The sequence below is a fragment of the Mastigoproctus giganteus genome, chromosome 9, assembly GCF_048544385.1.
Source record: "Mastigoproctus giganteus isolate SK-2022 chromosome 9, ASM4854438v1, whole genome shotgun sequence".
NCBI classification, from domain to species: Eukaryota; Metazoa; Arthropoda; class Arachnida; order Uropygi; family Thelyphonidae; genus Mastigoproctus; species Mastigoproctus giganteus.
In genome coordinates this window covers 74,943,190-75,015,278 of record NC_143583.1, presented here as the reverse complement: position 1 = coordinate 75,015,278, position 72,089 = coordinate 74,943,190, and the positions used below count along the sequence as shown (strand labels likewise).

The 72,089-nt window shown below is 38.5% G+C and overlaps 1 protein-coding gene across 1 annotated transcript; it reads left to right on the top strand.

The window, feature by feature from the left end:
* Positions 1-24,713: 24,713 nt before the first annotated feature.
* Positions 24,714-71,690, top strand: LOC150080458 (beta-1,3-galactosyltransferase 1-like). Its single transcript, XM_090380973.1, has 2 exons — positions 24,714-24,773; positions 70,460-71,690. The coding sequence occupies exon 2, from the start codon at positions 70,479-70,481 to the stop codon at positions 71,556-71,558; it is 1,080 nt and encodes a 359-aa protein (XP_090237099.1). The 5' UTR covers positions 24,714-24,773; positions 70,460-70,478; the 3' UTR covers positions 71,559-71,690.
* The last annotated feature ends 399 nt before the right edge of the window (positions 71,691-72,089 follow it).

Genomic DNA, 72,089 nt, shown 5'->3' with positions numbered 1-72,089 from the left:
CCAATAGTAAGCATTGTTTGCAATATTTCAGAACTCCAAGAAAGATTGTGTGTGTGTGTGTGTGTGTGTGTGTGTGTGTGTGTGTGTGTGTGTGTGTGTGTGTGTGTGTGTGTGTGTGTGTGTGTGTGCGGTAGATTTTGTGCTTGCCCATCCACAACACAATCCCGACCTTGCCCCTTATGACTTTCATCTGTTCCGGACATTGGCAGGTGACAAAAATGAAGTTTAACAGTACATTGAAGTGAATCGATGGATGTCAACTAATTGCTTGACCACCAAGTTCATTGACCTCCATAATTGATCTTTTTTATGGGATCATAATAGTGAGCACTCAAACCAACACGTTCTTTGGGATAATGAAGGACTAGACCAAAAGATACAATTTGTGAGATCACCCAGTAACTGAAACAGCAAGGAAAAGCGGATTGAATAATCGCACTGAAATTTCGAAGTATGTACTTTAATGCAATTGTATTAGAACTTTAAACTGGTTCTCTCTTATGAATATAAAAAAGTATTAAGTTTCTAGAGAACATAAAGACCTTGTATAAAAACTTCTCAAATTCAGAAAGATATATTGAAATACTGCTATTAAGCGAGAATATCCCAAACCTTGATTTCCTCGCTCATGCACATATCCGTTTAATATGATATTTACTCATCATCCTTTGATTGTTTCCATTCCTCTGGCTGTTGAGATACTCTTTATCAAGTGTGACAAACGATTTGTATCTTTTGTCTAACGCCCTCTGAAAACCTTTGGAGATCATTGGATGAATATACGTCGAAGGTCAACTTCTATCACATATACCCAACTTCTACTTCTATCGATTTACAAAACTTCATCTCATTTAATACTATTACCGGGATGGTCCTTATTACAGAAATGAACGAAATACTTCAATAGGTTTACGACTCCATCTATTCTAGTTTTCCACCTAATGATCTCCGAGGTAGGCTTACCCTCGATGCAGCCAATAGTTCGTTATCCTACGTTGCTTCCTTTTATTGAGGCTGTAATCCCAAAGGTAATATAACATCGATGTTCCTCTCTCAGGTAAGCTGTTCATAGAACATGTGGTCATACTTCATAGTCGCTACCTAGCAGTTGCTCGAAGTTGGTAGCCTGCGAGCGCGTGTCTCTTCGTTGTTTGTGAGCACACCGGTATCTTCCTACTATCATAAAAGTTGGACCATTGGAAGCACTTTAGTTAACTAGTTTTCACTTCGAATTCTCCTTTATACAGGTTTATAGCACATAGAACAAGTTAACAGAATTCCAGTTCAGTAATGCTATTACATCACATCCGGTTATCCTTGTTGTCGAGGAACTTTTTGCGAATTTCTGTAGTCAAATAAATTTTCAATAGCTGTGATTACAAGAAACACAGAAGATGGCAACCCATTGGAATCCATTAACTAACCAGTGGTGCCATCTTGTGAAAGAAAAGATTCCCTTATTTTTTCACTCTACTTTTCATACATGGTTCAATGCGTCAAAGACGAGAGAATCTATGCAGTAGATGGAGGCTATTCCTAACGTCTAACAGTCTGGCTTAAGTGTGTATCTCTAAGTACCACTTAAGGTTCTAGAGGGTCATCATTCAGGTGAGATAAGGTAAGGCACGGCCATCATGCTCAGCTAGCTTTGTCCGGTGATTTCCTCCGAAGCAAAAAGGTCATTACTCACACAAGATGTGACATCGCAGATCTGATAAATATTTTACTCGAAGTTCCACAACTTTTGGCCAGTCCAGTATAACGTGATGGTTGGTCATTTGATCTTTAAAGAGTGGCGCTACAATTACGAGAACGGTTCCCTAAAACCACAGGTGTATATGATTGTCATAAATTTGCCAACTCCCCGCACAGTTGTTCCAACAGGTCGTTGATTTCTTAATCAGAATAACGGATCACGGCTTACCAACCAACCCTATAATTATCTCATAGCAATAAGGCAAATTGCAGTGTAAAGGTTTGAAATGACTTCCTCTTTACGTGAGATGCGAGCTGCGTACGCTTATTTTAGGAACAGCACGTTTACTGCCAGTTCGATGGGTATCGATCCACAGTCGTAGTCTCGTTCACCCATCCCTTTCGCTGCTAGCAGTGCTGTTTCTTAGAGCAACAACTGCTCTAAGAAACAGTACACCTTTCGTCATAACGGGGGGGTGATAATGTTGGTTTTTCATCCCCCGTGTGCGCATCACTGAAAAGAAAAGTTCTGCGTGACTTTATTAGAGTCTAAAGCATTAATAACCACTTGAATGGATGGAGAGCGTGAGTGTCTAAAGCCTTCTTGAACTACTTAATATTAACCGCGTCTCTGTCTGTCTTTCTCTCTCTCTGACTTCTCCTTTTGTGACTGTTCCCAATAGATCTCCATACTTGAATCGAAGATCACATAAAAGATTCTTGAGGCTCTATTGCTTATTCGGAGGTGAATTAAAGTTGAATATTAATACTTTCCTTGCATCCTTTTACTCCTGCTAATGCCCGTTACCAGTTCATGAGATTAACAACATGATATAATTGGACGGCTTCGGTGGTTATTGGTTTACTGTAGGAGGCAGCGTGGAGAAGCTGGAGAAAAAAGTGAAACTACCTGTAATACAGCAAATTTATGGAACTAGAAAGGGAGGCTCGCAAAAGTCAATGAAATCAGACGCAAATTTGGTGATGAAACCGTGCATGTAAGGTGTTGCCGCCCCTGCAAATGCCAATTTATATTGTATATAATTTATTACACGTATTTCACTTTTCTATTTACATTTAATTGTCATGTTATTTCTTTCTTTAGCTGCCCCACTAGCATATATACTGCCCCACCGGGGGAAGTCGTGCACTTCAAATTGAGTAAATATATGTGAAAGCTTTGAATATATTAATTCTCCTTGTGGTAGGTATAGGATAACGGATTACAATAATGTCTTCTACCTGTCGTAAAGGGCTAATCGCCTGAGACCGAGTTAGTTGGTCTCAGGCCCTCGATCTCAAACTTACAGTTGCAATTTACAGAGAGTACATACGGAAAAAAGTGGCTGATGCTCCTAAAACCCCACTACAACAAAAAAAAACACCAACGATCAGACCCTTTTAAAAGTCTAATAGTTCTAATGGGGAAAACAGTGGTCCCATACAGAGGTCACCTAAGCAGCGAGGTCCTAATTTTCACTCCCAAGTGCAATGAACATTTGTTACACGTGCCCAAGCTAACGTTTCTTGTCAGATGAACTTGGGTTTCTTGTGAACTTGGTCGATAAGGTAGAAATTCTGTCGCTAAAGGGCCTTCTTTGCTACAGAGGTGCAATATCTTAGTAGTATAGTCATGTGGTGTATTCGGAAAGAGCTAGTCGTATATCGCGACGGGTGTCCCCTAGGCATGCTCCCATTTTTGTTTGTACTTGTATAGGACAAACTTGGAGGTGATGTCACTTTGACGAATGTTCACATTGATTTTCAAGATTTCACCCAGCGATTGGCGGTTTCCTTGGAGACTGCTGCACGGTCATTTGTATCACTTCTCGTATTATCTGCTGTTTGTTACTTGATTCACTCGTGCAAGAGGACCAGCGATATTCGATTGGTTCCATAGGCTTCTCTAAGATGCCGGATGTCTTTCTCGGGTGTAAATCACTAACCTTATGCATTTTACTTTCGTGTGGTTACTTGGTATGCATGACAATCTCGAGGTTAGTGAAGATAAAATCCTCTCTTCACTCGCTCCCTGAGATTTAAATTCCTCCATTCAACTCCGAAATAGAGAATTTTACAGCTTAAAGCAGCTTCTACCGCTTTTGAGAAATGGCCGAATTGTACAATAATGAAAGGGAATGCCGAAGTCATTTGAGATTTCTGGTGAAAATGTGCTGAATTATAAATTGCAGCATTACAAGAAATTGTCTTCACGTGACAAATCCATTTAGGTGTGGATAAAATTGCTTTCGTTTCTCATTTTAAGAAGACAAAAAAAAAAAAAAAGAAAAAAGAAAATAAAAAAATAAAAAGCCAGTTGTACTTCTCTCTCTCTTTTTCTCTCATGTATTTTATTCATTCTTTCCAACTTTTCCTTTGAACACATCTAACTTCTTTGCTTGGAACAGCAGTATTTATATATATGGGAAGATTACCAAACATGGTATGATTTAGTAATGTAGATGACCTGTTTCAGACTACCTAAGATATGTGCCCGAAAAGCAGATTCTGATTCTTCTAGAGGAGAGTCGGAAATCAGAATAATGGGGGACGGAACTATAGATGTCCCAAGAAGGTCTCTGTTTTATGAAGTTTTTAGACTGAAAGCTGTTTTCTTCAGTTTACTGAAGTGGAATTATTCATTAAAGGTACATTCTTCAATTAATTCATTACGGTAGTTACATTAACTTCCTTTCATTGATTTAGTTATGTTCCTGCATTTTCCTTGCCTATATGATATTCGTTAAATTCATTTGCTTTCGGTATGCAAATATGAAACATCAGTCCTTTAAAGAAATAATCCTTACTGAAAAAGCCCCCTGAAAAGCCTTCAGTTAAACAAACAATATCCCTGAAGATACTGTTCACAATAAAACATGAGTCTCCTTTTAGCCTAGAAACAAATTCTAGACGTTATTTCATCTGTAGACAACGAGGAATGCGGTACCATTCCTCCAATATCATAGAAAGGGATACTTACGGTGGGGGTGGTGTTCTCGTGTGGGACAGAATAATGATCAACGGCTGCACCCCTCTTCATGTTTTTGATTGGGGTACCGTAACTGCGCAGAAGTACCGAGAACAGATCCTCGAACCCTATGTGCTACCTTTTTAGGGGTGCGATTGACCCAGATTTTCTTTTTCATGCACGATAATGCCACTGAACATAGAGCTCAAGTTGTTGAGGAATATCTTGAAACTAAAGATTCCCAACGACTGCTGTGGCCAGCACGATCAGCAGACTTTAATCCGATCGAACATGCTTGCATTGCACGACGACAGCCACCTCCTCGGTCACTTGATGAGCTAAGGACTGCGCTGGTGGAAGAATGGGATTTTTTGGCACAGAATTTAACAGACACCCTTATATCGAACATGGTTCGCTGCTGTCAGGCCTGTTTAGCCGTTGGAGGAGACCATGCGTCATATTGATGTAATGTGGCCATATTTTCGAGCATCTTCTATCGACTTCTGTAATGTGACCTTTTCGGTAATTTTAAACAACCCGTATAAATGTCCCTTATACCTGTCCGAAGTTGCTCGCTGTATCCTAATTTCACCGTTATTCTATGATACACCACCATGCCAAATTTTGTCTCGTTTCATTGCAAGCTGCATGAGTTATACCACTTTTTCTATGTGTTCTGTTAATTTTGTACCGTCTCCAAACTGCTACAGTTATCTGAAATAGAGCAACACCCTCATCACTAAGATCCCTTACATGGACAGCACAAATATTGGTCTGGATGGGAACAAGAATAAGTTGCTCGCTGCTCTCTTACAAAGTGCTTAAATGGCTTGGGTTCAATTCACATTGTTGGTAGTTGACGTTCCTCCCACTGTAAGCTGACGTATACTTCCAGTTCCCGGAACATTTATAAGTCGTTTTCATTCCATCACCAGTAAGTTGGTCTCGGAAGGAGAATTAGATGGTTTGGCTTATAAATATAAAATACAACTTACAAACATAAATTGCAAAACGAGAGAGAAGATCCAAATTGTAAGGGTGTGGGAGTTCCTTGCATTGCTCCCTCCACCATCGATCCTATCTCAGGCCTTTTCAATAGATGGCTCTCGCGACTAGCCCAGTGATTATATTATTTCGTATGGAAATAGCTGGAATTCGATTTCCATCGAGACGGGAGGAACGAGCATATTGCGGATTTTATGTCAAAAAGGAAGCAAAAAGATACAGTACAATAATATAGATACAATACTTGAACCCCTTACGGTCTCAGCTGTTTTAGCACTTGAATTTTAAGTATATACATATACACTGAAAGGACAGAATTCATCGGATACCTGGTTCCTGGAAAACGCGACGCTGTCGCCCCTCTTACTAGTTGACGAACCCACCGCTTGGCAGGTACACTGCATCACTGCATTCACGTAGACGGTAATTCGATGTCCGTATGGATAAACGTTGTGATTTAACCGACTTTGAAAGAGGGGTGATAGTAGGTGCCCGACGCATGAGTCACTCTATAGCTGGTACAGAAATTGCACTATCCCCGTTCGACAGCATCAAGACAATATCGAGAATACACCATTTCCGGAATAAAATCTTATCGTGGACAGCGCTGTAGGTCCGAGAAAAGTGGGGGATGAACGTGGCCGCCGACTTGTGTCTTTCATTGTTTCAGCCAACCGGAGAGCGACAGTGGTGCAAGTCACCGTCGACTTCAACGAGGGAGGTGCCAGAAACGTCTCCACCAAGACAACCAGGAAATCATTAGCCGCAATAGGTTATGGGAGCCGTCGACCCACCAGAGTCCCACTGCTAACACCACGACACAGAACTCTACGACTCAACTGGGCGAAAGAACATCGGCACTAGACCTTGGATGATTGGAGACGGGTCTCCTGCTCCGATGAGATTCGTTTCCAGTTATTTCGAGGGGACGGGAGGGTGCGTATCTGGCGGAAACCGCACGAACGAAGCTATGTACCCATCATGTCAACGAGGAACTGTTCAGACAGGTGGACGGTCGGTAATGGTCTGGGGCATGTTCAACTGGCATACGTTGGGACCTCTGGTACGTCTAAAAGCGTCTCTGAACGGTTCAGGTTACGTGTCTATCCTTGAAGACCATCTGCATCCCTTCATGGTCATCATGCACCCACAGGGCAATGGACTCTTCCAGCAGGACAGTGCGCCTCCCCACAGAGCCGTGATGACTAGAACATGGTTCGAAGAGTATTCCGCATATTTTACCACCATGGAATGGCCTTCCCGTCCCGTTCACCAGACATAAACCCTGTGGAGCATCTTTGGGATGCTGTGGAAAGGTCCGTTCAAGCTTTGGATCCTCCACCCAGGAATGCGACGGACTTATGGACAGCGGTGCAGCAAGCATGGATGGAAATACCTGTGGAAGCTTTCGTGAACCAGTGGGCTCAATACCTCGCCGTGTGACTGCCCTTATCCGGCGAAAGGTGGGCCTACTCGTTACTAGTTAGGTAACCCCAGATTTCTGTCCACTAGTGTACTTACGTTATTCTGTACAGCATGTAATACCACACCCATATCAAGCAACTATATATCTTTACCAGGAGTGTGTCAAGAGCGGGAGGGAGTCTGGCCACATTCCCCCAGGACCAGACATTGTGTTGGGGATCGGACGAACATTGAGGACTATTGAATAGGAACAGGAAGGAAAAGATAGTCCAGCTAAGGCTGTTTGCCTTTGAGCCTGCGCTAATCCTGGATGTTGCTATCTCTTACATAAGCACCTGTTACTTCTCCAAACTCCAGTGTATACAAAACTAAAGAACGAAAAAAAAAAAAAAAAGAAATGAGAAGAATAAAATCTACAAGACAATGAATATAAATTTTAGTGGCCTGTTGCTGCTTTCATGATTAACTCGACAGATTACTGCTGGGAAATTATTCCATTTGGAAACTCAGTAAGATGTGAAATTTAAGAGAATCTAATCTCGATCACGTTGCAGCTTTCTCCTTCATATGATTAGAAAACTCGTTTCGCTAATATGGCAATTTTTTGTAAATTAAATAACGTACAAGAATTCCAACGGACTCAATGTACGCTATAAATGAAAATAAGGACTTCACTTCTCATTAATTTCATTCCCTAATTTCCTTCGTAATCGTTTACTTTCGGGTAATTCAACGAAACTTCTGTCCTGCCTTAGCGTCATTAATGAGCTCAATTATAATAACTCAACTCCATACGCTTTTTGTGAAAAAAAAAGAAAACAAATTATTCGTTAAAATATCCCTGACTTATAACAAAAGTTAAACTTCTCCTTCCAACTGGTTATTTGAATTCTGACAATATTTAAGAACTAAATTGGATTCATCTGCTTACGTATCTGTTATTTTGTATTGGATAGAGTATTGCGCAGTTTGCAACCACAATTGTGATTGCGTTATCTTCCAATCGACTTCAAGTGGTTGGCAGTGTGTTATCTTTATAATGCAGGAAGGACACTATTTAACATATTATGACACAAACAATGCTCTTTTCTGTTCTAAATCATCTCCAGTTTCGCATTTTGATGTTAAAAACGCACTGGCATTTGGTAGTTCTTAATCGCTTCCAAATTGGTGTCGTTTCTAATGGCCAAAATGATTCACATATTTCTAGTTACACTGTCCGGCAGTTAGCGTAGTAATTGATATTGCTAATTATTATTAAATAGAATAAATAGAAATATTTCTTACAGAAGTAAATGGGGGTTACGCTTGTTACATTTTTTTCCTTTTTTGGAAGTAGATTCAAAAACGAACCCTAGGTCTACCAAGGGCAAATGCAAGGCGAGTTTTCTAATCTCTCATGTTCATTTATTCACCTTCAGAGGGGAAACCGTGGAGTTTTCCTAATAATGACGTGAGGATCTGGGCCTTTTTCACAATGTGACTGAGTTACTTGGTCTCGGTCGAGGATAGCATAGTTTTCTCTCCCGAGAACTCCTGTTTTTCGTTCTGCAAAAGGGGCAGATCGACCACAGAACATACTCAGTTTACAGACATGTGAAACTCAATATGGCCTAAGTGCTTATGCGCCTAAAACCGTACCCCACAATAATTCAATTTTTAACTGTCCAAGGGACAAAAAATGTGAAATTCATATTGCACGTTGTCACTCAAAGCCGTTGCCACAGAGTTTCCAAGGAATCAGTAAGAGCATTCTAAGTCTTCAAGAGCGAAAAATGTGAATCTCAGATTTCCGCACGAACAATTAAGGTAAATGTTCTTCTCGATCACCGTGATATTTTCTGTTAGACTTTATAGAACTTGATACTAACATTTTTATACTGAAACTTTAAACTATCTGCGTGTTGGCATCAAGGGAAAGGCGCCAGGAAAATTGACAGAAGGAATCCTGTTTCATGATAAAGGACTCTCCCACACACTGCCAACCTTATTCTAGTCTCACTTAAAAATGTCCTTATAGGCACTCAAACAAATTTGACTTTCTTGTTTTTGGTCTTAAAAAAACAGCTTTAGAAGCATTTAGTTTCGATTCGGACACTGAAGTCGAAACAGCTATCGAAGTCTGGTTCCATCGACAGACTTAAGAGCAAACCGATTTAGGAATAAACTGTGGGCAATTTCTGGAAGAGATGATTGCAACGCAATGAAGATAGAGGTTTTTCAAAAAGGAATCTTCACGGCGATTCAGAATAGCAGGTCATAAATTCTACACTGGTTTTCTGACAACAAAAGGAATTGAAAATGTTAGAAGGATCTTTCTTTTTCCGAAAACGGTGTTAACATTTCATGGCGTCACTTCCGGTCACAGAAAAACGGATACAAAACGATATGGATACAGTGAATGCAGTAAATAAAATAACACAATTTCCGCATATGCAGAAAATAAAATAAAGAACATAAAATTTCTGTTGATATTTAGGATATTGTTTCCAACGTTTAATCTATTGTAATCCCACATATGATATATAATAGTACTGAGGCAAAGTTTAAGCTGGTATTGGCAGATTACGAAAAATCACTGGATGAGAGAGAGTAAAGAGAATAAAGAATGGAAACAAAGATATTTTCACATATGTTAATATAAAGAACAGAAGAACAAATCAAATTATTCCCCTGTATAATGTGTGCAGGAAAGTCTTAGATAACCTGACTGACATTGCGAATGATTTGAACAGGTAATTTGCGTCGATATTTACTGACGAACCAACCCTAATGGTGAGGAGAAACTGAGTATGGAGCTTGGAAAATTGAAACTAGAAATATTGAAATTTCAGATAATTATTTATTAGAAAATCTTTCGAGCCTGAAGGCGATTAAGGCTTCTGAAGTTGATGGTATGCATCCAGTAATTTCAAGGCAGGCAGTAAGAGAGTGCATGGAACCATTAAGGATAATTATGATGGCATCGCTGGACTCAGAAAAAATGTTCCATGTACTGGAGAAATGACAATGTATCGCCAGTATATAAAAGCGGTATCTAAGGAGGTGATTGTCCAACTTCAGTGGTAAGGAAAATCATAGAAGCAATGATCGAATTGCACTATAGGGACATACGAGTGATCACTGAATTGTGACCACCTACCTAATATCGTATTGGCCCACCTTTCGCACTGATAACAGCTGAAATTCACCTAGGCATTGTCCATAAGCTTAATTTTCCGTACCAAAACATCATACAGGTGTTCAATTGGATTAAGGTTAGGAGTATTTAGAGGACAATCAAGATAGGTGATTTCTTCACTGTGTTCCTCGAACCACTTGTGCGCAGTGTGGGCCCGATGACACGGCACATTATCGCCTTAAAAGATTCCGTTTCTGTAGAAAAAAATGCAACATTGTCTCATAAGTGCTGCCGGTAGACCTCACTAGTGAAACGTTGATCTACTCACAAGGGGTTTTAGCTCTTGCGATAGAAAAGTGCCCCATGTTAAGCAACTAACGCCTCCTGCCTGGATAGTGGACACCATGCACGACAGATCCATGGACTGTGTTGCTTACGCCACGCGCGAAAGCGTCCTTCGGCGTTTTGCACCAAAGTATTTTAGTATTTTCTTTGGTGCAAAACGCCGAAGGGCGCCTCCTGCCTGGATAGTGGACACCATGCACGACAGATCCATGGACTGTGTTGCTTACGCCACGCGCGAAAGCGTCCTTCGGCGTTTTGCACCAGATATTTGGACCTATTCGACCAACACACTCCTTTCCAGTTCTCCAGTGGCCAACCAGAGTGTTGTTAACACCACAGCATTTTCGCCGCCATCGATTTTGATCAGCGGCGAGGAGAGAGTACCTCTTTGGTCGTCTGCTTTGGAATCATACGTCTTAGTGTGCGACGCATCCTGATTTCGGTCATTGTTCTTGCATTCTTCTTATTGTATTATTATATGCTATGTCAACTGTCGCACAGTGACCTGCTGTTGAGCCTGTATAACGCGCTGCACCCTTCGCTTACCACGAACATCCACCTTGGGTAACCTTTAGAGTTCTGTCGGCCGGAGGTGATTCACGCCATTCTTTGTACGCCTTAACCAGTACATAGTGAGGAATTGACAAGTTATGCCGTTTCTGATATTGAAGCACCCAATGCACGATCTCCCACAACTCTGCCATTTTTAATGCAGTAAAATGCAAGGCCTTACATAGTAATCCCAAAATAACTTATGCCTTTGGTGGACTGTAACTTAAAATAGATAAAATGAGGAAGAAATACTTGATGAAGAAAAGGATTTGGGAGGTACGTTACAGTCGGACATGGAGTTCTCCGAGCAGTGTAGACAAGCGACAAGGAAAGCACATGGTGTACTATCGATGATGTATCGAACTAGTAGAGATAGAAACCTCACAATCCTACTTGTCAATGATATACAGGAACTTTGATAGCAGTGATAAGGAGGTGATTGTCCCATTGTTCAAGGCAATGTTTAGGCCGCATTTTGAGAACAGACTTGAAGGCCTCATTTTAGAAAGAATGTAAATCTGCTGGAACGAGTTCAGAGAAGAGCAGCGAATTTGGTGAAGGGAACGAAAGATCTGCAGAAGTTTACCTTTAGCCAGCGAATGGCTGATTGTTGGAATAAACTTCCATCTGTTGTTGTTGAAGTTGATAGCTTAAATAAATTCAGTGAATAGCTGGACAAACTACTGGTGGGAATGTAAAGGTGAAATGGGTAGTTTTTTTTTTTTTTTTGGACTGATGCTGAAACCTTGTTTTCTTGCCATGCTAATACTAAAATTGGATAGCTGGAAGTCAGTTTTGAATCCTTAAAACCGACTTCCAACACCTTGTTCTTGTATTCATTGTTTATAATTACGTTGACGCAATATGTGGTTTAGCTTTATTACATTATTCTATATTTTAATAAAAGGTTTGCTTTCATTCAAATGTACGAAAAAACTGATACATTTGAATTCAACTCTGAAAAAAACCTGTCCAGCTTCCTATAGACTAAATTCTGGAGCAGTACTCCGTAAATAAGCATCTATCTTTTAAAATAAATTTTATTTTCTTCATTCACATCTATCAGATCATTAAAGTGTTTTACATTATTCGTTCTATTCGAGTGTATTCGTGTTATTCAGCATCCTTTTTTCTGATACCGGAAGAATATCAGGGATTTGTTATAAAAAAGTAAAATTTTAAAAAAATCAAAGAGATTTTTGATTTCATTCGCTGTCAAGCAGCTACTGTAGAATATATTATGCAATTCGGAATCACCTTGCATATAACCAGGTGGTAGATGACTTTCATCGACCGGTGAAATACCACCACTTTGCTTATTGGAGGCTTGAAGTGGTGAAACCCATGTTTAGTCTCTAGAGCAAAGTTTCCTGCATCCCCCTCCCCCATACTTCTTCAACCCATGCACGGTACTAAGTACTATAGGTTTTGATACGTTTCGTGTTTGGGGTTTTCATAAAAAAAAAAAAAAATTAAAAAATACAAGAATAGTCAAGTAGGGATTCTTGTCTAAATTCTAAGCCCCTTGCGCGTAGCACAGTTGATATAATCACCGTCCTCGCTACACCGGGTGGAAAAGACCTGCATTCGAAACCCGTCAATGATGCGAGGAATTCATATGGGTCTTTTTCATATGGGGTAGTATGGTTTTTCTCCCGGAAACTCGGGTTTTTCATCCAGTGAACAGCAAGTCGCCGCAGAACACAAGCAACTTACAGATATATTACAAACGGCGCGATATGGCCTGAGTTGTTGATGCTCCTAAAATTCTACAGCAACCAATCTAAATTCCAAAGGTAACTTTTTTAAATTTTTTAAAAAATTTATATATATTTTTTGAAACATTAAGCGCATTACATTAAAAATTACAAACCACAAAGACAACTGCAAATCACAAACACATCGATACAACAAAAGGCAAAATTTAATTTGTTAAATATTAAAACATGGCCATTAAACATACCAAAGAACAAATACTGTAACGTAAAACAACAATAATAAAAAATAAGCAGTTAAAGAACAAGAGATCCACAGTCAAATGCTGATGGGAAATCGGGATTGGTCGAATGATTCAGACTTTTTTTCATAAATAAGCAGCGAATGAAACTAAAACAAGAAATGTAAATATTTATGAGAAGTATATTGACCCACAATCATCTAATGAACTGCATCTTAGGAAGGAAGGGTGAACACTGAATAAAAATGTATAGAAATTGAAACTCAATGGGGTATGAAGTGAGCAATTTAAGTCTGTATTTTGTGTAAATAAAAGATTACCTTTATCAGTTCATTCACCTTTATGGCTATCCTTTTTCCGGGGAGTTCGTTATCAATGGTAGGTGAGCTCTTCTGATCCCTTGCTTTGCTTCCACCGATGAGAATTATAATAATATGGCTATGTTTCTATACGGGCGTGAAAAAAAGTGCATTTTATCAATAACTTCAAACTGGGCTAAAATAAAATAAATGAATATACACTGGTATACATATCACTAATTTTTCCAAAATGATTAAGACAATAATCAGTGAAAAACGTGTTAAAAAAAGTAAAAAGCATGCGGATTAAAGTACTTAACACAAATGAGTACAAGAAAACCAGCTCTTTATGATAGCCGAACTCCTCTCACACTAATGCAAAGACTTTGGAGTATGCACGCATCCACTTCCGAAGGATTAACATGTAAATAGACGCAGATGCCTTAGGTTCAACCGCAAAAACAGCACACAAATAAAACGAACATTAAACAGTCCTGTAGCGGAAAGAACGAAGGAAACTAACAGAAACGAAATCTAAAATTACCATCTGATAAGATAGCGTGTTATTCTTTTAATAAGAGACAACAAAATGATGTTAAACCACCGTCCTTCATTTACTCTACGCATTATAGTAACTGGTTACTATGACAACGACTGATGCGATGTGTCGTTACCCGTGGCAACCACTTTCCGTGGCAACCGGTTATCATGGCAACGAAACATACGAGACAGATGAGTACAGACTGAATATTCTCGTATTTTAACCCGAGCACGAGCCAAATGGATTCAAAGTTCGATTTAAGCGAAATGCACATGGTCATGGTTGGTGCTTTGGAAAATGGACTTCTCAGTTTTGAAGTAAAACAGGTGATAGATTCTTGTTCGAGGATTTTCCTTTGGGGCAGAGAGTCCAGCTTTGTGTGTCCATGAACTTCGCTCCAAGAAAACTCCGAGATTTTCCAAATCAAAAATCTAACGTGCGCAAGATTTATGTCACCCTTCAGGTCGTTAAACTCGGATATTTTTATTGACAAATTATTTACGTCAGGTGGTTCTGCCGTCTGTTGATTAATCGCATAAGTATTGCCCCCTTGTGCCCCCCTTTCCCCGACAGTGGTGATTTATTGTTTCGTCAATAAAGTACATGATAGATTATGGCAATTAATGTCATGTTGCTGCTTTTTCATAACTTTGAAGAGTTTTTTTTTTTTTTCAATCAGGTTTAATGAGGGATCGCTACTTTTGCCTTTTTCAAAGACACTCATAGAAGAGACAAAAGGAGTAATAAATAAGAAATAATACTCGCGAATGTAACAGAAGTATGGATACAAATCCAGAGAACGAAAAAAAAAACAGCACCACTGGAACGTGCGATACAATCCGCTCCCCTTTTTTTTAAGAATAAGATGCAAAAAAAAAAACGACTGCTGGAAGCTGATAGAAAACTTGTTAGTGACGTGGATTAATCGAAATTCTATGACCATTTTTACAAAGTATTCTCAACAGCCGAGACTTTTACTATTTTTTTTTAAAAATGGTTTTTATTCTCTTGAAAGTAATGAATATCATGATCAGTCTTAGGACATTTATGAAAGCAGTCCAACTCACGCCCTTCCTTTCTGATTGTCAGGAATTCGTACATTTTGTATAGAAAGAAAACCCACAATACTTTGAAGGGTGTTTTACGACGGCGTTTCACTCTAACATACTACTTGAGGCTAAATACGTTTCATTTATTGATACCAACAAAGAAAATCATTACAGTGGAGCTTGTGTCCACTTAGAGATGTGAAATATAAATGAACAAGGATGCACAGTGCTTGGCATTAGCCTTAAGCGATTTTCCAGAGTGTTTACAGACAAAACAAGTATTCTGTAAATGTTAAGAAAAGCGCCAGTTGTAGCTTTGTGAACAATTTATTTGTAATCGATCATGATGACTATATTTGCTCTCTCTTGTTACATGGTCAATTCAACCGTTAAACCAACAGAATGTAAATGTAGGTCTGCTAATATCGATCGATTACGCATGCTCTTATTGGGTGACTTTTTAGGTATTTTCTCAAATGTGGTTATGTGATGAAATGTCTTTTTTCTATTTATTTTCACTTAAACCTTGTTGATGAGCCATGATAAGGTTCCGATCGATTTTTACGAACACATTTAATTGATATAAGAAAAAAAAAGAATGAAAACATAAGTTTCAGAAGCTTCAATTCTTATAAAAAAGTAGGCTGTGTAAAATGATCCAGAGTTTTGGTGGATCTGTGAGCAGATTTGAATCCATACTTCTGTTACATGATTCACATTTTAGTCCTCCGAAAGCTCTCAATATAGTGTTAAGTTTAATGCAATGGGTGGCAAACTATCTTTGAATCTATAAAACAGGAGCGACAGCTACAGACTGAATGGAGAGAGAAAATGTCGAGATGGAAAGTGAAAGAGCAAAGTTCCCGTATTTAGTCTTATTATGATTAATGCCCTAGTCCAAAATCAACAATATAATCTATGAAGGTAGAAACAACACAATTTTGTTAAATATTTTAATTAATGGCGAACAGATTGAAATGAGAGGGAAGTCAATCAAGTTGGTGGGATTGGAACACTTTTGGAGAAATAATATACGATAACATTTCATCTGTGAAGAGACAAAACAGCTTCTTTTAGAGATTGTAAAGATGGAGTAAAACAACAAAGAAGAAATGGCTGGCAATTTTAATGCAACCAGTGGGAATATTAATCCGAAATAATCTTACCCAAAAATAATCAGGACGAAAATTACTGACGTTTTTAAGTCAGAGAGAGATGAAACTGCAATATTACAGAGAGTATGTGTTCATTATAGACAAGATACCCAAATCCAGAAAGCGCTTTACAGCTTTAACTGGGAAAGAAATATCGACTCGAATAATGCTCGAACAAAAGAGAGAGTTGATGAAAGAGGGTGAGGCTACAGCATTAGTAAGCACTTCCTAAACTTTGGAGGGAAAGGCTGGTCGCAAATCTCACAAGCTCCATCTGATCTACAAAAGGTTGGGTGACATCAGATGGAAGAGGAGTTGATAAATTAAAGTCTCCAATACAATTACATCATCAGTCATCATCCATGTACTTAAAACTATTGAAAGAGTTAAAAATAATTCCAGGAGGGCCATAAATTCGAATTATGAAGAAAGAGGTCTAAAATAGATTTTAGGTAGTTTTCCTTTAGCTGGCGAATTGTTAATTACCATAATAAGTCGGATAACTGAGGCTGACAGCTCAGAAAAATTAGAAGTTCCGCTGCAGCTATCGTATGTCAGGAGAGTCTGCGCGGCTAGCACAGTGGTATCGTCACCGTCCTTCCCACACCGGGTGGAAAAGGCCCGGGTTCGAATCCCGTCCATGATGCGAGGAACTTTAATGGGCTTTTTTCACTCTGTGGCTGAGTTAGTCGGTCTCAGGCGTAGATAGCAAGGTTTTTCCCGCAGAAAACTGGGGTTTTTCATCCAGCAAACAGACAAATCGACCATAGAACACACGCAATTAACAGACATAAGACACAGCATGGCAGATGAATTTCATTATTCGGGTGGCCTAAAAATAATAGTATGTCAGGACAAAAGCACACAAGTAGTTAACTTGTGCAGCAAAGGACTGGGTTTTTCTTACACCTATGGCTAATATTCAGGACTTAATATTGTTACTAGAATTGATGTTAAATCTCTAAGGCATATTAAACAGCGTAAACTATGGGCCACTTTCATAAAAATTGAGTTGGCCTTCCTATGCAGACTTGTTACCGCGCTGGCTATAAAATTTTCACCCAAGAATCCGCTGTTTGTCATATCATTCATTTGGTTTAAAACACGCTAGGAACTGATTTACAGCACAAGATTCTTGTACAAAATAAATAAAAAAAAACTTTCAATAAAAATCTTGTTCGAAGAAAAATTCGCCCTGCGAGAAATGCAAGTCCAAACTCGTCAAATATTAACAGGGAACTAAATCATCTCGATTATGTCACGATAGCGGCATAAACCATTATGAAAGGGCTCGTTAAGCTGATAGAAGGGTGGGGTCACGTGCAATTACTGCTGCCGCTTTCATGGATTCTCTCTCCCCACCAGGGGCATCTTCACAAAACTGAAATGATCGTTCTCACAATGGATAAACGAGATTTTCTAGAATTTCTTCACTCTGTCCCCACCCACTAACAGAGAGGGCATCCACAGATGTCAACAAGGACATAATCTCAGGACTGTCAGTCCTGTGATTATGTCCTTGTGTAAAGGAATTAAAAGCAAAAAATATTAAATATGTGTGTTATTTGATACAAAATATTGGAGGATCAACAATTTGTATTGGAGTGAAGAAAATTTAACTTAACTGCATTCATGATCCATACAAATAGCCTTTCTTCGGAGAAATAACTTTACATTTTTGAGGAAAAGTCTTTTTCCAGCAAACATTGGTCAGAGAATGTCCACCAGATGAAGTTACTAACGGTCAAGATGAGACTCTTTTCATGTTTCTTGCAACAAACTGCCAAAAATAAAAATGGTGTTAAGACTGCTTTTACGTTAAAGTTGAAATAAAGGGTTGAGAGATTTGTGTGGTTTTTTGTTGTTGTTATTTCTTTCTTAATTTCTCTGAATTTTGAAGCAGGGATATATTCTCTCAGATAATAAATAAATTTTGTTTATATTCCGGGACGACCAAACGGTCAGAGGAGTTCACAAGACAGACGGAATACAAGAAACAGCACCGTATTCAACAGTCAAGGGCTTGAACCCCGGTCAATCATCTGGATAATACTTATATCAAGTATTTTCCAGTCTTTTCAGAGATCGGCAGTCCCGTGCAAACGACAAAACCCAGTTGAGCGAGTACTGGATTGTTACACAAATTCTGTCATTTTGTCCATTCTAAAGTACGATTTGGCAGTGAGATGTGTTGTTTAGTTGTTTCTGGCCACTTTTCCATCAGGTAGGTGTTTACCAGGAAAACCTGTCCAATGTCCGTCTGCAACATGATGAATTGAGCCACAACTGAGCAGAAACCATAGCGGACATCGCTATTTCGTACTAAACTTCTTAAAAAATAAAGGATGTTCGTACTGTCCCGCACTAGGAGAACTGGTGCTGCCAGCACTCGCGCAAACACATTCACACAAATAGTAGGGCAGTAGAAGAGGAATAATGGTGTAAAGGTGGTTAGATCCTCTATTGAGGTCTGCCTAATGCCAGAAAAATACATTTGAGTGGAGGCTTGAGTGATATATAACCGATAGGACTGAAGATCCAAAGCTCCTATTGAGCAGTATACTCGAAAAGATAGGAACAAGGGGGATCACAGTTCTGCATATTGCGAATCTTCGTCTGTTTCAGAGAATTTTTAAAGAGTGAAATACTCCTTTTCTGGTGATGCTTCTGGGTGGGAGCCGAAGAGGATGCAGTTGTGTTAGATTACTAAAACTCTAAAATTTGATATGTATTTCCAATCTTATGCATCCTGTATATTATGTCATTATTATACCTCTTCATATCAATGTCTTTTTGTTGATGAAATTGGCTGTGTTTTGAGGCAACATATGTTCGAGGAATTTATGATTTAAAGAGGCTTGAGCATAACTGCTACTTCAGGTTTGGTATGCGAACTGGCTTCTGACTGATCAAAGTTACTCTTCCCTCTAGGGATCCCATACGGGCATCATAGTCTCATCAATGACGCGAGGAATTTTTGAGGGTATTTTTTACAAAATGGCTGGGTTAATCGATCTCAGGCGAAGCTAGCAATTTTTTCTTCTGAAAAAACCCGAGTTTTCAGCAAATAGACAAGTGAAATGGAGTTTTTCAACAAATAGACAACGGTACACACAATTTACAGATATATTAAAAACTGCGCAATATGGCCTAAGTTACTGATGCGCCTAAAACCCGACAACAATATCTAGATGTGGACTTCCACCCGTTAAGTAAATAGATTACAGAGAATAAAAAGTTCTGTTTAGATGTTTCGAAGTTCTCTTCTACTTTTCAAGGCACATGAACACTTAGTATCGTACTTAACGATCGTCTTTCCTTCTGGCAGTGTTAAGGACGTGCAGAACAGTATCTAATCCTGCATTACAAGTTTTAGCAGGAACTTCACCTCTTGACATTCACCTAATATTTAAAGGAAGTAGTTATCATATCAGAAGAAGTAAACCACTAAATTTTCGCAGATAGTTCTTTGGACGTTACAGCCGATCCTAATAAGGGAAAACATTAAATGCTAGAATATTACATTAAAAAAGTGGCAATTTAGTGGTCCATCTCTTCCAAAGGAGTTACACCTAAATCTTTTATCCCTGGCATCTCGTTTACTTCTGCCAAGAATATAAAAAAGTAGTTTTCCCCTGGACTTTGCTCGTCTTACCTTTTAACAGGCCTTGGTTCGCAAAATGCGAAATTACTCCAGATTCAATCTTTCACTTACTGATGGTTGTGTCTGTGGTTCCATGAAACACTTCTGTCCTGGAAATGAATATGTTCTTATTTCAAATCAAAAAGGTTTCGTTGCCTTCCAAAACTTTGGAGAGTTTCGAAAAGCAATGAAAACGTCTTCATGGCTGGCACAATTCTTCTGGAATTGCAAATTCTGAAACTTTAACGATTTAACTTATACCAATAATTCTATGCAACACTGATGAATCCTTCTGATGAACTCAAGACTCACAACTCGGTATGTCTTTAAGCGTGTTATTCTTGATCATAGTTTCTGACCTCCTTCTGCAGCTGCTAACCTGCGCATCGGTGCAGGACTACTAGCCCCAAATATCTGTTTGATGCAAGATTTTTCATGTTGTATTGTCATTCTTACAATTTTCTTTTTATTTTCCAATTTCTTTTATCCTTGTATAAATTGGTGTGATTATGTGCGCGTTTGTATATGCATGAATCCACGCTCTGATGAAGTGAGACGCTGGCATCTCTGGGTTGAGCCATTCTTTTCTTCTACTAAGGATGAAGAATCTGTTGGCACCCATAGGACGTGCACTACTGCCTTCGGTCCGGAATTTGATCCATTAAGGATAATACATGAATACTTGTAACCCACCACGTGGCATGGACGGGTACTGGGGAGCAGCCTTCCTGATGATCGCTGCTTCCTGGCAGCAAAGCGGCCACAAACAACTGAACTACAACACACACATACTAACAAATACACACGCTGCATTAACACAGCACTGCACTCATTTCTGGCCATTTTACAGAGTTCTATATTAGAACAGTGTACTACGCCGGAGTGAAACTAGCGTTCATGAGACGCCCTACGTAAGATATAACACATGAGCACGCGATACAGTGTCTTCATGGCTTTCTTTCAAGCGAGATATGTAGGTTTGAATTGGCAACGTTAAAGGTTGTTTTGCGACCCTCTCGATGCATTTTGGATGCATTATTCGATGCCGAAAAATCTATTAATTTGTAAGTGGGAAATGAGGACTATATTATTGCTGCATAGAGGGGAGAAGATAGTAGTAGTAGGAAATGTACTAGATCGCGGGTTTGTTGTTTTTCATACAGTGAATTCCTGCCTAATAATCTGCATCGCTCCATGAACTTTGGTTTTCACATTGGTGAAATGTTGCTTGACTGATGGTTTCTCATCTCACGTGAGCCTCAGATCCGTAGAGATGAGACTGCTGAGTGCTTGAGCCATTAGCAGAAAGATTGATGTCGATTTTTTGTTTACTTTTTAGTTATTATTGGCTATTTCTGAGGATTAAACTCCAGCTCAATAAACGAGTTATTTTTAGAAATGCCTGATTTTGAGCTTGAGTGTTAAGGTCAGCCTGGTGGTCTTCGCAGACGATGATGTCTTTTACATCATCTGCGTACAAGATGAAATTCTGAAATGGAACCAGTAAAGCATCAAGGACAGCTGAAAAAAAGGACTTTGTTGACGCTTGCTCAACTTCTCACCGGACAGCTAGCTGCACCAAAGATTGACAACATAATTTCACACCTATGGCCAAACGCGAGGCTCTCTACTGGCCGGAGGCTATCTCTTCTCTTATAATTGACATGCTTGACGGTCTTCAGAGATACTTCCCAGCAGACACAATCAAGATATTTAATATATTCAAGATTGATGCCGAAAGGCTTTGCGAAGATTCTGCTTAACAAAAACATGTTTTGGGACTTTTTTTCTGTCACCTAACTGTGCAGAATACTTCCAAATTGATGATCACGCTTCAGTACTTCTATGCATGTTAGTGCAACAGACTTTTGCTGTCTACAAGATACTTCTAGCTATCTCCAAGCATAAACTCTAGAAATAACAAAGAGCAGGTCTCGCTCAAGTCTAATGGTGTCTATATCAATCGAGACTTTTGTATAAGGCTGCCCATCTTGTATCTTCATAATCAAATTGGTCCTTCTAGCACTCAACCCAAGAGTTTCTTCCATTTCAAGTGAATGTCTCTGAATAGTAAATTTCAAGATACTATAAATATAAGCTGGCTGTTGTTCTAGATAAGATTTTATAAATACGAATCATGTAAATAATGCGTTATAAATAAGACTCGTGTAAATATTTTAGCAGGTAGAATTGGCATGTACTGCAACATAACATCTTGTGCATGTAGTAATTCGCACCTAAGCATGTAGTTATCACCCTCTTAGCCTACGGCTGTTCAAGGGTGAATCCTGTAGGATTGATAAACTGATAATAATAATAACAAAGAGGAACACCATAAGGAACACCCTTGAGGAACACCATAAAAACGTCACACCAGTTGGATATTTACTGATTGCGTTACACAACATTTTACACTTTTTTGAAACTTCTAGCCTTCACAAAGTACTGTGACACACAGAGTACACAACACGATGGGGGAAACCCCTGGAGCGGTAGATAATGAACACTTTATCCTTTATCTGTATTACTGGTAAATTAACTAAAAACTGTAGCACTTGCCCTTATTTAATCCTAAACCTTTTTTGATGAAACGAATAGTTGATTTCTTATCCTGCAAATGGGGAGCAACTATTTCCGCTATTAAATTTATCTGATTTAATTATCCTTTCTTCTAACGCCATAACTTTGCGCTCTTTCTTCGCAGGAAAACAACGTTAATCAATAATTTTGACATGAGTAATGCTATTCTGTAGTATTCCAGTGATAAAAATTAACTGGATAATGGAGAAGCATCACTGTAGCCAACCAAAACAGCCCTTTCGAAAATATTAAAGGTGAGCTACATGCAAGTGAATCTAATGCTAAATGGAGAGCACTTCGTGCCTTCGTAATGTTTACCTTCTGTAGAAAAATTTCGGATCTCAATTTAAAAATAATCGTTACCATTTTTTTAAATATGGTACGTAATACTGCACTTATTTATTGTTATTTTAATATCAATTTCATGCAGAGTAATTTTTATGAAGCCCAAATGAACAAAGATTGTACACTCGTGGTTTAAAGTAATGGGGGTTCTCTAAATATGAGTTGGACGTGATAAAAAGGATGTCGAATGCATTAACGAAGAAATCACAGTAGTGGTACAAGGTCAAGCGATGGTTAGTGCCATTGGCGTTATCGATCACTCATAGATAATGCTATGTTACGAAATGGTATTATATCAGCTGCTTACAACAGAGCAGGACACGCATTCTCAGGAGTAAGTGTTCACAGCAAACTTCGTCGTCAACTGTCCCCTTTTCTAATTAGAAGGATACAAACGTGATCTATTAATATTCTCACCTTTCTACAACCAATAGCAGCAGCATAATTGTTTGTATAAGCAAGTTTTATCTTTTTTCAAATGCGATGTTTCGTCTAGTACCTGTTTTTTTCTTTACTTTGTCCCTACACTGGATGGAAAAGACCTAAGTTCGAGTCCTGCCGATGATAGGAGGAATTTTTATGGGTCTTTTTCACAACATGGCTGAGTTAGTCGGTATCAGACGAGAGTAGATGGTTTTTTCTCCCAGAAACTTGGATTTTTCTTCCAGCAAACAGAAAATCGATCTCATGACACATGCAATTTACAGAGTCGTTTTAAGAGTCATCGGCAGGGGTTAAAAACGGTTTAATTTTCAGATATTAATAAAATTCGTGGATAATAATATAACAATGTTTTTATTTTATTAATAATAATTAAATATCGGTTACTGAAAGTGTTGGTCTGTGATGACTAAAGTAGGATATATAATTTTTACATTGAAGAGTTCACGACTAAATACCCTATAGTTGTTCCATTACGTGTTGTATTTATCGAAAATCTGATGACATGTCCAAGTTGAATGTTTTCATAAATGTGCACAACTCTTTTCCAGTCTCAGAGTTTAACTGTAAAGAAAAAAATGACATTCAATCCGAAAATACCAGGTCACTTTAAACCAGATGCGTTTTCGAATTAACGCATTTCCGAAAGTTTTCTTGCATCTTAAAACCTTAATATTTCTGTTTCTAAATCCCCCAGCTTTCCAATGATAAGCTATACGTCCCCATTATCCCGTTTATTACGTGAGAAAATTTCCATGATCACATATTCATATTTTCCACTATTCTGGAAAAACTACTGCAATTTTCAGAGGTTTGAAAGTTTTTCCTCTAGTAGAGTGCGAAGATGAAGCTCCTTGCAAAATTTCATTAAATTTGGTCCAGTAGAAGATAAATAAAACTGGAATAAATTTTCGTGACGGTTTTTCGTTACAAAATTTTTGGAATAACGCCAGTAAAATTTTTTTTAACGTCAATATTAATGTAATTATTATTAATTAGTACAGCAGGTTCAAGATCGAAAAAATTATTCTGAATTAATATTTGATTTATAAGCAGTGTAAGTCTATTGAACATTTATCTGCTCCGTTATTGCAAACTATAATCATGAAACAGTCTTAGCTGATAGAAACCTGCGTCCAAATAAATAATTCCAGTATTTAACAACAAAACTTACAAGAACTTCATTTAATAATAAAAATAATTAAATTTTTAATTAAATAAGCGAATATTTATTAGCAAACATCTTGAGCTTACTAAGAAATATTCTTTATTATTGGACAAAAGTTTACAATGGCAAAAGTCACGTTTCTAAATATAAATTCAATTGTACAATCACGTGCTATTTGTTTTTATTAACAACTATATTCCTTAATAATTTAATAAATCAGTATTGGGTGTTTATTGACAGCGTTTAAAACTCGCGTCCTATTTAAATTTACAGTATCTCTTAGGAAATAAATCATTGCTTATTTTCTGTAGATGAATCATTTTCTAAATTAGGTTTGTTTGTTGTTATTTCTTTTTCCAGGCGCTCTTTCAATGACTGTGGAGATGTTTTCCTTCGTATATTTTGTTAAGTCATCATAATACAACATCTGCAAACAAAAAGAAACAGGTGACTCGTGACTCTATCGTTACTGGCGACATGTATAGGTAAGTGTCCCTGGAGTACAGTCTTGCTCTTTTAAGCATGAATATAAGTAAACAGCATGCTAGAATAAGGTTTTTCTATTTTATTGGAATCTCTTTAAAGTTATAACGGTAAGGGCAGTCTTAGTTGTTTACTAGTTCTTTATTGTTTTAACATTCTTTTTAGACGCATTAGCATATATGCATAATACACTTATTCTATTCACCATGTCCCTTAATCCGTCCTCATGTAATAACCCGACTCCTAGTGGATGAAAATTTTGTATTTGGCCCTTTTAAGAAAATTTATCGAGCCTCCCCAAATTTCATTAAAATCGGACCAGTGGAAATTCTGCAATTATTATTTCTTTGTCCTTTCTTTAGTCAGCATGTAATAACTCGACTCTTAGTGGATGGATTTTAATGATATTTTATATTTTGCTCCACGAGAACGATTTGTTGAGACTCTCCTCTCCAAATTTACTTAAAATCAGATCAGCAGAAATGCAGGCATTATTATTCCGTTTTGTTTTTTTTTTTTCTGGTTATGATGTTTGTTGTTACAGTGCGATGATTGGTGGAATGAATGAGCAATATGGCGGATGCGCAGAAACATTTTCTCGGTTAACTCATAAAAGTCTGCTTTTTGCTCGATTTTTTTCTTGTTATAAATCATTAATTATTACTATTTGTTAACGAGGCTGAAATGCAAAGCACTGCATTTGAATTTAAACTTTTACCGACGTTTTACATCCTTGGGATAAAAAAAAAAACGAATTGAAGAAGGTCAGACAGTGAGTACAATTTTATTTGTAAACTAAATGGATTACATTATTTGTAAACTAAATGGATTACATTATAATGGGCATTTGCGCTGATACGTTTTGTTTTATTTATTTTATTCGGTGTTTATCTTTGCACAGTCTTTGGGACATTAAGGGTTTATATCTTCTGGTAGCGTAGTAAATAGAAGCGCTGCTTTGTCACACTGTGTACATACATAAATACTGAGTTCCAGTCTCATTGCCGAGTGAAGGTTTAGCGATATTTCCGGATGGTACAGAAGGAACTTTTGTGAATGCTTATAATAGTGGTCGAGAGTTTCTTGATTTTCCCAGGGTTCATCACGCTGAAAAAGACAACCGACCGTAAACGTAATTTATTTATTTTATGTCATATCTCGCTATCTTATATTTAATTACCTGACATAGACCTGAGGAGGTCTTTAATTACCTGAAGAGGTCAGGTGCGAGAGTGCAGTAGCAGACTCTTTGAGTGGGTCGGGTTCAAGCCCGTGACTGCTAAATACGATTAACGATTGTATTCATGATTTATTGTAAACTACTGTGGTCTGGTAGTTTCTTTGTAAAAGGAAAATTTGAAAATATAATTCTTTAATGACCTCTATGGAATTTAATGGCATCATTAAATTGTGTTTAAAGTGTCTATTAACTCATAGGAAGCATCATCCCCCCCACCCCCAACGAGGGACATTTTGTAGAAGTTTTTAATATTTGGAGACCGGAATCTTGCCCCATTTTTTGAATTAGGATGTCTCGCTCTTGCTCTTCGTTGTGATTCCGAAACTATTCCACAGGTATTCGCTTGGAATCAGATCTAGGACATGAACTGGAAATGGCAACTTCTCCATACTATTCTCCTGAAATCACCGATACAATGACTGTGCTTTGTGTCAAGGAGCTTTGTCATGTTGATACAACTACACCCATCTCCAAGGAATTCCCACGATTATACAAACCTGTGTTCCAATCCCATCAAGGACTCTAGGAATTTTTATTGGTCTTTTTCACAACGGGGCCGATTGAATTGGCCACGTTGTGAAAAAGATATAGAAAGCCTAGCTCCTACGATTACATCCTGTGTGATGGCAAACTAGTGAGTTACTAGAATGCGGGATGCTGGCACCAGGATAATTAGTATTGACTACTTGGTGCGGGATTGCAATGTGTTTTTCCGTAAATGGAATGGCAGGTTGTTTATTTATTTATTTTTTTTTTCCTGGCTTACTTTGGCAATGTGGGGAGAAATTTCACTGATTTTTTTTTGTTTGTTTAATTATTATTTTTATTTTATTTTAATTTGTTATTTTTATTTTATTTTAATTTGTTATTTTTATTTTATTTTAATTTGTTATTTTTATTTCTTATTTTATTTTTATTTATAATTATTTTTTATTATTATTTATTTATTTTATTATATTTATTTATTATTTTTATTTATTTATTTATTTATTTTATTTATTTATTTTTTTTTTTTGCTGTCACTCGGGATTGGGCAAGCCTGGCTGCAGGGTGTTGGCACCCACCTGTATGGCACTATCTCAGGTGGGTGCAGGATTGGTGCCAATTCGCATAATGACAGCTTTAGTAGACCCAGGTTGGAAAACGTGTTTGGGACGGGCGCCAGGAAGCAGCTGCCTGAGGGTGACTGCTTCCTGGTGGTGAGGTGGCCTGAATATAATGTTCAGGCCACCTGTAATATTCATAGAGTACATGTCTGATTATAATTCTAGGTGGATTTGGGCAAAAGTCATGGGGCCACCATAGAACAGAAACAAAGATGAAGATGCTGATGAGGTGTTCTCGTCTGGAGAGGCATTATCTTGTATGGACGCGCATAACTCTAGATACTGGAAGGAGGTACTGTACCGGTGCACGCTACTGTACTGAGGTAATCCTTCCCAATGTGCGTCTGTTCCGAGGTGCCATTGGCCCCGAGTTCGTGTTTATGGATGATAACACCACACCCCATCTCACTGCAGCTGTTGATATGCTTTTGGAAAGTGAGGACATTGTTCGTATGGATTGGCCTGCCAGTTCCTCTCGATCTAAATCCCATCGAACACATATGGGACGCTCTGCGGAGATGCTTAGCGGCACATCCACACCCACCAGAAAATGTTCGCCAGCTGAAGATGGCGCTGACAGAGAAATGGACGACATTACCACAAGAACTTATCAAAGATCGTTCTAAGTATGGACAGGCGGTGCAAAGCCTGCATCGACATTAGGGGTGGCCATATCTCCTACTGAGGACCACCTCTTCCCTTTGTTTCATCTTTGGCAGTAATCATCTATATTATGGCAGCCAGTGCTATCTTGCCATTTTTGAATAAAGTCCCTCTGTACCGTTTTGTTTCCGTCTTGTCGGTGTTATTTCCTTCATCATTTCTGCGCCTCACGAGGTTCCTTTGGTATGCTTTTCCCATATCCAGGCCGCTCCTATGAGAAGCTACAGGTGAAAACCTGATTGGTCCTTAAATTTTGCACACTAGTGTATATATTCACACATACTCTTACGAAAATATGGCACTAGAAGGACGTCAAGGTGAATGAATAAGGAACTGGATAGTTAAATCGAGCAAAAAAGTGAGCATGGGACAGTTACTGAGCGATGAAGAGCTCTGAAGCATATAAATGTTGTAAGTTGATCTGTAATAGTACTCCAGAAATGGGATACTGTTACAGATCAAACAGGCTGGAAGAAGGCTGACTATGAGAAATCGCTGACCAAGAAAGGAATTTTACACGTATGTAAATACAAAGAAGAAAAGAGCAAATCAGATTATAGTCTTACTGAATGATATGTGTGTGTGTGTGTGTGCGTGCGCGCGCGCGAGCGGTGTTAAGCGATTGATTGACAAAGCAGCTAAACCTCTGACGCGTCAGCATTGTATCTGCAAATCACGTGTGTTCTGTTGATTTGCCTGTTTGCTGCGCGAAAACCATAAACCCTGCGCCCGAAACCGACCAACTTAACCACGTTGTGAAAAGAGCCCTGCCTTCTCCACTCAGAGCGATGTGGGAAGGACGGCGCTAATATGCACTGTGTACCCTCCTGGATGTATAATAGTATGAGGTAGTCTTTGATAACCAAACTGATTAACTCAATTGGTACTTCGCATTAATCATTACAATGAAGAACCATGGACGAATTTAGACTGTCGGGGACAACGATGCGCAGGATGAACTGTTTTCTTCCTACAGGCATCTTTCAAACGAAGATTCTGATACCATTTCCTCAGGCCCTACTTTGGCAGGAGCTTCTCTCCAGATAGTGCTCGTCTGTCCACGCATAAATCCGTCAAGAAAAGGTATAGAGCGATGTAAAAATTTGCAGAACATGCAAATTGATCCTGGACGATGTTTTATAGGTTTCGGGAATGGTAAGTTGCAACTATATTTTAATGCTGCAAAATGCAATGTTTTATACTTGCGGAATAGCAATCCTAAAATAACTTATACGCTTGTAGAGATTAAAGTAAAAATGACAGAGGAAGAAAGAAATTTTAGGATTACGATACGATCATTGTTAAGTTCTCTATGTAGTGCATAGAGGTGGCAAACAGGGCCCATGGCGTCCTTTCGATGATTTATGTTATAGTTGCTTGCTTGACATGAAGAAGTTATAATTGCACCGAATAAGGCAATGTGAGACCGTACTTGGAACACCACACGTTCGCGAGTTGCGTGGAAAGGTCCAAAGAATGGGAACACTTCTAATCAAAAACAAGGGTGCCCATACCAAGGGTTACTACATCTTCTAATATGTGGGCTACAGAACTTGATAACCAGATACCTTAGAGGAGACCTGAGTGAAGTTTAGAAAGCTTTTGAGTAGCGATATTAAAATGACTGAAGATGAAAATTTCCCGAATTAATGACACTTGAACTACAAGGGCAGTGATTCAAAATAAGTTGGACGAGATAGAGAATAGAGTGTAGGAAGTTTTGCTTCAGTCAGTGAATTATTAATCGCTAAAAGAAGTTTGCCTCCATCGGTAGGTGAGGCGACAACTTAGAGAAATTCGAAGTTACACTTCGATCAGTCTTTACCGGAGAGAAACACAAGGGAAATCTGGCGTCTTTGTATCATAAGCCAATACTAATAACTTAATTCGTATTTTGTAAAGGATTATAATAATTAAATAAATTAATTTAGTTATCAAATAATAATTTAATGAAAATTAACAAAAATAAAAGGCGCATTCCTAATTCCTTAATTGTCGGCCACAGGTGAGAAATATCCTGATTAAGCCTATAAATTTTGACCACTTTGTCGCTGTAGCCGAGTGGACAAAAGCAAGTGCATTTCAACATTCGTTTGAGTTGACGGTAATGGAGACTGTAATCTATTGTGAACCCTTCAAGGAACCACGGAGTATAAACAGAAAACTAATTTTTGTGTTTCTTCCCGTCATGAGGGATTGCAAACACGCAATAATAGACATCTCAGCTTTAGAGTTTTCATTGGTAAGAACCTGTGTGTTAAATTCCACCTAATGCCTTTGGAATCTATATTAATTTTGACGCCGTTTTTCACAACTTCCTGTGCTGAGAAATCCGCATACCAAGTTTTTGTGCAAGTGTAGTCCTCTAGCTGATATGTTATTGTGGGGCACAGTCATACTTGACCTGCTACTGATTAAATAATAATAAAATTCAGTTACCAAGCCTTATGTCCAATGTCATTAATAAAGTACACCTTACAACAAAAAGGGGAGTAAAAGGAAATACACTTATACAGAGGAAACACAGGCTTTAAAGAGAAAATTCCCGATTTACGATGAAGTTTATAATATCCAGCCTTGTGCAGATTTAAGAAATTTACGCGCTAAGATCTGCTACATTAAGTTTGATGGCTGTTAATTCAGAAAATGCGGTTTCACAAAGATATGTGAAAGCCATTCACACCAGCAGATCACAAATCAAGTGAATTTGCCAGGAAACTCTGAACGTTAGTTGAGAAGTGATATTTGCTGTTGGTGAAGTAAGCTGTGACAGTTGCTTTGACTTGCTCAAAGTCCACATTGCTTTCGTCTGTCAGTTTCTTTTAAGATAAGCGCCATGGTTTTCTGGACTATGAGGCATCAATACAGAGTCCGCAAATGGGGTGTATACATCGAAGTCGCTTTGTTGGCATGCAGTATAAATTAGCTTTACTTCCTGTTTTTTTTTTCTAACTGCAGCTTTCGGATGAACCCACAACCATAATTCCCGATGATATGGTTCACCACATTATCTCTCTTCTTCTGGGGAGCATTAGAACAACACGATTTTCTCTCTGTGTGCTGGGTTACCACAGACAGCCCTTCGGCCAATTATGTTTCCCTCTTTCATATAATTTTCTAAGACGGTACAGATGGTTGACAGAGGGCAGTCGACGATAACGAGAGAGCTTCTTAGGGACTGCAATCTGTTTGCAAATCTGGACTAATTGGGTTGCAGTTCTTCGACGGTAACTGAAGATTATGTATTTCTGAGTACTAGATGTAGGGTTGTGATGACCATGACTTGGCGTGTTAATAAACGAGACAGATTCCCTGAAAAGTCTTGGAAATTAATAAACCTGGCGGCTCGACGATTACGCAAAATGCTATAATATGATGCTCTTCCGAATGATTTAACCCCAGAAATGGATGGATTATCATGGTCTAACTGTTTTATATTCAAACAAAGTTAATTTCATATTTTTACACGAGGACTATGCGGTTCAGTGTGTACTGTGCCTGCAAATTTTATAATCCATGATTGGGTTTCCCATTTTTCTGGATGAAAAACCAGAGTTTCAATGATAAAAACATTATGCAATCCTTTGCTTGAGACAGAATTCGACCACGTTATGGAAAAGTTCATAAAAAATTCTCCCTACCCCAGTGTTGATGGGATTCTAATTTTTCCACACCGTGTGAAAAGATAGTAACCGTAAAAACTTTGCTGTTGACAAGAATTCCTTTCAAATATTTTATATAAACTAACTAAAATATTTTCTACAAAAAAGAGAGAGATGGATAGAACCAGAATATATCTGCCAGGTCCATAATTGGACTTAAAACAGAGGGAAGAATGAAGGGAAAGATGAATTTACACTGCTATATAGTGTGCTATATCATCGAGTCTGCCATCCACTTTATAAGGAGTGCACTCTTTAACGAGCTTACGAATGGAGAGTACCTCCAGGACGTAATGTAGAAGATGCCTACAAATGAAGCGAGACAATCATAAATGAGGGCAGCCACAGAAAGCATCGAGGTAATTTGAATATCAGCCCAAACGATTAAAGTTTCTTAGCAACAGAGGAAACAACTATATTTCTTCGTGACACTTTACATAGAAAATAAACGGGGCAGAAAATAATTCGTCATATACTGAGATTGAGTTGGTGTCCGACTTCCAGTTCCACTTTTCCTCAGAAAGCTAATGCACTTCTAGACACTTGATGTCATTTACCATGCATCCCTTCCCACCATAACATATCTTGCTATAAATCCACACGCATCATTATGCTAGGTGAGTAGTATCTCGTGGAGGTAAACTTGCAAGAGTATTTTAATTAGGTCATTTCACTTTATATTAAAACTTTACCTGGGAGGAAAACAGAAACTAAGGGAAGAGTGGTAAATACAGAGATATTTTCACTTTATTGATTATATGCTGTGAAGATGCAGTATATAACACTATACTGCATATTCGCAGCATAATCATAAGATTAGGAATTATTCAGTGAAAGAACATCTAGGATAATGTGAAATAAGTTTAAGTTTGAAAATTTTCTCGTTTTTTGTATGGGAGTTGGGGAGAATTGAGTAATACGTTACTTTTGGTGTGGAAGGGCGATAATTATCCTTTTACATCGCGCGAAAAAAGCTAGAGTTCGAATCCTGTCAAGACGGGAAGAATTTTTATGGGTACTTTTCAGTTTGTCTGGCGAGAGCTGCGCGATTTCGCGCCTCCAGTCTTTGGTTCTTCATCCAGCAAAACAATCAAACTGGCCAAAGAATATAGACAGTACAATAACGCCTCAGTTATTTTTTAAAAATTAGTTTACTTCTCTTTTGCTTTTCAATTACATCTTTTGTTTACTGTGACTTGTCTCACATTATAATTTGGTGTTATCTATAACTATAAGTAAATCGCTTTGAAATAGCCGGTCTGACATTATTATCTAGGTTGCAGTGCAAATGTTAGAAACTTTGTAGATAGCTTCTTCAGAATTTAAGAGAAATCCTTAAACAGAACAGAATAGGTCCAATCATATGCGGCTGAGGTAGTGCCGCATCTCCATACACAGATTTTGAAATGCAAATTCTTATTTCTCGCTGCCCCTTTTCCTTGTATTTTGTGGTTCCTTGTAATCGGAGAGGTGAAACCAAATTTCATGTAATTTGCAGATTCATCGGTGTGAAAGGTATGATTTAACAACTCCAAATCCTCACGAACCACGGGGATCAAATAATTAGTAACGAGCGAATTGCCTACCTTCATGTTTTTTTTTTTTGAACAAGTGGGAGTGAAGTTTTAATTTGTATCTATTATTTCAAAATTCTTTTACAGCTTTGAAAGTGGCAGATCTCTTAGCACACTTGTGTTCAATTTTTTTAATATGCCATTTTATGCTCTCGTGGGTAGCACAGTTGGTAGGATCGCCGTCCTCCCCACATCCGGTGGAAAAAACCTGAGTTCGAATTCCATCGAAAAATTGGGACAAGAAATGTGGAGGGAAGGCCCACTTTGCATGAATGTTAATTCAATGTTTTGACCATTCTGAAATGGTTAGACATATCTTCAAGCAGCCTTAAGTGGCTCTTCCGTGTGTGGCCTTAAGTGGCTCTTCCGTGTGAGAGCCACTTACGGCCCTCCCGTTCGTAATGTCTCGTAACAAAATTCGGACCAAAGTGTCTGTCCATCATACTAAATGAACCAGTGATTTTTGGTCTGGCTTTCATGTTCTCAACTCTTTCCAAACTCGCAATACCTAATCAGAGCCATCTTTCCGCGTCCCTATTTGGGTCATGTCCCCGCCGTTATATCGTGAGCTTCAAACGTGAATTGAAAGCTAAGCGGACTAGCCAATTCAGCGACTGTCCTAAAGTATGCGACCATAGAACACACGCAATTTACAGACACAAATACAGACACAGTGGTATCGTCACCGTCCTCCCCACACCGGGTGGAAAAGGCCTGGGTTCGAATCCCGTCGATGACGCGAGGAACATTAATGGGCTTTTTTCACTCCGTGGCTGAGTTAGTCGGTCTCAGGCGGAGATAGTAAGGTTTTTCTCACCAGTAACTGGGGTTTTTCGTCCAGCAAAACAGGCAAATCGACCATAGAACACACGCAATTTATAGACACAAATACGGGTTAATGTATTTAATTAAGGGCAACCCTAAAATAATAATAATAATAATAATGTCCTAGGGTATGCATTTTAAAATGAATGCGCATACATGTAAACACAGCAGAGAACTCTACAAATGAAATCGAAAATATTAATTACAAAAAAAGGAGACCTCTCAAATATTCCTAGTGCCTGGAACCTCCGATGGAATAAAAATATCCATGTGCCCAATAATGCGGCGATTGAAAACTTCTTGAACACGTACCACTCTTCATTCTACCACAGAATGTTTTTGACAGATCGGAATGATCTTCTTTCATAATAACTTATTTTCAGCAGATTTCATGCGTTTATCAAGATCTTCTGAAAACTGTTGTTGCACATAATGAGGATTCCATGCGCTGTAATCCAATTTCGTTTTCAATGCAGCTTATATGCAACTTTTCTTAACAGACTAGTTTGAATTTCTGCAGCATTTATCTGCGATGTTGAAGGCTTTTCGAACTTCTTCCCGTTGTTGACGTGCGGTAAGTAACTAATTCGAGCGAAAATTCTTCATTATTTTGGGGAAAAATGCTTTAGACCTTCAATACGTCATTTGCACCATTATAATAATAGTCGTCAGTCGTATTAAGCACGATTTGGAATTTAAACTGTTTGGAAGTTGTATGGTGGCGACCAAGAATACTGTTATTATTGTTGCTCTTATATTATTTCTCCCTGATTGGGTGATTCCACTCCGTGACGGGTACTGCTACCAAGTACACAGGATGGTTGTAATGTTTGGTGTTCCTGTTGGTCGAGGAACTCTCTGACTATCCTGCAGGTGTTCAGGATTGCGACTTTCTGGAGTTCCTTGTAGATGTTCTCTGCGAGACCTGTTGCTCCGAGGCTGCTATGTAGGGTCCTTGGCACCATACCGGTGGTTGGCACAATGATTGGGATGGTCTTCTTGCATATGCCACATCTCCTTGACCTCATGTCTCAGGTTCGTTTACTTCCTAATTTTTTACTCATTGGTTTTATGGACATTGCTAGTGTTGGGCACCGCTATGTCAATCAGGTAGGTAACCTTTTCCATCTTGTCCACAAGGGTTATGTCTGTTGTGCGGAATAGTCTTATCCATTATTATGGCGCGGTCCCAGTACAGCTTGTCGTTGCGGTCTCTAGTACTGCCTGGGGTTCGTAGTTGTAGTATGGTACACTTTCTGTCGCCAACTGGTATTTCCTCGCTAGCTTCTGATGTATTATCCTGGCTACGTAGTGTCTACGAGTGTACTCAGTGTGGGTGATCGCCTTGCACCCCCTGTGATGTGTTGGATCGTTTCTGAGGCCAGGTGGCATCGTCGACATGTGTCATCTGACATTCAGGGCTCCTTTGCGATGTATTTTCTATAGTTTCTGGCGTTGATTACCTAGTCTTCGATGGCCATCATGAATCTTTCAATTTCGGGGAAGAGGGTCCCGCTTGTGAGCCATGCATTGGAAGCAATGTTATCGATGTGATCTTGATGAAAGTCATTGTAGTGTCTGCCATGGAGTGTCTTCTTTGCCCATCTTTCTAGCTTCGCGTCTTGTGCTGTCTGGGCAGGAGGGGGCTCCTTGCTGAGGTTGAGTGGGTATACCACTTATCTATCTTCCTTATGGCCTGGTGGAGTGGTGCTGTGTTGTTCTCGAAGTAATCCTTCAGGTTAACTATCTCTGTTTTCTGTTGCTCTATCAGGTCTATCAGGCCCCTTCCTCCCTCTTTCCGAGGTATTGTTATTCTTTCCACTGCTGACTTCGGGTGGTGTTGGTGATTCTTGGTCATCATTGTCCATGTCTTTAGCATGATATCCTCCAGTTCGATGTTAGTCCAATCTCTGACCCCGAAGGTGTATGTTAGTACTGGAGCTGCATAGGTGTTTATGGCTTTAACTGTGTTCCCTCCGTTCAATTTTGCTTTCAGCAGGCTTCTGAGTCTGTGACGATATTTTTCGGTCAGGCACTTCTCGATTTCCTTGTGCTCTAACTGCTGAGCCTGCATCATCCCTAGGTCTCTCCTTCTGTCAGAGCTTCGTCTCTTTACCAGTCAGCAGCTAGTAGTTTCGTCCAACTAATTTTCCCCTGGTGCAGTGCGTGGGTCTTGCATTTGTCTAGACCAAATTCCATCCTGATGTCCTTGCTGAATTTTTTGGTGATCCTGAGTAGTTGCTAGAGTTGTTTCTCGGTTGCCGCCTAGAGCTTGTTGTCATCCATGTACATCAGGTGGGGGAGGGTGTAAAGGTTGTTTCTTCCTTCTTTGAGGTTATATCCATACTTGCTGCCGTTAAGCATGGTGGGTAGCGGGTTGAGTACTAAACAGAACATTCCATTTTTTTCCATTTATTTGTACACACAATTATTACATTTATATACAAAACTTACAAAATATATATACAATTTTAAATACATTAACATTCTCGTTATACCTATAAAAAATACCATATTATAGATGACCTCCTGGTGCACTGCATACATGTATCCCAGAACCAAGGGTGGCTCCTGGGCAAAAGCCCATCTCCACCTATTTCATCTGTACAGGTATAGAACAGTGGGCTCAGAGCATCTCCCTGAAAGATTCCCCTTCTGATGGGGATTGATCTGGTTGTGATGTTCTCGACCTTAATGGTGGTACTCCATTTCGCCATTGTTGCTCCAAGGAAGTTTGTCACTATCAAATTGACCTTGTAGATCTTCAGAGTCTCTATTAGCCAGCTATGGCACGGAGTCTAAGGCCTTGCAGTAATCGATGTAGTCCGTGAATAGGTTGCGGTGCTTCTTGTAGGCTTGCTCCATAACTGCGGCAACTATGGTTAATTGCTCCTTGCATCCTTTCTGCTGTTCGGCTATTATGGTCTGACTCTCTAAGTGGTCTGATATCTTCTTGGTTATGCAGCTGGTCAGGATCTTGTACATCGTTGGGAAGCAGGTGATTGGCCTGTATTTTGCCGGGTTTCTTGTATTTAGGCTTCAGATATGTGACTCCTTCAGTGAGAAACTTCGGGATTGTCTCCTGGTGCCTTGTCATTCGAGTGAACTGCTCTGCTAGGTGGTTGTGTGTGCAAGTGAGCTTCTTGTACTAGTAGTTGTGGATATTATCAATTCCTGGGGTTCGCCAGTTGTGTGTGTTCCTGATCGACTGTTTTACTTCTTCTCGAATCTCCCACTCTCTCATTTCTTGTACATCCTTGGTTTTTTTTCGTTCTACTTCTATCCAAGAGGCTCGGCTGTTATGTCTTACTTCACTGCTCTAGATAATTTCCCCAGAACTCCTTGGTCGTCTTCTTCTCGGGTGGTCCGTTTCCTGCTTTCTCATCTTCTTCCAGTTTCCCGTAGAAGGCTCTTTCATCCTCATCGAAGATTCGGTTGTTTATTTATCTCTGGGAGCTCTCTCTTTGCATCGGCGTAGTCTCTGGGTGAGTGTGAGGAGGTTCTGCTTCAGTGTGTCCAAGTATTCTCCTATTCTCTGATTTCTGGTTTCATGTTTGCTGTGGACGCTGTCTCTCTTACTTATATTACCCTGTTGGTACTTGGTCAACTGACCTATCTTGACTCTTAATTCTTCTTATATCTTCTGCTGAAATCTTCTTTCCTAAGTTGGCGGTTCCTTCTGTTTTCAGTTCTTGTGCTATTGGTCTCTCGTTTCTTTTCCATTAATCCTAGTGGCTGGTATTATTATTATTATTAAAATCAGTTTATTTCCCAAGAAACCTTGGGTCACCCCGGGACGGCTCTGTGCCAGAAGGGTGTGAATATTTACAGACTAAGGTGCGAGGAACACAATGTACAATAAACAAGAGTACATGCGTGCTCGACCGAGACTTTTACAGGATTAAATATACAATAATGTACAAAATATACAGTAATATACAAAACATATGATTGCATGAAGACAAAAAGTCTTTGTCAAATACAAATAGGCAAGTTAAAAAAAAAAAAAAAAAACAGTCTGTCTAGGAGCAGGTGAGTATTATAAGTTCATAATCTGGTATCAGTTCTTGAGGATTTCCTTCCTGTAGGGCTTGTCTTCACAGAACCTATCAGGGTGGATCCTAAATTTATTAAAGATCTGAAGACAATTGGCTGGAAACATGTTCCTCAGGGAATCGATGTTTGACAGCGTAAGACGTAGAGGGAGACAGGAGTCGGGGTGCTTCCCTCTTGCCCTCCTAGAGCCAGAGATTAATGTGGATACCGATGGAGCATCAATTCGCCTCGTTATAAGCCGTGCAAGTGTGACGACATTTTTTGTCATGATGATATGTCTCCAGGGAGTGGTGCCCAGATTTGCTTGTAGGATAGATCTGGAGATAGTTAGGGGGTGGCCTACCACCATGTTCATCCATCTAAGCAACCAGTACTCTAAACTGAGATACTTCTGAAGGTATGAGGCAGGGGCAGATGACCAAATGTCTGAAGCATAGAGAGGAATCGGTGTAATGCACCTCAGGATGTGCCGAACAAGCAGCGCTGGCTGATGCACACCAACGAGCTCTTGGCAGCACAGTATACGCCTTGTGGATAGCCTCCAGCGTTGTACCATTTTTGTCAGGTAATGTGGTATTATTTGCTGATTGAGGTGATCTGTTACACTCCACAGGATTTTATTTGGCCTCTGCTTAGGTATCACGTGGGTTCTTGTAAAGCTCATTCATCCGAATTCTGTTAGAGCCTTCTTCCACTTGTCTTCTATTCTGGATATCATGACTTCATCTCTTTCCACTTCAGCTACTCGGGGTTGTATTTCTTCTTTCTTTTCCTCCTCTGGTTCCATTATTATTATTATTAGCTATATGGTGCAAGGTAGCCTGAGGCTTTTGCTGCACCAGCCAAAAAAAAAAAAAAAAAAAAAAAAAACTCAGGACCCTGGGTGTGCCAAGCCTATACTCACCAGATGTGAGCCCCCGGGGTTATAGTACGAGATTTAAGCGTTGCCGGGCTTTGTCTTAAAAGAACGAAATGGCAAATAGTGAACGTCACCATCAATAGCAATACAGCTGTTGAGTCATTTGGTGCAGGAATTTTATTAAAATAAAAATGATTTCTTTTCAAACAACTTTCTGTAAATATCCATAATTATTAATACATCAATAACCCAGCTATTTAAATCTAGATATACAGTGAACGGAGTTATATGAAATTTTGTGAAGAACAATGCAACGCAATGAATATTGCACAACGCAGAACCCGCATATAGTATGCGCATCCTCTATTTCCAGTAATCATTTCAATAATAAACAAATAAAAACATGAAATCGTTTCCAACTTTGAAATTTAATTAACTGTAGGCATCACTGTTTTCCAGATAGTGACACATTTTTCATTCCAGTGAATATCTGGCAACCAGCATATTGGCAACTTGCCAATATACATTTTTATGGGTGAAACGAATCAGAGTCACTGTAAAGTGAGCAGTGCAGATTTCATCGTTGACCATGATGGGTGTGTAGCCACAATGTCGGTGTCCTTTTGTTATTCGCCCGAATTCCCATTAAGTAGCTAAATAATGTCAGTGTTAAGCTTGAACTTGGACTTGAAATTGAGCTTGAACTTGGTAAGTTGAAGTTATATTATGAGGTGATGTGTAAGTAAAACATTATTTCTGCGACACACGATTTTGTAAAATTTGATTCGATCATGGCCTTTATGCTTCCCCATGAAGTAAATCGCGTGACAGTGAATAAACTTCAGCAACTTAGTTTTTCCCAATTATCTCTCCAAAAAAAAAAAAAAAAATGAGCTTAAAAAAGAAGGCCGCCCCAAACCAAAAATTCAATTTTCTCAGCGGGGAATAAGTAATAATAAGAAAAATATTCGCAGTTTTAAAACTGAATGGTACCAAAGGAAAAGCTGGTTTTGTGGTTGTGAAGTTAAAAATGCATTGATTTGTTTTCCATGTTTACTGTTCAGAGGTGACTTAACGTGGACAAAAAAGTGGCTTTACATACATAAGCAGAATGAAAGAAAATACTCTAAAACATGAGAGTTCGAGGAAACATATTGATAATGTGATTTCACTATCGCTTTTAGGAAGCGCAAATATTAAAGAACAGCTTAGTGAGGCCTACAGACTTTCGATCTGCAAACATAACTGAAAAGTTACCAAGAATCGTGAGGTATTATCTAAAATAATAGACTGCATTAAATTTTATGGACAGTTTGAAATTACTTTACGCAGACATGACGAAAAAGATGATTCTAAAAATCCAGGAGTATTCAGGGATTAATAAATTTCGCCTGTACATTGAATTCCAATTTAAAGAACCATTTGAAAGTAATACAGCATTTAAAGGCGTTTCAAAAATTATTCAGAATGATATGCTTGACTGTTTTCTGCAAATAGGAATATCGAAGTGCCTTCTAGATCAGTTAGACATAATCCTCGAAGGAAATACTCAAAAACGGGTTGCTAAGACATTTGATGGCGCAAGTGTGATGAAAGGCAAGAAAGGGGGAGTTCAGGTTAAAATAAAAGAAGTGTACAAAAATGCACATTTTATTCACTGCTATGCGCACCAACTGAATCTGATGATGAGAAATGCAACAAGTAGTACCCGAGATTCAAGAATATTCTTTTTGAACCTCATGTCGATACCAACATTGGACGGGACCTTGTCCCATGAGTGATTTCCCAAATGGGAACACCAATGCCACTGAAGACCAACTGCAGCTTGCTGCTCGCCATCTTGGCTCTCAAACCATGCTCCCTTGCATGGTGCTATCTTTTCCTCTCTCCCCCCGCAGGGGAGGGGATGGTATCTTCCATCCCCTCACCTCCTTGCCGCTCCCCTCTTCGCCTGGTGGGGCATGGGCCTGCCCCGCCGATTATCTGGGGTCGCCTTCTCTATCGTCCCCATATTTCTGTCTTTTCCCCCAGCCTTCTGTCTCCCCCCCACCTCTACCTAATATGCAAGTGTATACCCCACATAACTTAAAATTTAATAATGACTAAATTTAATTGCGTTCACACTGAACTCATTTGGCCTTTCTACACAATTTTCTTAACCCCCACTCAGCGAAAATTTCATTTTATTATATATATATATATATATATATATATATTTTTTTTTTTTTTTTTTTTAAGGTCCTAGCCACTGAAATCTCAGGAAATTAGGTGGCAGGACCTGCCAGAGTAAATATTTCAATACTAGTGTACCTGGTCTGCCTCCACGAGGCATAGTGTGGACAACGTTGGGCCCCAGCAGGGGTCTAGCGGCTAAATGGCCAGAGGAACAACGATACACAACACTACACTCATACAATATCCATACACTTTTAAATCTCTGGCCTTTACAGTGAACTGTTACGCCCACAATGAAAGCAACGCGGAGATGGGGGAAACCCCTGGTGCCGTTAGACACGAACACACTATACACTATATACCAACATTTTTCTCGAGATCACCATAGCGTCTCTCTGTTCTCAGAAAGCATATGGACAGCCGTGTTGCCCGACCTTCCCCTACAAGATGGTACTTCAATATACGCGCCGTGAACAGCGTTTATGAAAATTTTGAATCCTTAAAAAAGTGCATGGAGGAACTACAAGCGACAGCAAACGCAGATAAGACGATTTCAGAAGCAACTGGAATTTTGCACATCTTGAGTAATTAAAAATTCGAGTTCTGGTTAGAACTTTTCCATCAGATAATGCCTCACGTGGAAGTTATTTATAGTCAAATGCAATCTCGAGAAATTGAGACAATTAAAATACATGAATATATAGCAAACTTTAAAAATGCCATTCTAAAAATCAGGATTTCAATGTACTGTGAAAATCCTTAAAAAACACTAATGATCGAAGCGAAGGAAGTATGCGACTATATAAGTGTTGGCATAGGTGAGAAATATTCTTTTACAAAGCCATTAATTGCTGCTAAATTGTTTAACAAGGAGAACTTTGTTATTTTTCGTACGAAAATGCTCATGGAAGAGGTACGGGAGCCTACTGAGGCATATCCCATGATATGCCTCATGTCTGCCCTATAGCAGACACGATCTACACAATTATTGCAAATTAACTGACTTGCTAAAATTTATCTCAGAAAATAATCTAGCTGAAGTCCTTGGTAAACTTAAAAAACTCATAAGAGTTCTTTTGACCATTCCGATGACTACTTCAGAGCCCGAACGCTGCCATTCAACATTAAAAAGAATAAAAACATTTTAAGGAGCGCTACGACTCAGGAAAGGCTAAATGCTCAAGCAATGCTTTCAACAGAGAAAAGCTTGGTGGACAGTGCACCAAACTTGAATAAAAAAGTTATTAATCTATTTTCAACAAATAAAAACCGAAGAATGGGTTTTGTTTTTAAATAAAAGCTCAAGTCTGTTAATGGTAAATGTCAAGTTAATGTTTTATAGTATTTTAACTTGCTTATTATTATTACTGTGTATGTCTGCATGTATTATAACCAAGGCAATTTAATGTAACTTTAAGATGCAAGCACCCCCAAACGTCAGTCACAGGCCGAGACTGATCAATATGTATACACGCGAATAACGCATACTGTGAAGTGACCTTTTGTTTATAAAATTATTAAAATATTCTAGCAGCAACCTCGGCGAATAATAAACGATGTAATTTAAATCTGGGAAAATTATGTGCGGCCACCTTTTTTTTTTATATTTGAAATTCATTCATAAAATATTATCAATATTCTCCTTTTCTTGAGTGGAATTTTTGCTATTCATTTATTGTTTTTTTTTTTTTTTCTCTCTTATTTCGAAGGCAAATATTTATTAGTTCAGTTTGCACGGAGCTTATGCCACGAGAAGGCGCTGATCACAATACGTTGAAAACTCAGTTGATTATTTATGACTGAAAGTGTTAGGTTTATAGATAATGTACTTAACCGTAATTTTTAAGTAAATATTGTTTTAACTGTATACATATATGTGTTCACTTCCGCTTTTGATAAATATGAATCTGCGAATTCCTTTTGATAATATCTTAGAAAAAGTTCTAAAATGTGCTCACATACAAGGATATTTGAAGGTTAGGCATAAGCACTGTTTTCAAACTGCATCAACTCTTTCTCGATTCACGGTTAGTATTTCTTGATAGAAATTGTTTTCGTTAAATGGGATAAATTGTATTTTATACTATTATTATGCTCTTTGTTTTTAATAGAACTATGCAAAACATAATGTACATTTATGTTGTGTATATAATTATTTTTCTAAAAAATACCAAATTATGAGATATTACGAACTTGGCGTTAATTAGGAAGGAGGTGTGGGGGTTTGTTATGATATAAGAGCGTTATTGATACTAAATGTTTTTTAAATTGGTTATTACTTAAAATCAACTCTGCATGTTTAGAAAGAAGCAAATATCTGTGAGAATAAAGAAACATATGAGTATTTCACGCTACGAAGTCAGGTTTCATATTTTAGGGTGGATCGTCACATACGTGAAAAGAGAATTGTCACTACCACTAATCGCGGCTTTCCATGCACACTGTGATAAATGCTATGGATCACCAAAAGGGTCCTCAATCAGGATCAGTGTACAGTGATCTTAAACCTAACACAGCAAGTGTCACACACTTGGGTGGGCGCCTCTGTAGCCAGGTGGGAAGGAGCAGCAATGCATAGCACACGCTTCTTGATTAGACCGGGGTTCGAGCCTGTCACCACCAAATACGGAGGATGCGGAAAGGTTAGGGAATGACCACCGCATATCCCGGACCAATATGGCCTTAGTTGCTAATACTCCAAATAACAACACACTTGGGGACTCGGTCTACGCTTCCATGAGAATAAAGCCAGGCCAATAGGAAGGAGACACTCGACGAGAGGGGGAGGGGGTGCAGTACAACTGGGGCTTGCAGTTCTTCAGAGGAGCCCGGCCGAGATTTTAATATTGCATTTTTAAGTAATTAAATTCAATTTTAATAATCGGCAAAAAAAAAAAAAAAATCTTCAAACCAAAATTATAAAAATATTGTCGTTTTATTGATTTTTTTTTTTTTTTTTTTTTTTTGTCTTGCTGATATATGTTAGAATTAACTTGTTACGTTTTATCCCTTACATCTAAATGTGGACACAAACTCCTATAAAGCTCTCGAAGCCCTTGGGTGGGGGAAAACAGCTACGTCCGAAAGGTCCCCAGTGTTTAATATACACGGTGTTTCAAAATTGAACCGAACAAATGTGGGAGAATGTTCTAAAGTTCCTATAAACATTTCTCAAAAGTCTGTTTCCGAGATATTAATCATAAATTGCAAAACCGCATAAAACGGAAATACATTTTTATGTTCAAATTAATGTCATAATATGACCGTGTAAAATGGACTTTGAACTGTACAAAATATGCAGTATATGTGTACCAATTACTCAAATTGTGAAAAACCAGTGTGGCAGTGTCAACGTGTCTGTTATTTCAATTTCAGGTTCCATGCTACTGCCTCGTTTCCAGTACGGCATTTGTTAAATTTGATATTATAGGAGACGTTACAAATGGTTTTGCTTTTCCCGAGTTAACTGATATGATTTTAACTAGTGTGGTTTCATATGAATTCTGTAGCTTCTCTTCTCAGATACGTCAAAATATTTCCAGCTCGAGATCCAAATCTTAAAACGCTTGTTGCTGTGGAGAGACGACTTATTATTATTATTATTATTATTTATTCAAGTAAAGGAAAGTGAGAGGTTACATCCACCCTTAGACAGCAAAAAATTGCTAGGAGGGTAAACATAACTATAACAGATTAACAATATATACATTGATATAACGGATACAGATCAAATAAATAACAGCAGCTAAGACAATATTCTGGATAAAAGTTTTAAATAAATTCCGCATCCCTCGAAGCACTGTGCGGGAGAGCCGGAAAGTTGTAGAAAGCTGTCCGGAACTGGAGGGGGGAGCGCAGTTTGTCCTCACAGAAGCCTACAGAGAGCGAAGGAGACCTGAAACATCTAAAATTCCAACATTGAGTAGGTGTCCGCAAGGACTTTGGATCTGTAGACCTTGTCCACGCAAATCACCTCGGGATTAATATTTAGGGCGTTCAGGAGACCAATCGTGTTTGCTGGAAATATATGACTGAGCGAGCTGATTTGGTTGCAGGCTGGTCGGATCTTAGAAGTTTGATGATTATTGTTCTTTTTTTCTTTGGGTAGAATGATGAGCCTATCGATGATGGGAGCATCAAGTCTACTCGAAATGAACTTGGAGAGGGTCATTATATTGCGAATAGCGATTATTTGTTTCCAAGGGTTCATTCCATGCAGCGAATGCAGTGCAGTCCTAGAGATAGTAAGGGGATGTCCTGAAGACCTATTGAGGGATCGCAGTAGCCAATACTCAAGCCCCAAGAACTGCTGCCGGTAGGTTGGAGGAGCGGAGGACCAAATTTCCGACGCGTAGAGAGGCACGGGTACAATACAAGTTTGGACTAATCTAGATATTAGCTTCTTATTGCCGTAACCAACCAGTTCCTGTCGAGCAGACCAAAGGGCTGCGTAGAATTTATTCCTTGCTTCCTTGGAGCGCTCCAGAAAAGACACGTTGGACTTGGAGAAACAGGTACCCTGAAACCGTTACAAATTCTGGTAGAAGGATATTTCGATGAACTGTAAATGTTGAAGAGTAAATACTTCGTGCTGTAAAAGTATCTCGTACCACAAGTACGAGAATATTGTCAGATTGCGTAAATGTTTCATCTGAAAACGTGTGGAGCGCAGCACATTAATTAATAGCAGTTGTGTATCCATTTCACAGTAAGCCTGTTCAGGAAATGTTGCTGCAAGATACAAATAAACGCAGACACATTTGTCAGTGGCTCATTTTGCAATGTACACATGATTTATTAGCCATGTTCTGGTTACAGATGAATAATGTTTTGCAACAAACGAGAGTCTCAACTCTCGAAACACTCATACCTGGGCCGCAGAAACCATGTATACATTATCAGTACTCGCTCTTCGGGAAAGTTTTATTGGTTCTTATTTTTTACCAGCAAGAATTCAAGGAATAGCATACCTAGATTTTTTTTTTTTTGCGGAACAGTTTGTGGGAAATATTGAAATACATATCGCTTGAAGATCAGCAGAGGATGTAGTTTATACACGACCGTGCGCTAGCCCACATTTCTCGAGTAAAATAACAAATGGATTGTTCAGCCCAGTCCTATACTATGATCACCAATATCACGTACGTAACATCCTTAGATTACTTTGTATGGATCACATGAAATCCATAGTTTATCCTATGCGTATTACCACGCAAGGCGAACTGAGAAATCAGTTCGTCTTGCAAATCAATTTTGGAAACTGTCGAAACCATTAAGAATGGTCCTAAAACGACAAGACATGCTAGAGAATCGTGGATTCGTTGTGCGGAATGATATTTTGAACAAAATGAAGGTGAATAGCTGATTTAGATGTTTGAGCTGATTTTCATATCTTGTTTCAGGGAAAGAAACGCTCGGCCCTGCGTGTGTTGCATGAGAATCACACTTAGCCCTTGCTTGCTGCAAGCTGAGATAGTGTTCCCCTTGCATCAGATACTTCTGCACAAGAAAATCTACCCGTGATAATCTGATGACAAGTGTAAAGCGATGCACATATGAAGAACGGCTTGGGTGTGGACTAGAGGTATCAAAGAAGTCTAATTGAGATGAAGGTATTGAGTAAAATGAATGAGGAAGGTCTGTTCTCCCTGGTGAGTGAGACACAAACTAGGGGACACCAATAGAAAAATCTCAAGAAATAACAAGATTGGATCTCATGAAGCCTGCCATGCGCAGCTGGTTGTCGAATGTTGGAATAAGTTGCTTTCCAACGTGATGGAAGCAGTGAGTCTAAATTTAAAGCAAAATTGGGTGGTTACTTATGGGAATGGTATGAATATTCTGTTTTATTTGAATTATTATTTTATTTATTTATTTTTGGCTGATACACAAAAAAGCTTCTCATTCGGTCTAATACTAAATACTTGTTACAAAATAATATGATTACATAATAATAATGATTAATGTAAATATCAAAATTATTGTAATACCTGTTTGTACAAGCATGACGAGTACTGTGTGTTTCTGTGCTAATTTTTATGTTTTCACCGCATGACAGATATTAACCAGGGTGTTAAAGATTACTATATTAATTTAAAAAGTTTGATTATGCTGATATATTATTTAATTATGAAATTAAAATGTTTACCAAAAATTGTATTCAGAACAGTCAGAATCCAATTTTTGGTAAATATTTCATTAACCTTCATATTTAATTCGTATAAAGAAGATAGTATTTGGAAAGTGAGCATTAAATCAATACTATGAAAATTTAAATATGCTTAGTTCGAATTTTGTTGTACAATTTTCTCATGAACAGGTGAATGTATTATTTTGAAGCGAATTTTCGAAATATGAGAAAAATTCCAAAGTGCTTTCTTGAAGCCATAAAAATAACAGTAAACATTGGAGCAGCCTGCTTTTATATAACTATAAAAATTAAATTCCATATTTAATAAAATATGCGTTTAATTAGTTGTTTATGGCATCACCGCCGGCTGTCAAAATGGGCTGAATCATTTCATAATCAGAACATCGTCACATAGGGAGAAAGTCCGCTAATCTCTAGCACCACAGGTGTTGGAAGACTGGAAGAGCAACTGATATCTATTATTGTAGGGTGTCTGTCAACAAAAACCTTGTTGGAGGGGAGGGTAATGGACGAGGGCATGACAAATTGGCGAATTCTGACAGTCTCTTTTGCTTACACATGCGATGAAACGTGCTGCTAGATCACGAAATATAAATACAACTTAAGATACCATACCGATAGACCACACAGGAATGACGAGTGAGCATGCACGAAATTTTTACAGCCTGTATACATATTATTGTCTGATAAGATAAGATACACGCACGCGTCTTTGAGTAATGTCTCCAACCTGTGGTTCGCCAACCCCTGAAGTCGAAAAAAAATGTACCTGTTGTTGATTTTTGGTCAGTAAGTCTACATTTTAAAGTTCAAATAGTCATTCCATTTTATTTAGGTGGTAGGTTAGTTTTAGTTTACGAATGGTGATCTAAAAAAGTTGTAAGTCTCGTAAGATATCACTTTCAAGAATATATTGGCTCTGCGCGCCCTGTTAACACACCACTTCCGTTCCTATATCTACGTACGTATAAATTTCTTTCCATGATATTCATGATAGTTTCCATGTCTCACATAATGAATTGTTCCAGAAAACGTTCCCTGGAAGCTTAAATTTATAACGTACTCTTCTTCAAATTTAAATAACAAACATAAAAATCGCAATAACACGGATTGTAATCTGCTGGATATATTTGAATCTTTGCTACAGCCAGCTCTAGACTTATCTGAATATGTAAAGTGAGAGACATGGCTGTGTTATAGAAAGTAAATCAAAAGCCTAGACGAACGCCATCGCGGTGTATAACTTCGTGAAGAATCTCTATAATATGCTGCAGATTGTGTAGAATCAAATGTAATATGGCATACCGAGGAATGAGTAATTAAAAAAACAACGTTTAGGTGAGGCCTGCCCAACAACGTATCATAACGAGCTTTGGCCCTGGTAAAAGGTAATTTATTCATGAACTTTCTTTCTTTTTGTTTGTTTTATTTTAGTTAATGACCGAAGCTTTGGGATGAGTGTGTTGCAAACTGGTTCATTCAATATTTTTTTTTATCTTTTCCTTTGGGTCAGAAGGTTAACACTAACATTAACCTAACTGTGAAGATCCATTTAGATTAACGAAACTGAGCATGTACAATATTGCATTCGGTTCTTCGCTTAACTCAGAGAAGAACAGAAATTTAGCGCTTTCTTATAAATAGTCGCATCATCACGGTCAAGATAATTTCTTACATTTCTTCTTATTAACAAAACCATGCTTTATATATGATGAAACCACCTGTTGACGTAATTAGATATTCTGACCTTTTTTGAAGTAAACGGTTATTGAGCGATACTCTAATGAAAACAAACTTTTGGTCTCCCATGCTAAATCGGCTGTAATGTTGGTAAAAGAAAGACTTCCCAGAAATAGACATCCAACCCACAGAGTATGTGCAAAGCCCGATGACGTTCCACATACTCTGTGGAAAGTTGCCACTGAGTGAGTAAGCTTTGCATTAGCAACACCTACATAATACCTTGTGGGGCCACCTTCTGCCGGTAATACAGTCCATACACGTCTTGGTATGGACTCTACTAGGCGCTGCAAGATGTTCTGTGGTAGTGCTACTCATGCGTTGCACTGGATGGTCGTAGCATTGAATGTCTTTTTTCCAGTAGATCTCAAACAGTTAGCAACCAACCTGGCCTTGTGACATGGCGCGTTGTCTTTTTGATAAACGACTGAGCTGTTTGGAAACACTGTCATTACGAAGGAGTGTACTTGATCAGCAACGATAAAAAAGGTAGACGTTTGCATCGATCCGGTGATTAACGGTTTGCAGAGCATGCTACGAAAACAGTCGCAAAACCGTATCACTACCACCTCCAGCCTGCCGAACACTAGTAGTGCATCCAGGTGCCATGATATCATGTTGCTTTCTCCCTTTCCACTTCTGACAGAGTTGGAAAAATGTCCGGCGCATAGCCCATGTGGATATTGTTCTTGCTGTTCCTATGCTATACTGAGTGATTAGCTGGGCCACTGTGCTGTGTCAGGTCTGTGTTACAAGACAAAACACGCGAGGCTCAGCAGGGACATCGATCCCACCTGGCTGCCCTGCGTGTGGCCTTTCGCAGGTCATTCGGCCGCTGTTGAGCCAGTCACAGTAGATTCATGCCACCACAGAAGAGGAGCACTTAATTATGTTAGCTGTTGTCGAGATACTGGCACCTGCACGTCTTGCCCTGCAATCATTCAACGTTCGAAGTCGGAAAGTTCTCGACGCCGACAATTCTTCCTCGCAGATATGCAAATACTTGTTTCCAAACTGCAATTGCATATCAGCCGTTCTGTACTTTCAACATCGACCAGTGTCACGAACCAGTCCATTCCTACACAAGGAGGGGTTGCTAATGCAACGCCAACTCAATGTTATGCGATGAGCTATAAGTACGCGGAATTTATTTCGATGAGAAGTTATTTCTTGACCATGTTAAGTACTGAAAACAAAAGGTGAATAAGATCTGTTCAACGTTGAAAAGAACTGTTTGGGTAGCCTGGGGAATAAAAGGAGAGTCTATCGATATGTTACTTGATAAGAGTTTTAAGTTCAGCAGAGTTGCGCAGTGACTGTTTTCGATCCCGTCGATGACATGAGGAATTTTTATGGGTCTTTTTAGTCGGTCTCAGGCGAGGGTAGCATGTTTCTTTCTCCCGGAAACTCGGGATTTTCGTCCAGGAAACAGAAAATCGACCACAGAACACACGCAATTTACACACGGTATATACGGAGCAATATGGCCTCAGTCACTGATGCTCCTAAGGCTCTACTGCAACAGCAGCATAGAGAATGTATCGAACGATGCCCTCTAGGTGTTAACAGGGGGGAAGATGCCTGCTGATTTATTTGTGGCAGTAAAGTCACAAATTTATTATGGAAAGATACAGGGAAGATATAGGATTCTAGATATATCTTCTGTACTAGAAGGATATGAAGAAGGTAATGGTGTGGTTACGAGACAAAATAAAGTTGGAATAAGATCAGAAATAGAGAAGATTTGGCAAAACTTTGTGAGTTAACTATACCATGGTTGTGTTTTGGTTTAAACATAACATTTTGTTATGACAGCTGGGATGCTGGGATTTTTTGAGTTACTCCTACTATACTGATCTTGTTATGACTTTAGAGATTGGTTTGGGGTGTGTTAAAAGACTGTGTTTTGATCTAACAAATCAGGGGCACTCTCACGTAGGGGCAAGAGGGACTGTAGCTCCCCGTTATGAGCAAAACAATGTGGATTTTTCTTTACTGATATATATATATATATATATGAAGAATGAAGCTTAATAATTCCTTGGAACACTACTTTAGTCCCTCTGCTAATAAAACGTTGGGCAGCCCATTTAACAAGTTACTGTTCGATTTTGGATTGTCTTTAATTATTTAAAAGAAGGAATATGATAGTAGCCTAATTTTTCTAAGTAGTAGGCACTACCTCCAACCGATCAGAGATGAAAATTGCACATCTGCAGATGGCTAAGTGTTAACTAACTAGTTTGCTTATATTTTAGGATTTTCTGTATGTTTTTGTTTCTTAGTTTGATAATGTGTAGTAAAATTTAATGTAAGAGGAAGTAAAATAAAAGTAAGAAGAGGAGTAAAATAAACAGAAAAATTTTGGGTGTACGAGTTCAGTCATCCTTAGTATGTAATATTCCAGATTAGAGACAGTTACATTAATTTTCATGAAATCATTGATTCCTGGTTTTTTTTCTGGGAAATTTTTCAAGATTTTCTTGCCATTTTTCAGTATTCTCTGTTCTATTAGATAATGAATCCCACGTAGCAGGAACATGTTTTTTTCGAGGTCCAGTCAGCTCGGGTAGTCATTCAATTAAACAGTCAGATGTTATCTGACTGTTTAACTGGAATTAGTTATTAAGTTTCGATTCGCGCTAGGAATTCGAATTTCCATTCTGAGGACAACTTGGACAAATAGTTTGTTGCTTCTTCTTAACCAATTTTGAAATTTTTATACATTTTAAATACATGAAAAGCTTGCAGACATTACAAAAATACGTCTTCCTTCTTTTAGATTTACAAGAAAAAGCACAGCCTTCTCGAATTTTGTGTTGCGCGAGTCGTGTTTTGTTCCTTTTTTAAGGAATCTTTACTTTTGAAACTATGTAAGGGAGAGCCACTGAAACGGAAAGTACCGTAAATTCATTTGGGTCGATGAGCATGCGGCTTTTCAAAATGATGTTTCACCGGGAAGGAGAGGAAATCGCTGCCACTGTTGATGGTCATTGTGGTTCATTACACGTACCACGTTCTACTTTCACGCAACCCCTGGAAACGGTACTCAGAATTTGGATAGTCATTCATCGAAATAACTTTGAAACGCTCATAGTGCGTATACAGAGGAGTCTGTGTGAGCTCTGTGCGCCCTAGAGATATTTCTTGACTTGTGATTAACGCATTGATCACAGATCACTAAAGAGTTATATTTTAAAATGCTAGTTTTATTTACTTTTATAACAATATCTGCGAGAATTCATGTTAATAATACTTCAACAAAAATAAATTAAACCTATTGATGTGCAGTCTCAGAGAACGAAATGAAACTTCAAAGTTATGTAGTTCCCCCTCCCATGTGACATGGAAAGAACAGCAACTGTCTAGCTTGTTAAGTAATTTTCTACTAAATGGCTCAGTGTTGGTACCATATTTGTGTTTGTTTTAGAAATAATCACTCGATTAGTCTCTGAAGCTGCACGTGTAGGTTTATTGTATGGTTGCCTTGTCAGGCAGATCCAAAAAAAGAGCTTCCAGTTCACCTGAAATTTGAAAGTTTTGCACAACTAATCTGAATACTTCATTTTGACAGTGTTTTTGTTTCGCAGAATCGTTATTACGTCAAAGACAAAGTTGTAAGAATCTCCAGTTCTTTGCATGAAATCACAGAAACATAACATTGTTCATCAGCTTCCGGGATATGACATCTGTTTGATTCACATACTGTAAATCAAACAGATGTCATAATAGTATGAAACCTTTTGTTGAAGTGGACCTGTGTAAAACTGGGGAAAGAAAGGGTAAAATATAAAGCTACCAGTAAAAAGAGTTTTGCTATATAAATTGTTGTAAAAAAGTAGTACTTGAATTTATTGAATTTACATATATTATTTACCTGTAATAGGTTGATTAGTCTTTATAGTAGTCAACCTATTTACTCCTTTGATAAAACCTATTTTAAGTGCGCAACCTTATTTTAAACCATTTATCTGTTTATAAATAAGTCAATGAGATTATAAACTTACTGAAATTGGAAAACACTTTCTGTAGTTGGCCTTGGAGATTGGAGCGATACTATGGTGAAAACAACGTCTGTGATTAAGGTTTTTTCTCTTCTTCTCTTCTTCTTGGCCTTCTTCCACAACTGTGACATTTTTACGAAGGCTGTTAATATACTCGTATAGTAACAGCCTTCGTAAATATCTGCAAGTATAAGATTTACTCATACTTGTATATTAACATAAATACCTACTAACCAATATGTCCTTTTTAATGTGTCTAAAAAAAACCACGACTAAATCTACTATATATTACACACAATCCAACCAACCTGGAAGAGAACAATGGAATGGGTTGGATTTGGAATTTTTCCACCATTGACCACATTCGCAACATCACATTTCTCTGCAGAATGATCTAAAGAATATGGGTTCCATCTAATTTCTCTTCGCAGATTTCGAGAAAACTTTTTTCGACACAATTCGGCCTACACGCATTGCAAGAACAAAGAATCTATCCAGCGCACGTCCAGTTATTTAAAGACATCATTAATGGGATCAGCACAAATTGCCCTATTGAATGGACGCATCAGAATCGGAATTCAAAGGGTTGTTATCGCTCCCAACATTTTATATCTTGCATCCTGGGAGAGCCTAACGCAGAAAATAGACCTTCACAGAGGCATAGAGAAGAGCTTTTGGCACTTCTGTTTCCCGATGACGTTGTACTTACGCATGTTCCTCAACCCTGTGGAACTCAAAATAGGGATCCAACGGACTCGATTTGTAACTCAAAAACGGGACTTTGTGCACCAAAACAAAATCAAGTGAAGCAAAACTTCTGCATTGATTATCCCATAAAATAAAAGGGCGACATTAAACGGATAAAAAGCAACAAGTGCCTCGGACGATAATTATGGATGAATAATGACATCGAAGCAATAATTTGTAGAGAGAAAAGAGCATCAACAACGACAATTATAAATATCGACATCAATCTAGTTGCAGAAATCTTCAACACTACTTTCTCAAAATACTAACTTATGGCTTCAAGACGTGGAACATTACAAAAAAAGGAGTAAAGAAGCCTCAGTATCACCCAGAGAACAATAGAAAGGCACATTACGGCATTTGTAAAATGAACATATCAAGAATGAAGACATCCAGAAAATAGCGAAGCCAAGGATATTTACTAAAGCAAGAAAATATGGACTGGATACATCGCCAGAATGAGATTTTTCCCCCTTTTAAATGTTTAAGGTTAGCCGAAACCAAAGCTCATGAACCCGTGTGCATTGTATCTGTAGATTCTTGTGCTTTTTCTTGGCTCTCCTTTAAGCCGGACGGGAAAAAAATGGTTGCTAGAAGATACGAAACCGTGTTGGACTCGGGGAGACTGACTAACTCGGCCAGGGTGATCCAAATTCGAAACCAAGCAAGGTCCACACGGATTAATGTAAAAGATGTTGTTTTTTTAAAGGAATCGGCGAAGCCCTCCACTGAGATGATAGGATTCCCTTACGAAAATCATTATGTATAATTGAGGAAGGCAGATCCTGGAAAATTTATTGCTAGCTTTGTTATCCGCATCTGACCTCACAGCTGGAGAATAGTACAGGTCTACCAAGGTAATAAGTGCTTAAATCCAATGCAGTATACTTTAATAAGATTGGAGAAAACATGTAGATCTTGCTGCGTGCCCTTCGGTCTCAATTTTGACAAAATAAAAGATCCAGAATTTTTTTACAAAGCAAATTAACTTTTCTTGGGCAATAGAAAAGATAATAGAAAGGAACACAAAGAAGGAAAACGTATAATAAATAAAATCAAATAATAGAAAGGGCAATAGATATTTTTTTTTGTAATACTGGTTAGGCTATGTGTGTGTGTTAAGCGCCAAAACAACTAAGGCTATAAGGTATCAATATAGTTGTGTCTGTAATTTCTCGTATTCTTCGGTTGGTTTGCTAGGCGAAACCTAGTTAACAGGAGACAAAAAAAAAAAAAAAAAAGAAACTTTCCTGAGACTGACTAACTCAGCCACATTGTGAATAAAGCCGATAAAAATAACTCGTGTCATTGATGGACTTCGAACTCGGTCCTCTTTCACCCGGTGTGGGTGGACAATGACTATAACCACTATGCTAGCCGCGAAGGCTTATTACAAATAACGTTCAGTTGTTGTAGGGGTATAGGCACATCAACAACTAAGTACATATTGCACCATAAATAGTATGTCTGTAAACTGAGTGTGTTTGATGGATGCAAAAAAACTGAGTTTCCGGGAGGAAAAACCATGCTTCCCTCTCCTCAGACCGACTAACTCAGCCACATTGTGAAAAAGACCCATAAAAATTCTCCGCGTCAGTGACGTGATTCGAATTCGGGTCTTCTCCACTTGGTGTTTGTTTAGGATGGTGATTATTCCAACTGTGCTACGTACGAGGGCAAACGTCCAATATACTGTATTACATTAATATGAAAGTAGTAACAAAAGTTGTTTATTGATCAAATATAAAAATAACCTAAATCGATTCATAAATCAACTGGTTACAAATAAAAAGACGAGTGAATAGAAGTTTTTCTTTAAAGATAAAAGTTAAAATCTTTATGAGGAAACTGCCTTACAGTTTCCTCAGAAAGACTTTGAAGGGACAAGCGATATACACATAACTTTTACTATTTTAAATCTTTTGAAATACGATATTCACAGATCTTTTAAAATAAATATACACAGATCTTTTACATTTGGCCATTTGGCCAGATATATAAGAAACCAAATATAATTGCCATGCAAGAATTAATTGACCGACCCAAAATAATTTTGCGAGAAGTCAAGAGAAAAATTAATTTTCATTAATTAAAGTAAGAAAAAGATTTCTTCTTTTTTTTTCATTACTGTATTAAAAATGCAATGAATAAATCAGTGTGCTTCGGAGTTATCTTAATTGCATTTTTAGCCAGAGCAGAGATGAAACTTCCACATGATATCAATAAGCCATGGTACAAGAAGATAACGCGGTTATTTAACCGCGTTATCTTCTTGTTCTATGGCTTATTGATAAGTATTCATCTAAACGTGTACTGGTACATATTCAGTTAATGATATGAAAACGTTCATGAAGTTTTCTTGGTCTTTCTCTAACAACTCAATAACCACTTAGAATGTCCATGGAACGTGTATCTGGAAGAGAAATGTGACACTTATATGTGAGCAGAAATCCTAAGAACGACAGTTTTGGAACATCTTGCGTCCTTAAGTCCCTTCCAATTACGGTGATCCCTAATTAAGGCTGCTTTTAGCTGAAACGGCCAAGTTTACAAAATATCGTCATTATTCAGTTCTAATCACGGGCAGTTTGAGTCTACTTGTTGTATACTGTGCACCGGGGAGTTCATGGCCATTACAATTAAGTACCAGTTAAGTGAAATGATGAAGGGTTAGCCACCGATCAATACATTATCGGTGATGTCGCCTGCAATATCATTGGAGTTCTGTACATGTCATTTGCAGTCCTGAATCTACGCATGTTGAACTTTCGTTCTTGAGAAACTCACTTATCCAATATTCGCTTTAATTAAGTTCTTTTGATTAAGTGTTGGCTGTTTATTAGAAAACATAATTAACGCGGGGAAGATAATATCGGCTGTTTTGGATACGCCATACTTTCTACAGCCCTTCGGCATGCATAGAATTATTCTTCTTGCAAAACGCAATCAAGAACATTGCAATTTGCTTTCGAGGAGCGTCAAGTAAATTGATGGGTATGTACATAATAGGGACCATAAAATTAAGATTTTTAAAGGGTGAGGGTTTTATCCGCTAGAATGGGTTACAGGTGCAATTTACGGAAAGTAGAAATTTGTGTTTGATGAAAAATGTTTTAGAAATTTGTGTTTGATGAAAAATGTTTTTGTTTTGCTTTAATTTCAATGAAAGATTATGTTGAACAAAGGCGAAAACAAATAGGCAACGACTGTACGCTGTGAGTAATTAAAGAATTATAGTTCGCTAATTCTGTTTTTCTTTCTTAAAATATCTTGTCATGTAATAATAATAATAATAATAATAGGTTTAATTGTCAAAACCATAAAATCAAGAGCACAAAACGGAAAAATATTTTAGTACTCATACATGCTTCTGAGGACCTACCTTGACATATAATGGCTTAACCACTTATCATTCGCGTGGAGAGGCCTAGGTTCGAATCTCTCTAGGTTCTTTAAGAATTCTCTCAAATCTCATAAATCTCCGATTCGAGATTTGAGGAATTCCTAAAGGGCTCTTCTCTCAGCGTTGTAGTTAGCCGATATCAAATGGGGTAAATGGTGATTTTCTCCATGAGTTATTCCCTCTTTTTTCATCCAACATAACATTCAGAATTACGAATGATCATTTGCGAGTAATTGCTTATGTTATTATAGCTATTTTATAAATATAGTGTAGATTTCAAGTTAAAAACATTGAACTCCAGATAGAGAGAGAGAGAGAGAGAGAGAGAGAGAAAAAATACGCAATAACATCACCATATTTAGCAGTCACGTAGGCATGAACTGCAGTCACTTAGTTTGTCTCATAAATGCATTGTGGTATTAACTTGTTTCACAGGTGGCTCAAATGTGGTGCACTACAACGGGGGAGGCAAAAAGAAAAAAAAATGAGAAAGTTACATAACAAAATTAACTTATTACTTTACACAACTAATAAAAGCATTAATTGTATTCAGATATAGTCTTTCATGGAGATGTTGTATGGTACCTATGTAGCCAACAAGCATGCAATAAAGTACACTGGTGTTCAAAATTTATGGACCAGTCAGGTTTCACATGTAGCTTCTCATAGGAGTGGTCTGGATATGGGAAAAGCAGACCAAAGGAACCTTGTGAGGTACAGAAATGATGAAGGAAACAACACTTTATTAAAAAATGGCAACATAGCACTGGCTGCCATGATACAGATGCATCACTGCCAATGATGGAACAAAGGGAAGAGGTGGTCCCCAGTAGGAAATATGGCCACCCCTTTGATAAGTTCTTGTGGTAATGTCGTCCATTTCTCTGTCAGCGCCATCTTCAGCTGGCGAACATTTTCTGGTGGGTGTGGATGTGCCGCTAGGCGTCTCCCCAGAGCATCCCATATGTGTTCGATGGGATTTAGATCGGTCGGCGGAACGGGCAGGCCAATCCATACGAACAATGTCCTCACTTTCTAAAAGCATATCAACAGCTGCAATGGGATGATGTGTGGCGTTATCATCCATAAACACGAACTCGGGGCCAATGGCACCTCGGAACAGACGCACATGGGGAATGATTACCTCAGTACAGTAGCGTGCACCGGTTACAGTACCGCCTTCTAGTATTTGGAGTTGTGTACGTCCATTCAAGATAATGCCTCCCCAAACGAGAACACACCTCGACCGCCATGTCGATCCCTTCCAGTGATGTTTGCGGGGTGATACCGTGTGCCAACGTCTCGCCAGATTAGCTGACGTCCAGAATCGCTGCTGAGACTGAATCTACTCTCATCAATAAAGAGTACCTTAAGTAAAAATTTTGTGGTTGTAACCTTTAGCAATAGTGTTGGTCCTTAAGTTTTGCCCACCAGTGTATCATTATAAGTAGTAATAATAATAATAAAAAGCATAATATAATATTTGTCATTATTAGCTTAAATGACATAACTGAACTCATTAATGAATTTGAAATCCTCTGAAAATCCCCTCCCTCAGAAATAAAAAAATAATAATAAAATAACAAGCACAAATAAAATAAATAATTAGGAAGAGTGAGAGAAAAAAAGAGCAAAACTTGATTTCAATCAATTTCAAAAGTAGGGTAGAAAAGAAATCATTTTGGTTTCCATATAATAATCGGTTTGTAATACATCCAAGTTATGATGAAAACTTGGATTTATCGCCTCTCGATCACTTATGAAACTTGTAAGAAATCTTCCGACTAAAATTTTGTTTGTTATTAAGATACCGGACGCCGTAGCCGAGTAGTTAAACGCAATAGTATAAACACGCGTTTGAGTTAACCTTTGTTCAAGTCATGTGACTGCAAAATACGGTGCTGTTCTTTAATTCTCTATATCTTGTAAGCTACTCTGACCCTATATGGCCGCCCCTTCCCAAAAAAAAAATATTTCTGTGACCCGCCGTAATCGAGTAGTCAAAGCACGAGAGTTTAGTAGCAGACTAGACTGTGGTTCAAGCCCGCATGGTGCTAAATAAAAAATCTCGTTAAAGGTTATATTCGATGTCGAAATAATTAATTGTAAATTCGTGTGTAGAGTACAAACAGAGCACTATATAACGCCAATACATTCGCTCCTTACTGTAATGGTAAATTGCAGCCATTATCAGTCCACTGCAGGATGGAAGCCTTCTCAACGATTCCATGTTGAGGGAAATAGACGATAATCTGACACGCTGGTCCAGTGCGGGTTGTTCGTAGATCGACCGTATTTAGCTATCAGGGGCTTGAACCCCGGTCGACTCAAAGAGCGTGTGCTACTGCACTCCTGCTGCTGGTCACTCGGCTACGCAGACCTTTCCTTACTGTAACCTTCCTGAGTAATCAAATTTAAGCTTCATTTTCTGTTTTTATTTCGATATAATATGAATTACGAGACATTATATTTTTGTTTGGCGTTTAGCAGACACCAGGTAAGCAAAAGAATCTACCTTCCTTCTTGGTAACTCCCATTCCCACGTAGAGTCCATGAGACGCTAGCAGCGGGTGTCTAATCTTGCATTAATGCTTTGATTTCACCGCCTAAATGCGAACATCTGACAAAATTACAGACGTTCATGCTGCGTTTTCCAGACGATGCACGAGCGTCTGAGTTTCATCTGAGGGGGTCAGTGACCTTAAATTCGAAACAGATACGATAAAAATTTATTCTTATTGGTTTCTCTCATTTATTTTCTTACAATATTTTAATTAGGATTAATAAATCATAATTAATAGATCACAGTTTTATCAATTCAGTAAAAGAAGCAAAAAAAATATTTTTTTTATATAATTAAAACAAGACAGTGGGGTTAAATAGACGCCATGCCAATGTCGTTGTTACAATTGAGACTGCGAGTGAGTTAAGATTAGGGACAAACGTAGCTGCTGTTAACTCTAAAAATATAGTCTGTTATCGTGTTAACTGTAAAAGCTTTTTTTTTTTGTTTTATCTTTATTTTTTATGTATTAATTAATTAATAGTTAACATGAATTTGGGTGGGGGTTGACCCATAAGAATTGCCAGCCCCTTTAAGCAGCATTGTGAAGTTTCAACGCTACGAGATCCACTAGACAGCTGCATTAATTTCAGTTCTTGTCGCCCCTCTGCTATTGAGAAATTCAGAGTACGAACAGATGGATGTCTTCACTGTTAACATAATAATAGGGAAGAAGCACAGAGTTTAGAAAGATTTCATACGTATACTTGAGGTCGTGTGACTAGTTTAGCTGTTATGTTGTTGTTAATATTATGTTTAACAAGGGCTACAGAGGCTTAGCTGTTAAGACTGAATGCTAGAGATTCGTATTGCACATTAAGTGGCTCGAGGATTTTGTTTGATGCTTGAGTATTATATCGAAGCGATCTCTTCTGCATGGCTTTATAAATCCCAGGTATTGCCCTATCAATTGTAAATTATAAATTTGTTGAACTTAATGACAACTTTATTGTTCATCTAGCGCTACTTCTTTTGATTTTGATAATATTTCTAGTATGACCAAATACTGTATGCCACGATTCGTCCTTAGTGATGGTACATTGCTCTGCGCGGAAACAAATTCTTTATTGTCAGTTAATCATTAAAGAACTTTGCGTTTGTGAGAAAAGAACCAGTTCATTCTCTCCATCCCATTTCCAACGCATGCAGAGGTTTATACATATCTAAAAATTCTACGTAATAGTAGAGTATATTCGCCACTTATAACTCGTTTGGAGAGGCTTGGGTTTTAATCCCGTTGGAGACTGTAGGAATTCTTTAAGTAATTGGCGCATCCACGGTGAGGAAGGGATAGCTAAACCCCCCCAATAACACTGTTTGTATTTATTTTTTATTATTTTTTATTTATTTATTGTATTATGCTATGCCAGCCAGCTTTCCACAACCCCGCAATCTATTTACAATGCTGTATCACTAACAGTGTTGATGTACAGTTATCCCAAATTCCCTCGTAGAGGACCAATTCGTTCTCAATGCAATGCTATGAAGGTATGTGATACTAAGTCCTAACATAAGGTTGCGATGATCTCTGAGGATCCAACTGACACTTGTAGGTCCACTATGAAGATTAAAAATGAGGAGAAGTCCAATCCAGGAAGTATGGTCTCAATGAAGAAGTCGACTTTTCCTCAAACCTGAACCGTTCCAGCAGTTAACAGTAAAGGGGAATACTTCAATCAGCCTCCACATACAGTCCTTGGAACCACACTAATACCGCGACATCACGGGGCATCCATCGAGGAAGTAGCCACTGTGCAATCCAACAGGCTCATCATAGTGGTGTACGGTCATTTGTTTATTCTTGCTTGTAAAAGCTTAATCAGTGTGGAATGCACGAGCCCCCAAACAAAATTTCTGGATGCACTATTTCTTTCAACGTCTCTTCGGTTGCTCTTGTAGATAGCCGATCTCAGATAGAGGTTGGTAGGGTTTTCCTCTTAAGTTATGCCGAATTATTATTAGCATTATTTATTGCTCGATTCAAGAGTCACCCCCTGGACAACGGTGAGCTTGGGAGGGGGGTGATATTTATATACTAAGGTTTAAAACCAGGACATCTATCCTAGGTTACATGTAGCAACACGTGTGTTTCAGCTGGCACAACATGAAAATCGGCCCGTAAGTACACTAGCAACATGGTCTTCGATGCTAAAGTGCTATATTAAAAACAACAGAGTGACCGAGGTTCAAACCCGCGACTACTAAATACAGTGCTGTTTCTTGTAATTTCTGTCTTGTGAACTCCTATCACCGGATGGTCGTCCAGGAGTATAAACAGAAAATTTATTTTATTTATATAAAAGAAATAAGTTCGTAATCAAGGACTATCGACGGAGGACTGGGAGTTAACTGAATGGCAATCAGCATTATGTTGTTGTTTCTGCTCCTGAACAAGTTATCAACATGTTCGGGAACAGAAAATATTCTATTTAGATCTTTACAGAAAGGATCGCTTTTTCTATTTCGTTTTACAACTGCGGCTTAATTTTTGCATTTAGTTGAGTCTAGTGGCTTAAATGTATTCCACACTTAGAATAAATTTATAAGGCATATATACTCATGAGCCAAACCATTATGAGCATCACTGTCTCCAATAGTACACGCATCCCACAGCGCCTAGGAGTGATGTCACTTGCCGGCGTAGCATATACATAGTGACTGCACGGTAGTGTCTGTCATTACGAAGCTTGTGCAATGGGGAAAGGAAAGGACCTGATGCAGTTTGAACAGTGAATTGTTTGCGGCGATAGAAAGGCCTAGGGCCAACATCCCAGCAACCGCAGGCATTATCAGCTGTTAGACGGTTGCCATAGTGAAAGTGTGGTTGGAATGGTCCGAAGAAGGACCATGACGTCCTTCTTTCACTTGCCGGCGTAGTGAAAGGCTGGTCCAGGATACCTAAGGGCACCTTCCGCGGTCTCGTGGAGTCGAGGGCATCACGCTATTAGGTAGGTGGTTATAACATTTGGTTCATGAGTGTATGTAGTATTCAAATACTTTGTACAGAGAAACCTGCTCGTATATTCATGCATAGCCTACACATTTCAACTGTTTGACCTAAAATAAAAATTTGTTTACAGTATTTCGGTATTTCTGAGAGCTTATCTGAAGGCCCAGCTTCCATTCCTCTCCCCGCAGAAAATCTAAATGAAGCCGAGGTATTTATGTATTTATAGATTCCCTTCCCTTTTAGACAGCGGGTCCTTCACTTGCTCGGTTTTGCAATACAATAGTTTCGCCACTAGATACAATCCATTACTATTTCAGGTGAAATCTGTAATGAAATCTTGCGATCTTGGGCTTTGCTTTTGTTTTGTTTCATACGCAGTGAAGATTGCAAGTAAAATGTTTCTCCACTGCTAATAATTTTATATACAAAAAGTTGCAGTACATCTTAATAAAACAATATTAAGCTCACGAAGTTAGATCTGATAAAAATTTAAAGACATAAAGATAATTGAATATACATAATACTTTATGGATAGATGAATCCAGAATGACAGGTCCATTTATTTTAATAATAATTTATCTATTTTGCTGGAAACCAGTACGCTTCTAATCTGTGGATAGAATTAAATATTATAAATTATTAAATTATATTAAATCACTTTATTTTAATAGAAAATATAATATTTCATAAAACCAAATGTCCCTGAAATTTGCTTAATTCTCACTATCCACCGTCCATAGCACGGCTTTTGATGAATTTGCTCAGCGTTTCTAACTATGATTAACTTAGTTATGAAACAATTGACAGAACTAGACTATGCTGACATCATCTAGGATTTTGTTCTTATTAAGAGTTTCACCAACCTGTCTAATAAATTCATCTAAATTAACGTCTAGCCTGGATAGTTTGCTGAAATTTCATCACTGCTCTCTTACCGCTACTCCAAAACCCTGAATAAGATCTAAACCACCGTGGCATAACAAGCAATACAGAAAGATTCGTTTTTTAAATAAATGAGAAACATTCAGAAAATTAATCTTAGAAGCCACTAGGCGTTTCTGAGAAATACTGTTCAAGGTTTAGGCCTAAATGGATGCCAGATAAACTAATGAGACTCGTGCAAAGAAGAAAAATGCATCAGATACATATAAATTATCAGCGACACAGAATCCTATGGTAGACATAAGCTAGTCTGTAATCAAGTCACAAAGAAGGTTAGGCAAGCGAAGGCAGATTACCAGAAATCTTTGGCAAAGGATGCAAAGGAAAACAGCAAAGACTTCTTTACTTATGTGAACTCTAGAAGGAAGGGGATGAATCAGATTGGTCCACTTGATTCGATGGTTCGACTGTTGATGATCCTGCTCAGATAGCAAACAAACTAAATGAGTATTTTGCATCTACATTCACACAAACTGTAACAGGGTGCTTAATGATTTTGTAATAACTGACAGCAAATTGGAGGAGAAATTATTGAAGTTAAACATGAGAATGGCAACTGGGGTGAATGGAATCTATCCAGTTATATTAAGGGAGGCAGCAAAGGAAGTAAGCAAACCCTTAGCCATATTTATGAGAGCATCATTGGATTCAGGGGAGGTGGCCAAGGAATGGAGAAGCGCAAATGTATCTTCAGTTCACAAAAGGGATCAATGGGTGACTAGAGTAATTACAGACCTGTTAGTTTAACTTCTGTTCCAGGGAAAGTAACGTAGTCACTGGTTAAAGAAGCAATGCAGTATCATCTAGACAAGACTGCAGTTATAGTTCAGACACAGCAGGAGATTGTTAAGGGGAAATCTTGCTTGACTACTTTGATCGGATACTACGATGTGGTCACAAAGGAACTGGATACAAAAAATATACTTGGGTTTCAGGAAAGCTTTTGATACTGTTACACATAGAAGTCTACTATACAAATTGGAGCAGTATGGCATTAAGGGAACGTTGCCGCTATGGATAAAACGATGGTTGAGTGGAAGAAGACAGAGAGTGGTAATCAATGGACATTGCTCTTCGTGGACTAATTTTTTACTTGAGTACCCCAGGATTGAGTGTTGGGACCATTGTTGTTTTCTATATTTATAAATGATATTTATGAAGTTATAATTGGCTTAAATCCACGTTTAGAGATGATACTAAGGTTGGCAGGGTGTTAATGACGGCAACAACGGTATGCGGCTACAACAGGATCTAGAAAAGTTGGGCTAAGATGTGGCAACTGAAGTTTAACAACATTGTGAAATGTAAAGTACTGCATGTGGGTAGCGGTAACTCCAGAGTAACGTACAAACTGTGCGGTACTACACTCAGGGTATTGTAGAATGACAAAGACTTTGGATTAATCGTGCCGTCAGATGTGAAGTTTTCAGCGCAGTGCAGACAGGCTGCCCGAGCAGCTCATGGGAATTTGTTAATGATATACAGGAATTTTCCTAGCAGGGATGAGGAGGCGATGGTCAGGCCACACCTTGTGTACTGCATACAGGTCTGGAGGCCTCATTTTAGGAAGGATGTAGAGCTGTTGGAACGAGTACAGAGAAGGGCAACTAGATTGGCGAGGGGAAGGAAGGGGGTCCTCTAACCAAGAAAGGCTTAAGTTCTGCAAATTGCAGCATCTGGAAACTAGGCACCTGCGAGGTGATCTGATTGAGTTGCTTAAGGCTTTGAATGGTTTTAACAAGCTCAGTGCTTATGGGATTCTTCCTCTTGCTCAAATTACGCACTTAAGGGGGCATAAATTCAAATTTGCCTTTAGCCAGCGAGTGATTGTTGCTGGAACAAATTTCCATCTGTTGTTGACGGGACTCGAACTTGGTTCTTTTCCACCTGGTGTGAGGATAGGACGGCGATCGTACCACGAGGGAATGGATAGGTGAATGGAATTTTTTTTTTTTTTTTGCTGATGCTGTATAAGCTTGCTTTCTTGCATCATATGTCACTACTAATGCTAATTAAGCAAGGTGTATTTACAATGTAATAGTATGTAAAACAGATTTTTTTTTCTGTAAACTCAATTATTAATCATTGACACTATTAATTTCAACTTTCTTCTGTAACTTTTCCGAATGTAAAAAAGCCGCCGATTTCAATTCAAGATTCTCTCGGTTGATATAACGTGCTCAACTTCGAATTAAAGATTATTATAAAAAATAAAACCCTCCCAGTTATAAGAATGAAGAGGCTAGCATCAATCTGCGTCATTTTTCAAGAATAATTTAGAGTTATAACAGGGAATACTACAGCTTCAGCGCTTTAGGGAAGGCTCAGTGGAATGTAGCGCAAGGGCGTATTCTACAATGTCAACAAAATTGTCGTAAAGGGCAGCACTATTAGCAATTACTGCAAGATTAATGTATAAGAGCTCAGATCATCTGGTAATTTACCGAGAAATGGGTGAGGTTTAAACCTTAAGTTTTAGCAATAGATCCAAATTGCTTTAGTGAGTCTTTCTTTTCGGACATAATGATCAAGATTTATTGTATATTTTGGAGCGTTTCCATAGTGAAACATATACATTGGAAAATAATGAACTCCCAGTAGAAATCAGATCGGCCTCAATTCACTAAGCATGCGTGGGCAGCTTTCACGTGCATGATTTGCTTATTAGCTGATTGCTGCTGAAACCACGTAGTGTGCCTAGGGAGATGGTCTGAATGGCAATAATGTAGCCATTTCACGAGGGCAGATAGGCTCCTGGGAACCAATTAAATCACTTTTATTTTAATGAGACTTACGCCGTGTCGCCTTTTGTCCGAATCTAATTCGGTAATGCAATTTTGGAATCTTGCTTCGTTGGCAATTGCATATATTTGAATTGGTAATAATGCACTCCTTGTTACTATTGAAAACTGGTCTGTGATTATTCTATACCTTCAGTTCGGCATTCTTCTAACGAACACCATCTTCCAAATAGCCTATAGTTTAGGAAATAATGTTGTCTAATGGCGTTTAAGTCGAAATTTTCTGAGCTACAAAGAATCCTTTTATAAAAATGTTATATAAGAGAACTTTTCGGTGGATGATACTCCGAATAAGTTAATACTGACAACTATCCCAATTTCAAGAATTTCAGGAATCCACGTGCATGCGCGTAATATAACAAGCAATTGAATCCATCTCGTACTACTGATGCTAGCTGATAGGGGTCATTTACTCTCTCCTAATAATAACTGATTTTTGTTCAGCAACCTCTTATCCGTCCCTTCACTGTTTTATGTATACACTACCCTACCATTAAATATCCGGACACCCCTCCATGGATGGGGAAACAGTTGCATGCAACACGGCACGGAACCTGCTATAAATATACACAGTGGGCTTCGAACAGACAATTGCAAAAGTGGGCATGCAAGATGACACGTTTAACAGACTTCCAACGTGAAATGATAGTAGGATGCCACATAAGGAAGTGTTCTGTACGAGACATCGCAGTCACTCTAGGGATCCCTAGATCAACGGTTAGTGACGTCATACGCAAATTGAAGAGGAATGGGACTGAATCTGCCAAAAAATGAATGCCCCGAAAACAAACAGAACGGGACAGAGAATTCTTCGAAGAACTGGGCGCCAAATCGTAATTTGCCATTATCTCAAGTCACACAAACACTCTGTGAGACTATCGGTAGTAATATCAGCACTAGTATAATAGAAAGGACACTCCATGATATGGGTTATAATGGTCGTGAAGTTGTTCACAAGTCATTGATCACCTCAACAAATGCCAGACGCTGATTAACATGGTGTAAGGAGCGCGAATCCTAGTGCAGTGGAAAACAATCCACTGCTCTAGGATTCGCTGCTCTAGGACAGTCGAGTCGCGGTTCGCATTCTACCAGTCTGATGGCTATTCCTGGGTGTGGCGAATGCCAGGAGAACAGTTCCTTCCTGATTTTGTATCCTCCCAACAATGAATTTTGGTGGAGGCAGTGTCATGGTATTGGGCTCCTTTCATTGTTTGGCTTGGGTCCATTAGTCGTTATCGACAAAACCATGAGTGCTGTGCAATACCAGGACAACCTGGACAATTATGCAATTCCAACATTATGGCAATACTTCGGGGAAGGCCCATACCTGTATCAGCAAGACAAACCGCCATGCTATACTGCTCGGGTCGTAACAGAATGGTTTGAGGACATGGGTGTGGAAAAGTTGGATTGGCCAGCACAGAGTGCTGATCGAGCATCTTTCTGATATATTGGATCGTCGGGTACGTGCACGCCGAGATCGCCCAAAGAACGCCGAACTAGTGGCTGCTATGTTATGTTATTTGGTTTTTAGGAGAATTAGCAACTTAGGCCATATTGCTCCGGGGATATGCCGTGGTCATTCTCTGACCTTTCCGCATCCTCCGTATTTGGTGGTCACGGGCTCGAACCCCGGTCTAATCAAGAAGCGTGTGCTACGCACGGCTGCTCCTGTCCACCAGGCTACGGAGGCACCACTGGTGGCTGCGTTAAAGGCCGAGTGGAAAAACATATCACCAGACATTTATAAAAAGCCTGTTGAGAGTATGCCGCGAACTTGAAAGCCATCATAAGAGCAAAAGGTTTCAGCACAAAATATTAAATGACACAATAAAAGCACTTTTTTTTTTTTTTTTTGTCTGGATATTAATGGTAGAGCAGTGTATATTTTCATGTAAGATTTTGTGTACATAATTCAGCTTATTTTATTTTATTACACTGCCCTACCACAATATTACAAAAACAAATCGCAATATGACTGCTTCCTGCCTAATCAGCGTGAACCAATCCTTCACGTATAATGGAAATGTACTTGCCTTGAAGTAGAGCTGATCAGCTTCTGTGTTGTTAGGCAAAAGAGGAAAAAGAAGCAATATTGGCGAGATGCATTATTGCCTGTACCCAAATACCCTTTAGGGCAACAGCCGTGTTTATTATGCCAAAGGTATGTATTCGATGGTCGTGGATTGCAAAAACCCGAAACGACAAACAAAACGGATGCTGCAAATCTAGATATTTCATGATCAGAAACGATGAATTCCTTCCCTTGATGTGAACAAACATCGGATAATTGCGAGTATGGAGGAAACAAGAACGATTTATCCCGTTTGCATCGTGTTCAATCAGTTTCTTCCCTGGTGGTGGTGTTCTGGTGTGGGCTTCTTTTTTTCGGTAGCTGATTATTCTTCTTGAGAACTTTGTAACTGTTGGCTATATCTAACGAAGGAAAATGCCCAATCATGCCATCCCCGATTTATTTTAATATTCTTTGAGGATAGATGCTCTTTAAATGGAGCAGTACAACGTAGTTTTCAGAAATACACGAGAAAATTCAGAAAGCTTGCGTTGCTTCTTATCAATACTTGGACAAGAGTTTAAATAAAGAACTTTTTAACGCGACACATATCCTTTCCATATCTTCGATAAGATAGGTCGATACAGTAGGTCTCGCTATATTATGGTTGTCTCTCGTTGTTTTCTACTGATCATGGAAACTTTTTTGAGTTGATAACTTTTGTCAGTCATACCGTTATTACTATCTTTAATAAGAAAGTTTTGTTTTCTTTTTTAGTAATAATAATAATGACAGTTTGATTGCCTTCATACCGAACACAAATTATATAAATTATATTTTAACAGCTCCAAAACCTGTTGCTACCTTAATCATATAGTGAATTTTTCCTTAAGTGTGCATTTGCATGTTGTGCGGGCTGAAAATCCCTGAATAACTAATGAGGAAGTCTTATTTCCTCCGCCTGAGATTAGTTAAGTACAGCCACGATTGAAGACGATTTTAGAGATCCCTCTAGTCGTCGACGGGAATCGACCTCAGAGTTCTAATGTTCAATCGGCAGCGATGTAGCATACCAACTAAGCTGCCATTGACATTCCTGGACAGAATATTCCAAATGAGGTCTTACCATTGCCTTATTTAGCGCAGTTTAGGAGGAGAGAGAGGATATTGTTTAACGGCCTGTATACATCGTACAAATCGCTCTTTGAGCACGTCCAATCTACTCACGCTACACTGCACCTGCGTTTTGCTAAAGCGCTTGATTAGGGGAGGGGCGAATACCGGTTCTGTTATCTGTCAGTTATGATATTCGCAATAAATAACTAAAACATAACTGAATTATCTAATTTTGCGAAGACAGTGTATTATTTGACGACTTCTTTTTATTTATTATCATGCGAATACGAATACTGTTGGTTGGATTTAGCTGGACTGTTTGGATTAGTCATGTGGCAGTTTTGGTGGAAACACATCATTGTGTGGTAGTTCTTGGTCTCTGTTCTACTTTTTTTTTTTATAGGAAGAATCAAGGTAGAATGAAAGAAGGAATCTAAATCTCTACGTGAGACAGGCGAACACAACCCTATATGAAAAAGCCTCAGTATGTACTTTGTTTAGTTGACTAGATTTTAACCAGGTTCTCTCCACACTGGTGGTAAATTAAAATTCAAGATGGTAATTACCGTGTTGCCTCTTCGAAGTCCCCTGCTTATTTTTCGAACAGAGCTATGCTTCATTTAAGAGATAAGAGACCCGCTGCAAAAAAAACCCTACATAATCATAGGAATAAGGGAAAATTATTTACGTAATGATGATGAATGATATTATTAATTATCCTTCCAGAAAAAATAAGCCAACCTTTATTAATGACTTCATTTTAATGACGATTTTAATATTATCTAGTAAGTTCATTAAGTATATCATCCATTAATATTATACAAATGATTTTCTCTAATTAATGTGTCTTATGCAAAGCTTTATTCTATTGGTAAAAGGACGAGAATATAATTGCAGTGTTTGGTAGAGAATGCTAAAACTTAACTAGTAAATACTTGCTGTCAACCAATGGCACAATTTTAACTTTAGGGTAAGGTTACTAATGTAGTGTTTATTTGTTAAAGTTAATTATTACAGTTTTACAGTGCTATTACAGTTTTATGAATCTTTCGATAAAATATATATATATATTTTTTTTTATTATTTATTTTCAGGATAACTTACAAGTAAGGGATGGCTCCTCGGCGATTCGTTACTGTCACATTCGTGCTGTTTTTGAATATCATCGTGGGTATCCTGTACTTGAATTCCAGCAAAATGTTGGCTATAGTGGGCAGTGACGGTGTTGCTGTGGTAGCAGATTGGAATCCGCCTGTTACCCCATTATCCACAGAAAGAGTGACCACTTCCGCCTTCTCCACTACTGTAGTATTAATGAAACCTACTCCAAGAAGCAGTTTCATCAATCCACACCCCTACATCTTTATTCATTCTCCAGACTTTTGCACACCAGCCAAGGGAACTCACTTCACCCTTCTAATTCTAGTGTGCAGTAGTGTGTCTAACTTTCTACAAAGGCAAACTATTCGGTCCACTTGGGGTTCTGTGGCCACTGCCTCGAACAATACCGGAAATGTTCGCCTTGCATTCCTTTTAGGCACAACAAACAATGAAACAGTTGTAAGACTTGTAGCGGAAGAAAATTCGCGTTATTCTGATATCATTCAGGAAAACTTTGTGGACTCCTATCAGAACCTCACTATCAAGTCTGTCATGTTGCTTCGATGGATAACTGAATTCTGTAGGAATATTCCGTACGTTTTGAAGACTGATGATGACATGTTTATTAATGTTCCAAATTTGCTCATAGCTATCAGAAAATTACATGACAAGAGGAATATCATGTTCGGAGTTTTATTCCGTAAAGCTAAACCAAACAGAAATCCTTCTGCTAAATGGTATGTGCCGCGAACACAGTTTCCTGGTAGTGTTTTTCCCGATTACCTATCTGGAACAGCTTATGGGATGAGCGGGGACATTGCTCCTAAGTTATATGAAACAAGTCTTCACGTACCTTTTCTTGTCATGGAAGATGTCTTCATCACAGGGGTCTGTGCAACTAAGAGAGGAATTAGAAGGTTGGATATGAGAGGGTTTGCACATTGGAAAAGGCCCTCAACAGGTTGTGCCTTTAAAGATATGATCTCTGGTCATCACGTCTCTATTTCTGAAATGTTAAAGGTTTGGAGAGAACTGAGGACTCCCCTTCGTTGTAAAGTGCTCAGGAAACGTAGTAGGCGTCTTCCCAGCTGATTCCCACGAGCTTAATTTATTGTGACCACGTGACGTGATCTAGTAGAATACACAGACATTCACTGGAATGGAATTTTGTGTATCATAAGACTGGTAGTTAATTTTTATGTGCATTGTTATTGTTGCTAACCGTATTTGTGTATTACGATTTTGTTATTTACATAAAAAAATCATGGGAATTTTCACACATCTTTGAAGTAGCCTTAACATCAAGGTGAAATAACGATATATTCAGTTTCATTTTCTACTTTTCGAAAGGAATCATTTGTAAAAACGATTTCAAAACGAAACAGTTGATCAAGGGGTAATGCTCTCTGAGTGTAAACGATGTATAAGATATTCGATTAATTCTAATAGTTCATATCATCTTGTGTGTTTTAAAAAAAGATTTTGGTATTTTCTAATGGCCGAAACAATTTTTCATGCATTTGTTGAACGACGTTGAAAATTTTTATATGAACTCGCGAAGATTGATGCATTGAAATATGACACTAAAGAAAGCCCACTTTTACTATACGACCCTAGTTGTGA

Coding starts and splice junctions, on each gene's coding strand:
- LOC150080458 (XM_090380973.1), top strand. CDS start 70,479: ATGGCTCCTCGGCGATTCGTTACTGTCACATTCGTGCTGTTTTTGAAT.